This window comes from Lates calcarifer, linkage group LG16_LG22, assembly GCF_001640805.2.
Source record: "Lates calcarifer isolate ASB-BC8 linkage group LG16_LG22, TLL_Latcal_v3, whole genome shotgun sequence".
Classification (NCBI taxonomy): Eukaryota; Metazoa; Chordata; class Actinopteri; family Centropomidae; genus Lates; species Lates calcarifer.
Genome location: NC_066848.1, coordinates 13,588,750 through 13,649,697, shown reverse-complemented (window position 1 = coordinate 13,649,697; position 60,948 = coordinate 13,588,750). Strand labels below are relative to the sequence as shown.

General features: G+C 41.4%; 4 protein-coding genes across 4 annotated transcripts in view; all 4 read left to right on the top strand.

The window, feature by feature from the left end:
- Positions 1 to 241: 241 nt before the first annotated feature.
- LOC108897426 (transmembrane protein 26) lies at positions 242 to 9,725 on the top strand. The gene is made up of 6 exons (XM_018697037.2): positions 242 to 755; positions 1,665 to 1,761; positions 1,967 to 2,059; positions 4,390 to 4,598; positions 4,882 to 4,961; positions 7,769 to 9,725. The coding sequence occupies exons 1-6, from the start codon at positions 565 to 567 to the stop codon at positions 8,047 to 8,049; spliced, it is 951 nt and encodes a 316-aa protein (XP_018552553.1). The 5' UTR covers positions 242 to 564; the 3' UTR covers positions 8,050 to 9,725.
- A 2,404-nt stretch (positions 9,726 to 12,129) lies between these two features.
- perp (p53 apoptosis effector related to pmp22) lies at positions 12,130 to 22,656 on the top strand. The gene is made up of 3 exons (XM_018697032.2): positions 12,130 to 12,510; positions 18,758 to 18,898; positions 20,850 to 22,656. The coding sequence occupies exons 1-3, from the start codon at positions 12,306 to 12,308 to the stop codon at positions 21,059 to 21,061; spliced, it is 558 nt and encodes a 185-aa protein (XP_018552548.1). The 5' UTR covers positions 12,130 to 12,305; the 3' UTR covers positions 21,062 to 22,656.
- Positions 22,657 to 30,725: 8,069 nt separating this feature from the next.
- On the top strand, positions 30,726 to 42,903 carry tnfaip3 (tumor necrosis factor, alpha-induced protein 3). Its single transcript, XM_051076528.1, is given in 10 exon segments — positions 30,726 to 31,175; positions 32,156 to 32,603; positions 36,630 to 36,820; positions 37,013 to 37,154; positions 37,684 to 37,854; positions 37,971 to 38,151; positions 38,397 to 38,463; positions 38,465 to 39,395; positions 39,558 to 39,763; positions 39,893 to 42,903. Coding segments are annotated over 9 exon segments (2,478 nt in total). The 5' UTR covers positions 30,726 to 31,175; positions 32,156 to 32,296; the 3' UTR covers positions 40,175 to 42,903.
- Positions 42,904 to 47,474: 4,571 nt separating this feature from the next.
- The window catches only part of sdccag8 (SHH signaling and ciliogenesis regulator sdccag8), a 45,946-nt gene continuing 32,472 nt past the window's right edge, over positions 47,475 to 60,948 (top strand). The window contains 13 exon segments of the mRNA XM_051076456.1: positions 47,475 to 47,740; positions 48,590 to 48,751; positions 48,914 to 48,999; positions 49,160 to 49,273; positions 49,375 to 49,500; positions 49,837 to 49,932; positions 50,119 to 50,183; positions 50,343 to 50,543; positions 50,767 to 50,905; positions 51,036 to 51,188; positions 51,396 to 51,530; positions 52,374 to 52,490; positions 53,014 to 53,156. Of these exon segments, the coding sequence (XP_050932413.1) occupies positions 47,674 to 47,740; positions 48,590 to 48,751; positions 48,914 to 48,999; positions 49,160 to 49,273; positions 49,375 to 49,500; positions 49,837 to 49,932; positions 50,119 to 50,183; positions 50,343 to 50,543; positions 50,767 to 50,905; positions 51,036 to 51,188; positions 51,396 to 51,530; positions 52,374 to 52,490; positions 53,014 to 53,156 (1,604 nt within the window). The 5' untranslated portion in view covers positions 47,475 to 47,673.

Here is a 60,948-nt window from a genome sequence, read left to right as displayed (position 1 = left end):
ATATTTAACTATATATGTGTAGACAGCTGCAGCTCATTATCAGGAGTGTAACAGTGAAGCCTATCAGTCCTGCTGCTTCACTTCAAGGTCTTCCATTATAGTTTCCTGGGAATTAAAACTGCGGAAGTGTGGGTCGTGTTATTATTCCCGGTAAATGGACTGATGACTTGATAGTGCCCTCTCCTGTACACTCAAAACACGCTAAAGAGTTTGTGATGGACTCCTGACGTTATCTATAAACCACTGAACAAACATGGATGAGCACCACGGGCCAGCTCGCTATGTCATATTACAGAACAGCAGTCTGTGGTTTATGGAACCCTGATTCACCCCGCAGCGCCATGACTCTTTACTTTTTGGATTCCCTGTCAGGAAAAAAAAAAAAACTGGATGTGACTCTCTCTGTAGGCGGGACTTAAACTTTAGGAACTTAGTTCGAAAAACTACATCCAACAGTGGGTTTTTTTCTCACTGGGGGAGAAGCAGTCGCCGGTTGTTTTAGATCTGATCTTTTGGAGGAATACCGCTGCAGTGCACGGTACTGATCTGCAACCAGCCGCTGTGATGGGTCTGATCACGTTTACATGTGCGATCGTTACTAGAGCGTTATTTATCCTCGTCGCCCTGGTCGGGGTCTTGAGGGTGACATGGGTGAAGAACGATACCACGTACTGGTTCCTGACTTTCCTATTTCTGCCTCTTGTCGTTGAGATGATAGTAACTCTGAAGAGTCGAAAGGGACAAGATTACAAATGGTAAGATGAGGTGCATGAAAATAAGTCTTTGTAAATATGTTGTAATACTGTAATTAATAATATAATTAATAATATAAAGGATGCATTAGGGAAATTAACGCCTTGAAGGTAACCTTTGTATTTTGGCCTACAGCTAATCCCACCACAAAGTTTAATAGATAGCTTTACAGTGTAATGCATAAATGCATTAAGCATTTGTCATCTCTCCCCTACTTTCATCCCTTCCCCCCACCTCCCTTGGTACCACACATCCTGCTTGTCCCACTGCTGCTATTGTTTAACCACTCCTGGGACAGTGAGGATGGGGTGGTACCCCATAACTTTTCAACAATCTCCCTCCATGGATCAACTTAATCTTTAAACAATAGTCTCTATTTCACTTTCTTGACATGTACAGTTAGTTGTTGTTTCTTAAAATAACAGATTCCAGAAACCTGTGCAATACAGTATGTTAGACTCTACATTTGTTACACAGAGAACTATTTGCTTTACAAAAAACAGATGTTTGCATGGGAGTATCCTGAGATATTCCAAGGTGACAATGAAACACCCAGCTGTATTTTTGTTATTGATTAATCTGCCTATTATTTTCTCAATTAATTGTTCAGTCTTTAAGATAAGTCCAAAAAAGCCCATCACAACTTCCTAGAGTCCAAGGTGGCATTTTGAATTTGGGATATTTTGCCAGATTAACAACTCAAAACGCATACTGTACGTGTTACTGTAACATAAGACAAAATAAATGGGGAAATCTTCCCATTTATTTTCGCTCAATTTCACTCGATTGACTGTTTGACTCACGAAGTAGTCATTCAGCTCTACGCAGCCGTTATAACCACTAAGCAGTGCTAAATGGATAATGAATTCCAGGGGTCTTCATGAAGTTGTTTTGATTTGATTGTCTTCCAGGTTTTCTCCCCCTATCTTTCTGTTTCTCGTCAGTATCATTCCTTCCATCTGGCTCCTGGAGCTCCACCACCAGCAGAACAAGACCAGCGACCCTCAGGTATTCAATGCCAGGAACACAAAGTCTTAGTCAGTGCGCAACTTTCCAAAACATGTCATCTAATGGCAGATGTTGGTCGGTGGGAGGGCTGCAAAACTCCAACTCTGCAGTTCTGCGTTTTGAATGTTATTCAAGTTTTAGATACAATGAATAGTCCAAGTAGTTTGTGAAATTCAGTCTGTGAAAAGCCTGTATCTTTTTTCAGTGCAGAAATCTCAGCTCTTGGGATAATTTGCGTGACGAGATCACTCTGAACAAGACCATGGGAAACTCCACTTCGTACCAGGACTACCTGAAGGTAGGACTGACAGACTGAACAATGTATTTCTCTTCACTTGCCTCTTAGATATTATATATTCTCTTTTATGATACGTCTGCAAAGAACAGAAACGAGGAAGAAAAATGATCCAGTTTTTATGTGTAGGGCAGTGAAGGTAACCATGAGCCCCAAAATACAGCAGCAGAGTGATGTAGATTTCTCAAGAGGTTTACTCATGTCTCCTCATGCGCATTGTTATTTCTTTTTTGTCATTACATGTTGTTCTCTTTTACTGTGATTCACAGTCAAGTCACAGCTCTGTCTTGTCATCACATATGCATGCGCGTAACCTCCCACAGCTCAGCGTTTTTACCCTCCGTTTTTCCAAGGCTTAAACAAACGAAATTAGCTTCACAGGTGCTGATATGTGGATTCTTTAAAAATCAGTGAACAGAGGCAGGCTAGCTGTTTCCCCTGCTTCCAGTCCAGCCAAGCTAACTTCCTGCTGACAGCAGCTTCATACTGGATGGACATGGATGTGAGAGTGGTATACGTGAAGTCTTTCCAGTCTTCTTTAAAATTGTGGTTCAGTGTTCCTGTCATGACTAATCTAGTCAGCTGGTACAGAGCTAAAACATCCCTCATTGATTTTCTGCTTTGCTGCCTCTCATTTTTTGTGACGCTTTGTTTTTGCATATGCAGCATTGCTGTTTCCAACTTCATCAGAACATGATAGAGAGGGTTTGTAATCGAATTATTTCAATTACAGAATCATAAACAATAAAGATACCTCACATAGACACAAATATATAGATACATAGCCTATATACCTTCATTCAAATTATACTTTAGAAACAATAATAATATATTTTGCTGATGCACTGTGTTGACAGAAAACAGGAAATTGCAGCTAGTTACAGGACAGTCAGAAAACCAGTGAGCTAATCACTTGACTAATGATTGTAGTACTCCTCTCAGTTGTATGGTGAAATAGCTGCAGCAATATTTCTCTTTTTTTTTTAAAGCCAGATGTGAACTCAGGGCCTGCTTCAGTGACAAGAGTTATCTAAGTCATAAACCTGATTAGAGGTCAACGTCGGGGTGATATGGGATCCCTAGGGAGACTTACTTGGTAGCTGAGCAGCTGAGTTTCATACAGATAATTGCCAGTTTAAAATGAGTGGAGAGGAGACAAACATGAACATCAAGGGATTCAAAAGCTGGATGCGGCATCAGGGCCTGAGGCATTCAGTAAGGACTCGTCAATGGGAAAGATAAAGGATGAATACAGGCCTTGATTCTGGGAAGGTCCTCCTCTCTTCCTCATCTCTGCTGGAGATTTTGGTCATATAAGGTCACCAGAACTAAAAGGGGGCATACATTGTCTGGACTTAGTGCTCTAAAATCTGCATGTAGAGAGAATAAAAGAGGTCCAAGAGTTGACCCCTGAGGAACTCCACGGGTCAGAGAAGCCCAGTGAAGCAAGCTGTCAGTAACACACACAAAGAATCTGCATTTTTATAAGTAAGAACAAAACCATTTACTGTACCATATATCCCAGCCCATATTCTTAGACCAGCTAGTAGAAACAAGGTACAGGAGAGTGGAGCAGTATATCACAGTATAACAGGCATAATTTCTGCCATTGATAACAAACATTACTGCCTGAAAATTGGCACGGTCATTAACATCAAGAGGAAAGCATTTAATATGCTGTTATATAAGAAAACAGGCCACCACCACACCCATTTAGCCTAGGAGAATTAGAAGGGTCAGAAGAAGTGGCTGCATGCACTAGTATTTTACTGTGTTTTGGTTGGAACAACGTAACAAAACCAAGTTGTGCAATATAATGAATCATTAGAGGATAGGGCTGATGATATTATAAGTTGTTCTTATTGTCAACAAATCCCATCAAAAACAATACCACAAAAAATGAATTCATCCCAGTAAGAAGAATTGTCTGCATTGTCAAAGCCTGATAAAGCTTATTTCTCTTTGTCATAGATACTCACTGGCTCCCGTTTCAGTAATGCGAAAAAATTGTTTTGAAAGTATATGTATATATATTTAACTGTTTTTAAAGATTTACATCTTCAGTAGGAACCAGTGGGCTTGGGGTTAGGAGCCACCAACAGTGTAGGGAAGCTGGAAAGTATTGAGAGACAGATTGTTGGTTCAGGGTTTTTTGACATTAAGGAATAAATAAAACATCACCAGCTTTATCCTTTATAATATAAATTATATAAAGTTTATATAATGACTCATTAGATAAGGACTAAGACAAAATCTTACAGGTTACATAAATTGAGTAAACCTCTTACTTTGTCAACAAATAAATAACTAACGAATCTTTCTCCCTTTTCCAGAACATTGAGGTGTTGTTTTCAGCTGTCTGTCCCAACAACTGGATCCTGGCTCTACATCAGGTCCTGCTTATCCTCCTCATTGTGGGGAAGTGGCTGCTCCCCCTGGGAGGCGGAGTCACCCGTGACGAGCTCTCGCAGCTTCTCCTAATTTTCGTGGGCACGGCGGCAGACATCCTCGAATTCACTAGTGAGACGCTGTCAGATGTCAAGTAGGTGGCTGATCACGTCACTTTTTTTTTTTCATGAATTATGCTTCATAGTTGCATGTATGTCTACACTGGCCCTGTGCATGCATGTGCATATGTTCACACTTACGTATAAACAACAGACTCCAGCACTTTTAAGGTGAAGTTACCCAATCTGTGTCAACATATCCTATCCCTAAAATGTTGACATTGTATTAATGCATAACTGAAAAAAGCAGAATCAGACTGACATTTATTGAAGCTCATGGAACTTTCTTTAACTATATTTCCCATTTGCCTTTTGCAGAGAGAACAGTCCAGAGCTGGTCTACATCATCTTAGCTGTATGGACTTGGAGCATGTTGCAGTTCCCCCTACATCTGGCCGGTCAGTGTGTGTGTGTTTGTGTGTGTATGTGTGTGTGTGTGTTTTTGTGTTAAACCAATAACTTTGGTGCGCATTAAGCACTTACAGCTGTGTGTTGTTGCACATAACCTCCTCCCAGTGTGGGACAATATAAACATCGTGTTTAGAAATTGGCAAAACATCACTAAAGTCAACGGCATCCACAGCAGAGCTGCGAGTAAACAGTGAACGTTAGTTTAGCTGAAATCACTCGTTCTTCTATCTCCAGCTATGTCAAATTATTAACCCGAAAAGCTTTTTTTACTTCCCGAGCCTGGAAATATACCACAAGTGCGTTATCAGAGACATGGGAAGGTCCTGGCTTTCAGGCCCTTAATTCTAAAAACAGACTTTGCACAAAAAGAAATCACTAACAGGAAAAGTATATTTAAGGAGTTTGTATAAATGCTGAAAGGTTTTAGAAGGAAAATCCGGTCTCGCATGTTCATTATATAAATAGATTCAGACAGACTAAGTCTCCACTTCTGATTGTGGCTGATAAGGGGAAACCATTATCAGGCGAGGCCCAAATGTCAGATGTCTTTCTTAAACTTACTACACAGAAAAGAATGTAAATCTGCCTGCACACGTCTAAGGGAACAAAGGATCAGGTTTCATGAAAGATAGAACATTATGATATGATTAGAAACAGCAAACTTTGTTCTTAGAAAAGACAACCCCCCACTAACAATCTGAATTATTCATAAATCTTTAAGGCCCTTAATAATTTACAAATGGAAGTTGAGATTCTTAATTATTATGGTATGTGCGTCCTTACGGTCATAATGCATTTAGAGCACTTAGTGCTTGAAAGCATGATGCTCATTTGTGAAGCTGCTTTTCCTTCAGTGTGTACAGTGTGTGTTTATGTTTGTGTCTACTCATGTGGGTGTATCCTTTTGTCAGTGTGAGCTTGCAGTCTCGTCCAGTGTGTTTTAATACTGAGTAAACACAGAAAAGTGTTGACATATAGGTGCAGCATGTTCACATATCTGAGTTTCAAAGTTCATTCTTGACTTTGGAAACAGCAGATTTAGTAGCTGCTCTGGAGCTTTCACTCATGTCACATGATCTTCATCAGTAGGTTTAGTGTGTTTTTTTTCTTAGCTGCTGTTTCTGAACTGTGTAACCTCTGCTTCAACTTCACAACTTCAACTTGGCAAACTCCATCAACTAATAAAGACCATGTCATATGACCAAAAGCACCTGAGCAGCTGCTAAATGGACCTAACTTTTCTTTCTTGCATTGAGGTTGTGTTGTTGAATGTTCATTCGTATTCTACGTGTGGAACAAAAACTGGGTAGCACTGTTGCCTCACAGCAAGAAGGTTCTGGGTTCAACCTGGGGCTTTTCTTTGTGGAATTTGCACGTTCTACCTGTGTGGGTTCTCTCCAGATGCTCCGGCTTCCTCCCCCAGTCCAAAGACATGCATGTTAGGTTAACTGGTGACTCTAAATTGATTGTCGTGTGAATGTAAGTGTGAATGGTTGTTTGTCTATATGTGTTGGCCCTGCGATGGACTGGCGATCCGTACAGGGTATAGCCCATCTCTCAGCTCCAGCCAACTCACGACCCTTAACGGATAAGCAGTATAGATAATGGATGAATGGAACAAAAACTGATCTTTTAGGATTTAAATATAAGAAAGATGGTGACCAGTTATTCAATTTATGAAAGTTTTTCAAACGGGTTTAAAGGGTTAGTTTACCCAAATCACAAAAAATATTTTTCCCCTTACCCCTGCTGGTAACAAGCCATGCAGCTGGGTTTTGGATTTATCCAATATTTCAAATCTAATTGTCTGGTAGGAAAGGCTTATATTTTGAATTAGACAAAACGAAAACCACTCAAACAGGAATTACAAGGACTCCTTGCATAAAGCCTTGCTACAATGTAAAAATTATTATTATTACTTATTTCTTAGCGTATTTTACAGTGACATATAATACAGATTGACACACTGGAAAAATCTTTCACAACTGGTGCTAGCAGGGTTACAGGAACTTGGTCCTAAATGCAGACACCAGAGGTAAGCCTAAGGGGGTCAGTGATTTATTATACAAAGAAAACAAAAGACTTTTAAGAAGGGTTGAGTCATGGAGGGTTCCAAAAAATTTAAATACAGCAAAGGCAGGAATCCAAAGCCTGAATAACATGCCAAGAAAAACACAAGGGAAGGCAGGAATAACCAAGAAATACAGCACACAGCAGCAAGCATAAGGTTCCAGCAGGGAACAGAGTAAGAAAACTGGCATATGTAGTGCTACGATAATTAGTGAATGAGGTTCAGGTTTGGAGGGTGCAGGTGTGTGGATGGGCGGGGCCATCAGGTGAATGGGAACAGGGAGGAAACTCCGAGGACATCTGGTGGGTGGATGAATAATGGCAAGTCTGAGGGGGAGAGCACATGGCCTGGGAGAAACGAGAAGGGCTGGACACAGGGGAGGAGGCAGATTGTGACAGAAGCAATGCATCAGATGTAATGATGCATTGCTGAATGATGCATCTAGCTGAAGCAAATTTGTTCCTGGTTAGGCTTTTAAAGTCAGGTTAAAACAACTTATGGATACAAAATAAAGTTCATTTGTCTCGGTTGACATGTTTGGGGCTACAACAGAATTCATTTGTTGAAAAATGTAGACCAGTCCAGCCAAAAATAGCAGGAAGTACTGGTATAAAATACCAGATAACCCCTGCTCTCAGTGGCCATATTTACGACTTCCCCAACGTTTCCCCCAGTTGATTTCTGCCATCAAATTCTTGTGTTTTCGGCTGTCTTTTTTAAAAGTGGTGAACTCCACACCAAGTGGTGAGGGTGAGGACGGCGTCCAGGAGCCTTCCCTCTTGGCCAGACACAGCACGGACATGTGGAACATCGTGGAGGCCCTGTTCATCCAGGACGGGCCTTTTCTGGTGGTCAGGCTCACCGTCATGACCTACTTCGGCGTCTTACACCAGATGCTGGTTTTCTTCGCCATTAAGAACTTCCTGGTGGTCATACTGAACTTGTACAGGTTCGCTGTCATTTGCCAGGACGTCAAACCTTCCACAGGCAGCGCCGTCCCATGAGTTGGACGAACCAGCTCTGGGTGGGGGAGACAGGAGATAAACACCCAACATTTTACAGTTATAGTGGACAGGCAAAAACTGCAACTGGACCAGGAGAAGAAGGAAATGCCTGCTCTCTGTTTTCTTCTTACAACGTACTTGACTCTGAGGAATCAATTAGTTCAGAATAATAAATGCTGTAGAGAGCAGAAAACTGTGAGCTACCATTGTCTTTCACTTGCAAGGCGATGAAGTTGTCAAATTCACATTCCACACTTGACTGCCTAGCATGATTTCGAAGCTTGTACTTCACCTCATTTACATTTCAGCCCCTCTGAACCTCAGGCCACTACACACACACACACTTAAATGTGAAAGCACATGAACACACTGGGCTAAAACCTGGTTTGAGTGATATATGACAAGGCCTTGCTGAGAGAGCAGGCAGGGGACACAGATATGATCACATAATCAGATAATTCACATTAGTAAGCCTGTAAGCAAAATACAGTGTATGAAAGTAGTCCTAAAGCACAACAATCTTCTGATCAACGCAGCTCCTACAGTAACTGAAGCCTGGCTGCTCCCTAGATAAGGACTGGACGGTGTGATGCTTGGCATTTTTTATTGAGCAGAAGTGAGGGCAGGAAGGAAGACAGAGAGATACAAGATGACTGATTAGGCTTTTCAGTGTTGAGGCTGAAAACCATTTCCCTGGTCTTCATTGAGGCAGGAATCTAGAACTGTGACTGTGAAAATATCCTATCTTACTGGCTGTTCGACAAAACCACCATATCAACACTGGACAAGGATTTAGTTTCGGTGAAGGGGACCATGAATTCTTTTTATCTTTTATATTTAAATGGGCAAGAAATCAAGACAAGAGGGAAAATATTATCTTTCCAAACTCTGGCTGATATTATTTTGTACCTCTTGTATAATCGCCCTTCAAAAAAATATGAAACACTGTATTCACAGGTCAAAAAAAGTCATTGTATTTGTTATCTCGAAGTGATTCAATCCTCACTGTTAGTCTTGGCTAATGCTGACTGACAGTTGTAACTTAATGAGATGTTAGAGAGTAATTTGCATTTGTGCAATATCTTTAAAAATAAAGAGACTGTAGATGCATAAAACTGCACTCAGGTAAACAGCCCAGTTTGAGTTTGTGTGTGACATACCCTTTAAAACCATGAATTATTGTGGGCTTTATAATGCCAAAGAATCAGTATTATGACTCCCTGGTTTATGTGAAAGCATTTAGAAGCCAACCTCAGCACAAACGGTGCATTGTAACTTGCTTATTGTTTTTGTCATGTTATCTTTGTTATCTTTTTACTCTTTTTTAAAATCCCAAATATCCCTAAAGTAACATCATATCCAAGGCAGCCAAAGTCTTATTTTTACCATATCATATAATGATCCATACCATTGTGTTTTTTCTCATTACTTAAAAGTATGTCATTCTAATATAATCTTTACACACACAATAACATCAAGATGGACATCATTACTTTATGTTTATGTGTTCTGTAGTATATCTTGTCATATTTTATATTAGCATCTAAAAAAAATTTGATCTTTATTGTTGCTAATGTGCATTAATGTAAATGTGTACTTGCCCTCTGAGTGTATTTGTTTTAATCTAATCTTGTTCTTTTATTTCTGATTCTAAGAATAAATCATGTGAAGTTGAACTGCTCGCCTCCCAGCACCAGATGCTCTCAGTGTTTCTGATAAAATTCATCTTTAAAGTCAATTTTCATTGTGCTATTTGAACCCTGTTGTGCAGCAAATGAAGTATCCACAAACACGTCCCACTGTCTCCCCCCTGTGGACATCAGAGTACTAGCAGTTGAATTGCTACTGTCATCTATTGGCAGCTTTTGACAGTGAATCAGTGACAGACTCTGTTGGCTCATGCAATTTTTATTTGAGATATTGCATCAGAGTCGGTTTTATTTGAATGCAGACAGGCTCACGGCTTTAGCAGCCACAGATTGTATCTCAGTGTCATTGCCAATATGGTCTTGTCTCTTTGACACAACCTCAAATTTAAAATGGAGAAATTGAAAACTACATCATGACCACAGACTCTGACAGGCTTACTGATACAAACACAAACACTAGACGGCATTTATGTCATTACTGTCTTTCGATCTGTTTACATGCAGAGATTTATTAACACAGGAGTAAAGCAGTGCTAGTTTCTCACCTATACTGCAACTCAAACTGTTTAATCGTGCATGTGAATATTTAAGCGTCACAGCAGAAGTGCACATAAAAACTCCAGGGCTATGCACATTCTGAACATCTGCTAATTACAAATGAAATAAAAGGCATGAAATACAAGTGCACCAATACAAATACTAACAATAAAGAGTAGTCTCAAAAAGGGAAATCAACACAAAAGGGGCTGAAATAGTGATTGTTAAAGCAGAATGTCAAGGATATGACAATTAGGTCAAAGAGTTATTGCCATTGTGGTCCTCTATGTAAAGGCATAATTGGTGCAGTAGTCTCAGTGCTTATGCGACATCATACTACCATCAAATCCACACAACAAATGCAGTATGTCTCATCAACAATAAGGTCAAGGATTAATTTCCCACCATTCTTTCTTAACCCAACCAGTTGAGACAGATGGCTGTCCACCCTGAACCTGGTTCTGCTCAAGGTTTCTGCCTCTTAAAAGTATGTTTTTCCTTGCCACTGTCACCTAGTGCTTACTCATATCACCCAGTGATTGTTCTTAAATAATGAGAATCCCTGTCATAGCGTTTTTGACCACTCCCTGTACAGATGAGAAGATTGTGTTCCAAAGAAGTGCAGCTTTACTGTGAACAACAGCAATAAACATTTAGATGTTTTGGCGTAAATGCATCATTAAGAAAACGTGGAAGGTAGAAAATTACAGAGTTAATATCAATCAGTGAACAAGCGCAGGGTGATATGACACTACATGCAACAAAACAACAAACTTTGCCATATCAGTTGTAGTAAGGTAGCTATTGCTTTAATGTGTGTGTGTGTGTGTGTATATATATATATATATGTATATGTATATGTGTGTGTATACTAACTATGTACTAAATAAACCCTTTAATTTAATCAAATGGATTAGCCAAATACAGGCACTCCAGTTTGTTTATTTTATCCATAAACTGTTTTTCAACTTAGTTTCCCGAAAATGTACTTTGCCTCGTACCAATATTGCAACAGGTGGAAGTGAGCCATTGTTTTTATTACTGGATAATCTGCCAACCATTTTCTCAATCTGTCCTTTTGTCCAGAATATGTCAGAGTAATGAAAAATACCCATCTTAATTTCCCAGAGCTCAAAGTGGTGTGTTCAGATTCCTTATTTTACCAGTCCAAAATCCAAAAATATTTATTTTAATGAACATGACAAAAAAATCCCCACATTTTACAGACTTCAACCAGAGAATTCTTGGCATTTTACTTGAAAAATGATTGAATATAACTTCTGATGTGATTTGGCCCTAAATAAATAAAAACTGACTTGACAAGCCACAATTTAACTTTCTGTCCAAAACTGTGAAGGTTACTTACATTAAAAAAAAATGCAATGGTATCTTATTCCATCATTTGCACCATAGTCTAAAGGAACAAATTCCGACCTGATGTTGGTCCTGAACCTTCGCAGGCACAAGTCGGTGTCTCTGACTGAAATTGGCATTTACTGTAAAGAGAAGGAACAATGAACAATACTGAAGAAATAGCCTGCTATGATTTTGTGAATTAGATTTTTTTTTTTCTCAGGAACTACAGGTCGAGGTGGGATGGGTGTCGTCCTGTGGCCACTTTATGTACTGCATCACCTCACGGTCTCCATTTTCTCTGCCTTCCACACCTTTTCTCTCACACCCTTCCCACTCCCATGACAGTGCGTGGCTACCTGTTGTAAGCCCGGACTTAAAGTTTATCATCAAAACATTATATGTGAATTAAGCCATAGATTAAACAGTCGCTTCAACAGTTACAGTGTGTTTCTTTCTTGGTGTAATATGACACAGTTGAATGGGGCTGGGCTTGACCTGACTCAGCTTTTACAGACAAGCCCAGCCCTTCAGGTCCCGAAACAGGTTGCATTACACACTCGGGTGGGGCTTCTACTTCGTATCCACACTACACCCTCTGGCTCTTTGCGCAAAGACGCACAAGGTTCTTAAATACTCGGACGGACTACACACCGCCGTTGCCAGCCCGTCTATCCTTCTCCTCCACCCTGCTTCGTTACACTCCGATCGTCGGTCATGTTTCGCTGTGGAATCGCCTACCCCCGATGCAGGTGGATCGTGCCCCTGCTGCTGCTCTTCGCCATTATTTTTGACATAATCGCCATTGCCGCCACGTCTGGATGGGTCGAGGACGAGGACGCCAAGTCTCACTACGCCAGTATGTGGAGCCAGTGCCGAGGGAGGAACGAACACTGGGAATGCAAGTCGCTCATGGAGTTCTGTAAGTGTCGGTTTTACGACTACACGTTAAGCGCAATAGGTCAAAACAAACACCTGAGCGAATGGCATGAAAACAGAGAAAATAGATGATTTAATTGCGCAAACAGCACACACTGACTCAGTGTGCATGACTTGATGAGATGTAAAATTCAACACACATATTCGAAGGACTCGACCTCTGTTAACAACAAAAAACTCCAGACTGAGGAGGGGAGGAAGGCCCACTGTGTACTATCAGTCAGTCAGGCAGACTGAACTTTGGTCTTCACTATAATTAACTGCTTTTTTTATCATCTCCAGCCGGGATACACACAGTAGACATTAGGGAGGTTTCTTGTAGGTGGAATAGAAAAAGACTCCTGTGAGTTTTCAGTGCCAGGAGAAATATTTATTGAAAGTTCTGCCTCTTTAAGACAAGTTTATATTGTTTGTGTTGCCCAGTGACACAGACAGTACTAAGTGTTTCAGGGGGCTTACCTACAACAGCAGTGACTCCTACAAGGAAAAACAAAGAACAGGAAGAAACCCTCCAAGAATTCAAATAGATGTACCCCCTCCTTATATGAGCCACTGTGCAGTAGGAGCTAGAGGTAGAAAATGACAGCTAAAGAAATTTGTGACAATTGTTAGAAAACCTCAAAACAGAAGAAGATGGAGTCATTCTTTTTATACCTACCTCAGATTTGTACGATCAAAGAGAAATCGACCCAGTTAAAAAGTCTTTACTCTGAAAGTACCTCTTCTTAAAGCCACGACTCTCACAAAATATGCCACACTCTCTCTCTCTCTCTTTATCTGATTTTAATATACACTGTAATTCAGAGTGAGCTTCAGGCCAGCATCCTATCAGACTGATTCAGTAATACACTGGATAAAATCTTATGAAACAGACAGTGGCAGTGCAGTTCCCAGCTGTTAAAGCTTTATTCATATACTTAAAGTCATCCTGTTGCTGTATTTGTTCTTTCTTTTAAAACTTTTTTGTCAACAGGCAGAAGATTAATTTTTTTAACAAAACAAACAATCAAACAAACAAACAACAAAAAAAAAAACCACGACAAAACAAAACATCCAGATGTGTGGATTCTCATTGGGTTTAAAAAAAACGAAAGTGGTGTTTGGTGGAGCTTTAAAATCACGCAGCACTCGTAAAACTCACAGAATTTAGTCTGTATTCATTTGTTGGGGGCAAATACTGAGGAGCGCTAAAACTACAAATTCACAACTACAACACCTCAGGCAGATTTTAAATATTTTGAATATTTTGTGACCGACACAACTCAATAAGAGGAAGGGTGGTAGATTTTAAGATAACTGAATATTTGTCAGGCTTGGTAACACAGATAAGGTTATTTACAGACAAACTGTTAATGTGTTTCTCTTTCAGTGAGGACGTCCAACCAACAACAAACTGAGATATGTTAAATAAAAACTGTGAACAGAACAGACTTCTGTTCTCACTCTCTCTCCTTCTCAGGTTGTATTTGTGTTGGTCCACACCCAAAGTCACAAACAATGACAGTACTGTTGCCCTTATCAGACTCTATGCTAGTTGTGTAGCAGATGGCACGTAGCTCCATAATACTCTGATCTGCAGAGATGACTTTGACCAGTTTACACACTCCTATTGTTGACAGCATTTTGTCTTTCTCTGCACAAAACATACAATGGTAATCTCATTAAAGCTTCTGGTGATCAGAACTCTAATGACCCAGTATTCTTGATAGCAGTTAAGGTTTTAGGATTGCTATCTATGGCTGCTAAAACTCTGCACTGTTTTAAGTTGTTACTACATAACCCGAGTGATAGCCTTGAATCTCGGCCACAATGCTGTTTGAGACATCCAATGACATCAACTTGGGCTCTAAAACATTGTGATGGGAGTAATCAAGAAAAAAATGTCATATCAAGTGCCTCAGTGCAATGTTCCCTATGTGTCTGTATGTACCAGCTTCTCCAGTTCAGTTTCAGTTTTCTGCTCCCTTTTCATATCACTGTAAGTTGAGTATCTTTGGGTTTTATATCGCTGGTCGGACATGTGAATACATCACAAAACGTACTAAAAGTACGTACGTACTAAATGTCCCTCTTAAGTTCTCATAATCTAAAGTGTCATGGAGGCAGTGCCACAGGTCCAGTCTGCGTTGCGTTTTTAAGGTATTTCAGGCATTTTCTGGTCTCATTTGAAGTTTTAGATCAAGAAGTTTTGTTCTTTGTCCGAGCTTTGTGCTGCTGTTTTAGCCATGTCTTCTTTGGTCTCAGCAGGACTGAAATAGTTGAACAAAAGACACCCACAGCTGCCAGAAGACTACTGGCTGGATGTTTGATACATTTTTGCCTTAAGGTTCCTCTGAGCATTCTTGTATCATGGCTCTGGCCTAGAAACTTGTGCTGGTCTGTCGGTGAACTAAAAACTGAGGGATCGAACGTGACCGGCACATCTGATGTGTGCGGATGTAGGACATGGTGAATACTGGCTTTGGACCAAACAGACTCCCTGTCATGGCGTTTTTGACCACTCCCTGTATAGATGAGAAGGTTGTGTTCCAAGGAACTGCAGCTTTCCTGTGACAGGAATAAACATGTAGATGTTTTGGAATAAATGCGTCATTAAGAAAACATGTGGAAAGTAGATAATTATGGAGTTAATATCAATCAGTGAACAAGTGCAGGGTGATATGACACTACATGCAACAAAACAACAAACTTTGCCATATCAGTTGTAGTAAGGTAGCTATCTCCTTAATGTATATATGTGCGGGATACGTAAAATGTTAAATGTGCCAAAATAAGCACCTTGATTTAATCAAATGGATTAGCAAATACAGGCACTCCAGTTTGTGTATTTTATCCATAAACTGTTTTTCAATTGAGTTTCCTGAAAATGTACTTTGTCTCATATCAATATTGCAACATGAAATTACCCAGGTGGCAGTGAGCCATTGTTTTTTTTTTTTTTTTTTTTTTTGCCTGGTTAATCTGCCAACCATTTTCTCAGTCTGTCCTTTTGTCCAGAATATGTCAGAGTAATAAAAAATACCCATTTTAATTTCCCAGAGCTCAAAGTGGTGTGTTCAGATTCCTTATTTTACCAGTCCAAAATCCAAAAATATGCATTTTGATGAACATGACAAAGAAAATCCCCACATTTTACAGACTTCAACCAGAGAATTCTTGGCATTTTGCTTGAAAAGTGACTGAAACAATTAGTCAGTTCTTAAAATACTTAATTTTCTGTCCATTGCCTAATCGTGTAATTATTTCCGTTCAGAAAAATATACAATTACAGGAGATGATAACCACATCACCCACTCCTACATGGATGAATAAAGTCATTACTCACTCACTACCACCTCTGTCGCTGAATTCCAGTCAGCTGAATTGAAACTGTGAACGCAAGCACATAGATAACAGAGAAACAGCACATTTTCAAGTATGAATTAAAACACTGGCACTGTGTTTCCAGCTCTCAAGAGCTGCTGGCTGGGCAGGTGTCCAATTAAAATCTTTTCAAGCAAAGCGCAGGGTGTCAAGTCGATTCTTGTTGTCTACATGAAAGCCTTTTTCTAAGAGATTTGATGAATATTATCCTTGACTGTAAGACCCAGGGTGGAGGTTTTTAAAAATCTCCCCTGTTGTTGAACAAACACACTTGTTAGGGCCAAGGTTTCATACAATTCATGTGAGGGAGTCGGTGTGTGTTGGTTGGGAACATGTTCCTGAGTATGTAGTGACTGTGTAAAAGTGTAGGAGTGCAGCCTAATCTCTGTAGTTTTCATCAGAAGAGGAAAACAGATGTCAAACAGCTGGACGACTTCAAGTAAGAGTGAATGGGACAGGCAGCTCTAGCGTTCACCCATGACACTCAGGCACACACCCAGATCTTTGCACAGTGTAGCCTGTATTAAGTAACAGTAATAACATTCCTAAGCTTAAAATAAAAAACAAACATACCAGCATGAGGACACAATGCAGAAGTGGAGCCCTTTCCGTCCTTTGTTTTGCACATGGAAATGCACATTTAAATTTGAAATCCAAACTCTTGCATGTCCACCTCCTAGTTTGCTTCTAGTCTCTAGTTTATGACCTCAAAAGTGAGGTGAAGACACATCTGTATTAAATTAAAATGTTTTTAAATTCACCACAGTGCATAGGATGAATTATAACTGTCTCACAAAGCCACAGTTGGAATGCTACGATGATTATATTCAGCATTTAATTTGTTTGTTATTTTCACATTCCTTTTAGGAGAACAACAACCTTTTGCTTTAAACAGAAATAATCTGACTGAGTCTTCAGTACGGTATTTATGATATCATGCCATGACATGATTGGTTTTAGCTGTAAGTGTTATGTAGCAGTCCTGCTTTGTGGGAAAGTCTGAATCTTCCAGGACAGCTGAACTGGACAATCTAATCTGGAAGAGGGATAATTAAACAAACTGATGGTGGCTGGAGTTTGTCAAATTAAATAGGGTGTTTTTGTGTGTGTGTGTGTGTGTGTGTGTGTGTGTGAGGTGTAATGTCATTGCTCTGGAGTATAGAGCGATGATATTACAGTCATTTGTATTTGCGTTCATGTAATTTGATTTTATAGAATCATAGAGTAACAACAGTGTTCTATCACGATCGTGTCTTCATCAGTATGCATATTAAACTTTTAAAACAGCAGCACGTCATACAAATCGCATTTGTATCTCATGTCTGCATTTTACGAGCTGTTGCTTTAAAACCTAAAAATAAGCTAGTTTTATCGCGTTGAAGCTCAGGATAAGTCTGAATTTATTAAACTGATCCTGACAAGAATGGACTGAAAAGGAACGGTGTGTTGCTAGAAGATTTAACCAGTCAAACTAGTCTGATATGTATCTGTATTTGCATAATGAGAGAAATGCCTCAGGCATAGCTAGGTAGGGCATTACTTGAACACATACACATACACATACGCACACACACACACACACACACACACACAGGTGTTAATAATTTAGGGTGTTGGCTGTTTCAGTTACGGTGAATTGGGTGTAACAGCGTGCTGAAATTCACAGTGGGCTTGGCTGTAGTTATTCCATTTATAAAAATGTTCTGTCTACATAAGTGCATGTTTGATAAGTTGTTGTTTTTGTTTTAGAGGCATGAGATGTTTCCTAGCAAAGATTTCTATACATTGTAAAAGCTTCTCTATGTAAAGCAACGGTTTCAAATCTGCCAAACATTTCAACCCAAAGATCTACAAGTTGCTTTTTTTAAGCTGTATCGATGCTTGAAGGTCTTTTATAATTATAGACGCCATGTCTGCAGAATACCAAAGAGTGACAAAGAAAGCAAGGGTGTGGCAGGCGGATGGAGCAAATAGACAGCTCTTCTCTGACTCGCTCCTTATCAACTTGAACCACAGTGCACTGGTGGAATGTGCTGTCATGTGTCTGTGCTGTAAGTGCTGAGAGAGTGAGTGAGTGAAAGAAAGGTCATTAGGGCTGCAACAATGACTAAAGACCATGTAGACACGTTACACAATAGATGACAAATTTTAGTCCCAGACAAAAAGCTAAAAAAATTCCTAAATCTGAGAGCAACCTACAAATGTATCAGACAGAAATTCTTACGTTATTATTAAATCATACATAAAATATAATTTAACAAGAAGTGGAAATGGTAGTATAACAAGAAGAAAGGAAAGACATGCCTGTATTAGTAATGCACTGACTTTAAAATCATCTTTAGTTTCCTTTATAGATAACTGAAACTTCCATTCTATTAATTTCTAGCATGATTTAAAGAGAGAATCAACTGTAAGTGTTGAACAAAATGTAAAGTTAGGTTTTCTGCCCAGAGAAGGTGTGGCAGGTGTTCAGAAGAACTTTAATAAGAAAATCAACCTGAAACAATAAAAGTGAAGGGGACAAAAATAGGATTTTGAAAAGTGAGCGTGGCATGTTCCCCCCAGCTCCAGTGGAAATTATGTTCTTTCTTCCTTCCTTCTACTCAGGAGAATCACTATTCTTTCATAAGAGCAGTGTCACCATTGTGTAAAATCGTATAATGTGTGCCACTAATGTTTCAGAACAGATATGACTTTAAGATTGACCACTAGGTATTGGGTTTATCCACTGCGTTTGAAACATGAAGAGGCCTAAATATCATCATGAGAACCTTTTAATTCCTAAAAGCAAGCATAGTAAGTGTTTAATATTATTTATGTTTGCTAGCGTGTAAGTAATGTGTTTGTTTGTGTGTGTTGGACTCCAGCTTGGGCCCAGGCAGTGGCTGCTCTGATGATCATCGGCCTCCTCATCCTCATCGTCGCTTTCATCATCTCCTGCGTGGCTCTGTGCTGCACGCTCAACATCACTCTTCTGCCCTTCATAGGAGTGCTGCTGATTGTTGTTGGTAAGATATACACACTCTACTCTTTACTGAAGAAATAGTGCTTTCACAGCTGTGAGTGATTGGGACATTGTTTATTGACAGAAGTTGTTACTGAATCATACAGATTTAGTTTTTATTGTCTGTTGAGCCACACACTAAAATCTAAGAGGCTGATATCTCACAATCTTGGCACACAAGACTGAAACTCTGCATGATACCACTTGTGGTAACCAGGGCTGGGTATAATACATACAAATTACCTAAGCCAAACATTGCTGAGCTGTACGAAAAGTTGTCATTAATGACATAAATCAGATACAGACATACTGCAGTAGGCATCAAGAAAGTATTAATATGTTAATTTGTGATTTGGTGAACCAAACCTGTATGTTTTTTGACTTCTAAAAACCATGTGAAGATAGTTTTGTGTCAGTCAAATCTGGAAAAGATGCTGGTCTTCATTCAATTTGAGAAAAGACTTTAAAATTAACTGTAAAGTACATTAGGTTTTACTGTTTGTGTTTTGGGAATGTGCGTGTGAGGTTTCAGCAGACTGTGAGAGTCATTTAGGTCAGGCAGAGAGACAAAGGTAACAGTAGAGTCTCTCTGTAAGAGGAGAGGGGTGAAAGTCGAGGCTAGAAAATGTAGTGCTGAAGTGTGCACGTCATAAAAAGAAGAATGCGTAAGAGAGAGGGGAAGTGGAGAAAACAGAATGGGAGTCGGACATTTAGTAGGGAAGGGTGTGATGTTACTGTGGGAACGGCTTGCTTAGTCTGTTTACTGAGTCACTCACCCCATGCGGAGAGTCTGAGAACACAAGTTAGAGCCAGACGCAGAAACCAAAAAAAAAAAAAAGAAAGAAAAAAAAAAACACTGGCTTTAATGACCATACTGACAGGTAAAACAGCCAGTCATAATTCACAGGTACTGCGATGTCTGTTTTAGATGTGCCCGAGGGAGTTTTGTTTAGTTTGCACTTGCCTTGCACGTCTATAGCTAGTGAGAAATTTGGCACTTGGGTGAAGTGATTCATGTGTCAGACAGAATTTTGAAAGGAGAAAATTAGACAAGAATAATCAGATGACTTCTGAACTTACAGTATCCACCTGTAGTGCTTTAAACTCATCAGTGCCACACTTGTTCAAATGTATTTGATCTGTGGATCACACAAATCTAACTGAGATCATTGTATCTCAGTTATATGGTGTTTATTTAATTGAATATTTGAGATATTTTGCCCATTATTTTATACACTATTCCAAACTTTACCCATATATAAAGGTATCTGTGAAATGTTGGATTGGATTGGATTCTTTCATTCGCCACTCATGATAGTAAACTGAATATCTTTTGAGTTTGGACTTTTGGTCGGACAAAAAAAGACGTTTGAAGATGTCGCCTTGGTCGGTGGTGCCATTTTGTAGACGAAATGATTAATGGAACGATCAAAATTGATTGCTGAATCGATAATGAAAATAATCGTTGCAGCCTTCAGAGGCCGAAACAAGCAGATAAAGTTGTTTGAGAAAGAGCCACTAATTGTCAGCTTGTTTCTGACGAAGTCTGAACCTGCCCTCTGTGAAGCATCACACCTTGCTTTTGCTAGAGGGCATAAAGGGTCGAGCAAAAACAGTATGACTGTGACAGAAAAACTGCATCGTAGGACAAATCAGTGTCACACTTTTCTGGAGAAAAACTGTCTGGAAGATCTGATGGGCAGCCATCAGTGCCAACGCTGTGTTTCAGTGGCATATCTGGTGTCGACTCACCGCACCAAGATGTTGATATGTTGATGTAACTCTTACACACTTGTGTGAAGGTATTTCCACACCCTGCTGTTAGCATCAGTGTAGTCTGTTTTTCCAGCTAGCTGCATGACTGACTAATGTTTTTCAGCATCCCATTTCCCTAGCTCACTGAGCTGTGCAAAGAATTTTGTTCCTAACCCAATTTTATCTCTCTCTCCCTGCAGTGATTCTTCAGGTCATCGCCCTCATCATCTACCCTGTCAAGTTCAACGAGCTGATCTTTGAGGGTCACTATTACTACACCTGGGCCTACGGCTTCGGCTGGGGCGCCACCATCCTCTGCATCGGCTGTGCCATCCTCTTCTGCTGCCTGCCACGCTACGAGGATGAGCTGACTGGCCTGGCCAAGACCAAATACATCTATTCCTCAGCTTAAAGACAAAGCCCTGTGCAACCCACCCATTTGCAGCCATTTTCCAGTTTTTCGCCCTGAGCTGGATCTGTGCTGGCCATGAAACATTTTTACACTGTACCATTTCACCAAAGATTCCACGACAGCTCTGGTTCAGTTAAATTTGGTTCAGCAGCGGGAGAAAAAAAACGCTCCTCCACCATCCGAGAGCGAAGCTAGAAGCGAGGGGTGATTCATACAGGAAATGGACTGTGATTGGATGTTACATCTGCTTTAATGTACAGACCTCAATTTTAGATTAAGTCAGCAACATAAATGGTCATTACAATATATTTTTTTCACATTCTGCATTTGAGCAAAGCATATTGCTCATTTTAACGTTTTAACCTGTAATTCTCAATGCAAAGTCACCTAAGTGCACTTAACCTAAGAGATGTCATTAAGTGTAAAGCATAGCTTTAGCCTGCTTTATCTCAGATCTCTTAAAAGAGCAATCCAAACTAAAAAAAACTGCACAGGATGCAAAAGGAATCATTAATCCTCATTTGGGTTTGTCCTGTGTGTTAAAATGACTTTTCTCAATTTTCCAATATGTGTCTCTCAGTCTGTGTTGCTGTGCAGAAGGTAAGAAGGAAGCAAAGGCTTGGACCCAGAAGCTGAATGTAATCTATACATATGGAAATGTATATGTAGTTTAACAGTTGTTTTTGCACCCCTCATATGCATGTTTTGATCATTTTCATCTGCTGTCTCCAGAATTTTGTATTCTTATTGACCATTCTTATTACCAAATGGGTATAACTGTGGGAGTTTGCTGTGCTGTCTTTGCATCTGTTTTGAACACTACACTGCTAATAATACACTTTGTGAGTAGTCACAGAGGTTTGATGGTTATGATATGATACCAAGGAAGAGGAGGTGTTTGAATTGTCTGATTTAGATAAATTTCCACCGAGCTCTCTAGATTTATTAAAAAAAAAATATATATATATATATATGTATATATATATATATATATATATATATATATTTCCTTCAAGAGAGACCAGGGTATAAAATCCCTTGACATACTGTGTGTAAAACTTGTGCCTTACTTTCTTCAGTTTTCTGTCGTTGAATCCCTGAATATTTTATCAAACAGGTCAGTCTGGTTTTACTGACTTAATGACACGTTCAACAGTCACATTTCTGTTTAGACCAAGTTCATGCCCAAACAAATCATTTTGTTGTATTACATGAGAGAGAGAGGTCCACAACTCAAATTATGCTTTCAAGTTGTTTATGCAGCAAATTGCTTCATAAACTGCTATAATTTAAATTTTATTTTATAAGAATAAAGACAGTTTGAGGCAGGTTTGCACTTGAAGAAACTCTGCCTGTATGTCCCAGAGGTGAGGTGATAAACCTTTATCTACAGGCATGAATCTGTTTGCATCGCCAGCATTTTTTAAATCACTATTAGTCACTGTGTGGGTATATACTGTTCTATAGAGATAATGTCTTATTTACTTTTGTCCACTTCTGGAAATCACCCAGCTATTTTTCTGCTGTAGTATGAATTGATTATTTTTGGTAGTCTGTGAATTTTTATTCAATAAAAAGTTTCTTTTTTGATGAGGTTCCGTTTTCTGGCTATTTTTTTTTAAATAATGCAGTGATGTTTCTGTTTGGAGGGATAAAGAGGGTAGATAGAGGAACAGAAAGCTGGGGGAAAGACCGATTAAAAAGGAGAACATGAAAAAAGGTCGTGGTTTGTGTGCATATACTGAATAATTTGTCAAATGTTCATCCTGTTGATCCTGTTTCCACTTTGCATTAAGGAATAAAGATGATAAAGTTTCTTAAGGGCCACTGCAGATGAACATCAAAATAAATATATAAACACCCAAAAGATGCAGGTGAAGCCTGCATGCACAGTCCAGACCAGTCACACATATTTTTGTTCTGGGATTCAGTACATTAAATATGAAATAAAATACTGGATGCTGCATTAAAATTCCAAGTCTCAGCTTTAATTTAAGTACATTTATGTTAGTATAGGTATAACCCTTTTAACAAGCACTGTTGTGTCCAAAATACAAGGGTTCAAAAGCAATTGGACACCGCTAGTAGATGCAGCTGTTTGTCATTTCAGCATTAGTTTGTGCACAAACGAGCTCAGAGGTGACTGAGGGTTGACCGTTGCCTTCAAGATTGAGGTGGAGTTCACTGTCATCATGAGGAATAAAGAAGTGACCATGCAAGTGAAGAAGATAATAATGAGGCTAAAAAGAAAAAAAAAGAAAAAGCAGGTGCACAGAGGGAAACAAAAAAATGGCAAACAGCAGATCCTGTGGAAAACCCCTAGTGACTGCAGAGCAAGTAAAAAATACTGTCCAGGATGTAGGCGTGCATGTTTCCATGTCAGCGATCAACAATCAAGAGAAGACTTCATGAGCACAATATGCAAAAACAGATAAGATAGAGTTTGTTCTGGGACAAAGTTCTATGGACTGGTGAAACTAAATCAACCTCTATCAACATTGCAGAGATGGGAAAGTGAGGTGAAACAAAGGAACCGCTCATGGCCCAAAGCTGCCACCTCATCTGTCAAACATGGTAGTGGCTCTATTATGGGTTGGGCACGGATGGCTACCAGTGGAACCTGAACACTCGCATTTATTGATGATTTCACTGCTGACGGAAGCAACAGGATAAATCCAGGGGATTCAGGCAAACGCATCAGAACTCATTCAAAGACATTTCATCATTCTACAGGACAATTATCTTTTACATTAGGGCAGATTGTGTTCATTTCTCAGAGTTCTTACTCATGCTTGCAAGGATTGTCATCAGCCTCACATAGAGGAGGAACATAGTTGGTAAACAACACAGAGATCCATAGAAGTGAGTCATGAATTATGACTTGCACACACCCAGAAAGCCACACCCTGGGACAGAGTGTTAGACTTTGCTCAGCATGTCTCGACAGCTCTGGTTTCCCTGTGAAAGGGGGTGGAGGAGATGTGTAGAAGTGAAAGGGAAAGAAAATGGCACAAGGGGGAGAAATAGAGTGAATGGGAGGGGAGGACAGGCAGTGAGGTGAAGTAAATGTGAGATTGCAGGAGAAACAATGAAGTAGGTAGAGGAGGAAAATGAAAGGAAACTGAAGGATCACCTAACTGACTGTACTTTGACTACTTGACCTTTTTTTTAATCTCACTGTAACATGTTCTTGTTGTTCCCTGTCTCATTATTATACATGCACTGAATCACAGGGCAGAAAATTGCTGATCTGTTTTTCTCTCTGTGGATTCACATGTTGAAACATGTTGCCCCTGTCGCAACTATAAAATATTACTCTACTAGCAACTTTGAGAGCAAAAAAAAAAAAAAGAAAAAGAAAAAAAAAAAAAAGAGAAGTTTACAGTTAATATTAACTGAAGTTGAGCTTCATTATTGATTAATATGCAGAGTACTTTCTGGATCCATCATTTTGTTTATAACATGTTAGAAAGTAGTGGAAAATGCCCATTATAATCTTTTATTGTTTGTTTCATCCACAGTCAAAAACCTGTATGTGACAAAGTAAATCTCACATTTGAGATGCTGAATCCAGGAAATGTTTTGAATTGTTGCTTAAAAATGACAAAAATCATTATTCAATTATCAAAGTAATCATATCACTTATCCACTAGCCTGGGAAGAGCAGTAACTAACAGCCAGTGCTCACTAAGACAAAAGTAAATCTGCAGGAGAGCAGTACAACAGCCAGTAGATGGCAGCCTCATGATGTAAAGCTGAGCCAGCCATAATGTAAATTAGCAACAGCAGCAGACACCAAGCTTGGTGAGTGGCATAAAGCTGCAAGTAGACAACTGTGCACTGATATAAAACCTCCAGCTTATTCGTTCAGTTTCAAGCAAGTGCCACATTTGCAGCAGCAGCAAATATTTGTGCAGAGGCACAGCAAGGCAAAAATGGATTCACTGTAAATGATAGTGAATGTGCCCATGAGTGTAAACTACATAATTTGAGGTGTCTGCTTGAACTAGCTTGCACTGCAACCTTAAATTTCAAGTTAATTTCAAGTAAGGCAAGATTTTAAACAATAATAGTGACACTGTAAAGTAAGTATCCTGTGTCCAAATTTCAGTAAAAATACAGAACTGTTAACAGCAAATGTACTTAAAGTATCAAAAGTAAAAGGCTACCATGACTGAACTACCTACATGTGACATTATTACACTGTTAATTCATAGACATCTACCTCAAAATTATACTTAAGTACAGTACTTGTAAAATGTGTGTAAATGTACCTGGTCTCTTTCCAACACTGGTGATTATCACAGTCTAATGCTTTGCCTAATGCTTTGATTTTTATCTGTGCTTCTATATGAATGCCACTAGAGGTCAGGCTTGATCAGTAAATTAGCTTCTGCTGCTCTGTCATCCTCCACCTATCCAACCCACATGGCTTTGTCTCCCCAGGTTAACTGGAGCTTTTAGAGATGTCTGTCATTTAGTAGCCTCGAAAAACAGGTATATGACAATTTAACAATGTGAAGCTACTCTCAGCCATTACCCCTACACGAAGCTGTGTGTCAAGTAATTGTCAGTGGGAGTTGGTTTCAATCCGCCTCCAAGGTGCTTTCCACTGAGAAGAAGAGCTAGAAGAACATTGAGATGTTCCCCTTCACAGTCCTCCCTAGGGTTCTCCCCGCTGTTCTGCCACATCATACCAGGACAGGGCCCCGAGGCTTTTGGGGCTCTGATGGAACGATCTGGGTTCAGAAGTCACTCTGAGGGACTGGCCACACTGTCAGAACACAAGAGACGTATGACTCTGGAGGACTTACATAGGTACGTACTATGAGGCTTATACATTAATGTAAAGTACCTGGATTACTAATATATCCATGTAAATGGCCAACATGTTTGTAATTATCATAAACCTCAATTCAAGTTGTCCTATGCATTTTTTAAATAGAGGAGGGGAGTGTGCTGATATGTCAAAATATGATATAGTTTATTAGTTTTAAAACATTTAAGGTAGACTGCAGCAACTTATGTAGAGCTTAGACATACATTTTAGTCATTTTACTTTGGACAGTAATTAAAGAGAGAGACAGTAAAGATTGGGAGAAGATAGAAGATGTCATGTGACAGTCCCATGCTGACTTGAGCACAGATACATATGTGGCATTCACACAAACTGAGTCACAGGGTCACAGGAACTTTTGTGAGTAAAGCACATGTGCCGTACAAAGTATATTAACATGACTGGGACAAAAGTTGATGTCACCTTATTTTGTACATTGTAAAGGTTATTGTCAGTCAAAGTCCCAGTGAGTCAGAGTCATGTTTTAGCATGTTTCCGAACATCTTGCTCGTAAGCTCTGCTTCCTTTACCAGAGAATAAACAGAGTCAAAAGGCATCAACATAACTGAGGAAGATTCTTTTTGCAAACTCTCTACTGTGAGATGTTTTCTCAGCTAGCCAAGGAAGGCAATGCATATTGAGAAGATATGGTTTTATTATTATTGTTGATGTTTTTAATTGAAGACAGGACTGTATCATGAAAAGGACTTTCAGGAATAATGTAAACACAAGTCATGATAGCCTCCTAATTATGGAAATCAAAGTATACAATCACTATACTTATGTTCGCCTTTTAAAACATTTATTTTTTAAGTTAAAAACAGGTGTTTAACCATGTACAAAAGAAAATAATGAAAGCTGCACTGTGTGCACTATGTTTCAAATTAGCAGCAGTTGGAGAAGTATTCAAATACCTTAAGTAAAAGTGGCAGCACTGAACAGATTTTAACTGAACGTTTTATAGTTTTGAGAAGTTTTATCTTTTTATTTTAACAATGCATCATATTTTATAAGATTGTCATACATTAAAAGAAATAAATATCGTGGGGTTAAAAGTACAGTAGTAGTACTATCACTACAGTACTTGAATACATGAATGTGCATAGCTACATTCCACCACTGTGCAGTAGTCATGTTGATTAAAGAAATAAGAATCTACATTTGTGCTACAGTAACTATTGTAACACACCAGTCATAGAAGCTTGTCAGAGGATGTTTTGCTGTGTGAAAGGAGACATTTAATTTTTAAAACTGAGTAGAAAGTTTTCAAGAAAGTACTTTTCTTGTTTCTAAGCTGATTTATATCTTTTCAGAATTTATAAGGAAATTCACAGTGCCACAACAACAGACTCACAGATGTGTGTTTTGCTGTGGTATGGTATGTCGATCTGATATATGACATTTTATGGGCCACAAGTTAAACTTTATTAATAGTTTGGGGGAGTTCTTCAGAGATTCCTTCACACTCAGAAACAATCCAACAAAGGTGACATGTTGTATCTGACCATCAAGACTTGGACAACAAGAAACTCAGAGGATTGTTCATACTGAACCACCTGGTGATTTGGAACAATGAAGTGGGTCAATATTCTGCTCTGGGATTTCCCATCATGCTGACGGCTGCGGTGTTTTGCTTTTATTGCTTCCACAACCAGCTAGTATTGATCATCCTGACCTGTGAATCAGCCAACATGTGATCCAATAAGGAACCTGTAAAAAGTTTGGAGAGTTGAATCATCAACATTATTTATTATGGTCATCACTAGTGGTGGAAATATATGAAATCTAAACAGTTGAAGCAGAACAGTCGGATAATTTTTTGAGTGTCTGCGGACCTTATCAAACACTGAGTCATGGGTATTTATGAAATCAGTAAAGGTGACATTGTACGTTTAACACACAGTGTTTACCAAATGTCAACTCTGGGGCAAGAGTGTTGTGCCCAGTGTGTTTTGAATCTTAAAAGGTAAAGGTGACTCAGTGAACTCATCCCTTATGAATCCATGCCATCAGGTGATTATTAGAGTTTCTGTTCCCCCATATGAGTAGGTAGGAAAGTAACTGTGGTTTCCAGTGTTTTGGGCACAACACGGAACAAAGAGTCTTTCCACAGGGAAGGGAAAAGAAAATAGAAAGCGAGGAGTGAATCAGCATGGGGGTTTAGTTGGACAACAACAGGTAGATAAGACAGAATGTTTTTCCCTGTCAGTGGTTAATATGGATATTTGTCCACAGCGAAAATGCAACAAAAAAGTTTTATCTCTGATTTAACTTTCCACCTTTGTGTATCATATTCAAACATCTGGACAACAGATTGTTGATAAAGCTACTTTGAACTACTGTGAGACTGACTAGATTATACTTTTTTATAAGTAATGATACTATGTAATGTGATGCTGTGGAAGTTGTTGTGGTCTGTATCAATAATATATTAGTCAACAGAAGAAAGATTAATTGTGATAATGAACAATTTTAAGTCTTTCATCACGCAAAGTACCAAATACTCACTGTTTCCAGACTGACAGAAGGGAAGATTTGCTGCCTTTCTCTATTTTGTATCATTGTAAACAGAATAATTTTGAGGTTTTAGACTGTAGTTTAGACAAATCAAACATTTTGAAAATATCAGCCTGGGTGCTGGGAACTTTTTGTGTGCATTTTTATCTGCTGTGGCATTTTACTGTCAATAATCAACAGAATAATAAGGACTGAAAGTAATAAAAGTAGTTTGTGGCAGCCCTCTACTGAATAGATTTTAAAATGTGTTGCCATGATCACAAATAAGGACTACAAGGACCCATATACACTGACACAGTCTCTTTCTCTTTATCTTTCTCTCTCACTCTCACGCACACACACATACTTAATTTTTGTTTGTTCATGCCATCTAAATGTATCATACCTTTCTGCCTCTCCTGTCATGCTCACACATGCAAGTTGAACGTGACGGTTGGAACAAAAACAAAGTTGTGACTGCTCTCTTTTCTATCGTAGCTCCTACTGTATATTGGTAGACCACAGAAAACTGCTGGTGTACTTTGCACCACACTGGTGGCTCAGTCACTGATAATGTAGCTTTTTAACCACCATTACCCGCAGGTGCACAAAGATAGTTGTGATTTGACACATGTAGAGTTGAAGCATATTAACTTTTCTGACAGCCACAAACCGGGTGGATGTTGAGTAATGGATGCTGTGCTTTCTTATGTTTTTTTGCTTAATATGTGTAAGGAAGGATGATGAGGTCGGTTAGTGCTTTGTACTAAACATAAATTATGAAAAACAGCTGCCTTGCAGAGCCATAATATAAAGCAGAATTTGACCAAAAGTCAAAGAGTTTATGTGCACAGGTGCGTTCAGGAACATTACCATTAGCTTTTTTTGTTTGTCATTCAGGAGAAACTGAAGACAAGTCTGTTTCATGCTCTGCTGCGGTTTTTAAATAAAGTATTTAAGAAAGTATTTGTTTGGGTGAGGCAGATCTTATTTATAGACTTAGCATGAGACAAAGTTCTTCATAAGCAATGTAAGGTAAGCATAAGTAATGTTATACATAAAAGGTTATGTTCCTCTCTGATGGATGTTTCACCACTGCAACTTCATTTTATTTTATTTACATTTTTGGTGTCTTACAAGTCCATGAGGGCTGGAAACCTGAATGTGCATTTAAAAAAAACTAACTTAATAACTGCACTTGAAAATGCATGAAGTAATAAAAAACATAATCAACTAGCTTACTAACTATTTAAAACAGATATGGAAACAGATTAGTTAAATTAATCTCGCATGGTAGCAGAGAGCCCACATCTGATTCTGAGTTGTCCTTGAACGAGACATCAAATCCTTCCAAGCACCAGAAAGTCTGTTTTACAACAGACTTACAACAGACTTTCCTAACAGTCAAAACAGTATCACATCATCATTGCAATACCCACACTGATCCATACATAAATACACAAATAAATACATACATAAGCCAGTCAAAGTCTACTTATGATCAAGTGATGAGTTATGCTTTCGTTTTCCTGACTCATTTGCTGAGGTTGGTCTCATTGCAGGTTAATGATTTATTTCTAGGGCTGTCTCATGAAATAGAATATGACGCGACCTGTCTGTCTCCCTCAGTAACGCTCCTTTGTGCACAGTAGGTGGGATATGCTTTTCAGTATTGAGTCAGACAGATAGATACCCCCTGGCGGCCGCGAGCTGTAACTACCCCAGGTTATGACAGAGATAGGAAAATGGGTGGACGGAAAGTCCCTGTGTGGAAATCCCCTTGAGTTGGGCTGTTTCCTTTTTTAAAAAAAAAAAAAAGACTATCGTTAAGCGGACGTGTGTAGTCTTTTGAAAGGCTTCGCCATCTGCGAGGGCTCCAAAATAGATCTGGTGCTGAAGGAAAGAGAAGGTTGAATGGCGCCGAGGACCGCAGCGGTGAGCCTGAGTGAAGTGGCTGAGAGAGGACTAGCCTGAGCATCCGGGAGGGCTTTGTTATTACCCCGACATATTACACAGGTAAGACACCAGTCCTCCCTCCCCGTGGCTCCCCAGGTGGACAGCATTTCTTACCAAGTCGGGGGTGAGACTTGGCGGTTACAACACGTCTGGGCCTTGAGTAATGTATGGTCGTGTTTCTGGGGACATGGAGGAAGCTTGAAGCCTCGCTCACGACAGTGGCTTTGACAGCCATTGTTTACAAAGACGTCACCCTCGAGCGGATTACGGGGCATTTAAACAGCCAAATGTAGCATCGGCGCCGCTGCTCCGTGTCAATACCCGCGGTGCGAGACGCGATTCAACGCTACATTGTTTCAAAGGTAGTTGTCATTGGAATTACGTAAGCCTTTAACGTCAGCAAAGTCTCCTGTTATTGTGTTTTTGTGTAGCCAGCCATCCCTAAACCCGCAGCGTCCACCGCTGAGCCCACTGCTCGTCTACCCCTAAAGTCTTCCAGCGGTGCCAACACACCAAACAGCGATTAATGATTCGTGTCAACGCCGCTCGCTGACATCCAGGTGTCTGTTGTCTGTTGTCTGGTCCCTCGTGCGACTGAGTAGCCCTTTAGCATGGCCTAGTCTGTTGTTGCACCTGCTGCTGTTTGGATAGTAAAGGCACAGAGGCCACTATAAGCAAACTATTCAGGTGTTGCAATTGGGAACTTAAGACCGTGTCCACCGAGTGGCAGCTTATAAATGGTTGACTTGAGGATGTTGTTGCAAGTTAAAAAGTCAGCGAAACTCCAGGCCTACGTGCTGATCATCACTTTCTACTTCCTATGAGGTATAAATGTTCTAACTTTATCTTCATTTTGAATGAAATATTCTTTTGCAACATCAAACAATGCCTCTTCTCTGTGAGACTGGGCATTGAACCTTCATACTTTTAAAGTACCAACTAAATTATACTGTAAGTATCAAAACAGTCAAGTATACTACATGTTGGCATCAAATGAAGAGTTATATTGTTAGTCTTATTTATTTATCCTTTAAACTGAAGTGTCCTGACTTAAATCTTGAAAATTTGCAAACTTTAGGTTGTATTTTATTCAGGCAAAAGTCTTCCATAGCTGCTTGTGGTAAGACAAACATTAAAGGGTGACTGATTGGAAAGTTTCTATATTTTGTTTGATGGAAAAAATAAATGTTTACCTTCCTCAGCCTATGGTATTGAGAGCAGTATCATATTGGTACTCGTGCAGGCACAGGTATCACAGTTTTTCTAACAATTCCCTACCCTATGTTTCAAACAAAGACTTAACACAGGCTGACAGTTTTGCTCTCTAGAGAAAGGTGTGGGCGAGGGACGAGGCCTTTGGGGCAGTCAGTGTGACCTTCCGAGCAGCCCGGGAAGCCCTGGGTGGCCTTCAGTTGAAGTCTGGAAAACACCAGTTTATTGTTGGAAGGCTTTGAGCTCAGTGGGACACTGGGACGCCCTGTTGGGGGAAAGTCTCAAAAAACATGAAGACGCAAAAGGAGAATTAAAAGAACAAACAGGGATACAAAGGGTCCTTTGTGTACTTTATTCTCTTTGGCCCACTAGAATCTCCAGTGAAAAAGCACCAAGCAGCCTTCACAGTGGGATGATCCTGTGCGTTGGGTGATTTCCCAAACAAACTGTAAATTAAGTTGAGTCTTGAGTCTCAATTAATAAGGAAGGGGAATCTCCACTGAAAATTTCCCACCAGATTGTTTTATTCTTTTTTACTTTACCCTACTTTGAAATAACATATCCACTCCCCTTCTCCCCTTCTCTCCATTCAGTTTCCACGTTGTTCGGTCATCGGTGGTTGGTGCCTCCTCCTCCTCCTTCTCCTCCTCCTCTTCCTCCTCCTCCTCCTGCTCCTTCCCTCCTCCTCATTCCTCTTCCTCCCCTCCTTCCATCCACCTGGCCGCCCATCCGCCATGTCGCAGGGTCAGAACTTCCTCCCCAAATTCCTGTTTGTCTCCAATCTGCTGAAGGCGGTGAAGATCCGTCAGCGAGTGCCCAACGACGTGGTGAAGCCATCCGCCAGTGGTGGACTGATGCACCACCTGCGGGGTATGCACAGGTACACTCTGGAGATGATCGCCATGAACCACTTCCCGCAGGCCTTCAGGGAGGTGGTGCAGGCTGCTATCCTGGACCGAGCCATGCAGGCCTCACTGGAGCAGGAGAAGAAGCTCAACTGGTGTCGGGAGGTGAAGAAGATGGTGCCTTTGCGTACCAATGGTAAGAGAGATTTTACTAATCTGGATTCTCCAGTAAACCGGGTTTTATGATTTTCTTACTCGTGGCTGAAGCTCCATGAAGCTGTGAACATTTTTGTGAGGTTTGGGTATGATTTATCAGAGGTTTAAATCTGTGGTTTGTGGAACAGGAGGTTCTGGTGGCATATAACAAAAAGTTCAACATAAGCAACAGTTGGTCACAGAGCTGATGTCAAACTTTTGTTCCTTGATTTCAGGAACTGTAGTGACCTTCTTTGCTCATGGCGGAGGATGTGTTTTGCTTTTGTTTCATTTTCTGTGAGAGAGGAGGTGCGGAATTGCGAGCCAGGGCTATTTGATATGCAAATTCTGAGATGTCATTACTCACAAGCAGGGTTACTGTAAGTGACAACAATCGAGGGACTCGGGTTCCGCTTTCACATACATTCATTTAGCAGCCCCCTTGGTTTTACTGTGCCAAGTTGAGTGTTTGAGTTCAGTCAGACCATTGCTAAGTCATGTTTTCTGTTACGTGGATGTTGTAACACGGGAACATCCCAGGGTAGACAAACATTCAGACTTGGGTCTGATTTACTTCTTAGCTCTCTACTGGGAAATTCTCTTGCCGTCACATGCAGGACTATTATTTACTGTCGATGATGTTTCAGACCCAACTATTTCCACAGTTTTTCATTTATAACCTTAGGGGTATGTCCCCTCTTTTTCTGTGTAGGTGTGTAAGGAGTGTGAATGTCAGTGGATCTTAAAACAACTCAAATAACTTGACCTTAAGTTCCCCACCTGCCTGACTGATGTAGGCTTATGTCGCTGTCTTTGTGACAGTCATTAGATGTGTCACAGGCCCTGTGAAATCAGATGGGACCAATTCTAACTGTGTTCCATTGTCTTTGTTAGTCTTTTTTATCTAAATTGCTTGAACTTAAACATGTGTAGTGTGTACATAAGACTCATGTCTATTTTTAGATAAAGGGAAAAAACAATTTTTGAAGGGAAACATCAGCCATAGCATTCACAACAGAAGAAGGAAGCGGAAATCAAGCAGTGTTAAGTTTGTATTAAACATGTGAGTTTCCAGAGGAAATAGTTTCTTTGTTTGTCAAAGAAGACAATTAACACTCAGCTGCAAGAAATTCCTATATTGATCTTATCTCACAATTTGCTTTGAACAGTAACTGGATATATAAGGAACTTGCCCAATGTTTTGCATGATGCCCTCATGCTCGTTTTTCATACATAGTGAAACTCTTTGAGAGGGGCCCTGTTGATTCTGAAGTTAGTTATTACTAAATGAGTTACTGTAACTCTTCCTCTTCAGAAAGACCCCTGAACTGATGACAAAACCTTCTGACCTCTGCTGCCAGTAACCTGGATGGAATTTCCTGTCTTGCAAAGATGATGTCAGAAAGATGAGACAGAATTTAGAGCTTGAGTGTCTAACTCTGAAGGACCCAGACGTGACTTTGAGCAGAGGACGGACACCACACACACACACATCCACAGAGAGGACTGACTGACTGCTGCTGCTGAGTCACTGGAGCTCAGCAGACACACACACACACACACACAGAACGTGAGAGAGCAGACGTCCGGCAATGAACGTCCAGTCAGAGCAGGATCGTATTAATCAAGGTTCTCAGACTCACAGCATTGTTAGGAGATCACCCTCCAGCTGAATTTACCCATTAGCCTAAAATCTCTGTGTGAATTTTGAAAAGATTAAAAACCTCTCATCTTCTCAATCCTCCCTAAAATCCAGCTTCATTCCCAGTCCAGACTTACGAAACACAACTGACCGTCATAAAAGCACAACGTCCTTGTTAAACACGTAAACACTCCCTGGCAATTAAAGTAACAGGGTCATATCCGTTTTCCTGTTTCATGCAACTTTTCCGCCCGCTGAAAAAATGCGCTATTGAAATTCAGTGCGTCCTCTGTCTTGACTGTCTAGGACTCATCCGAGGGTTTTTCCCAAACAGCATCCCATGTCTGTCATGTGCCCCCAACAGGCGGGATTTGTTCGGCTACAGCACACTGACTCTACATGCTGTAGTGGCAGAGAGGGCACATACACACACACACACACACACACACACAGCCACTGTGTTCTGCCTTTATAAGTACAGATTTCAGGTTTCTCCTTATAATGTAATATCCACTTTATTTGGCACTTAACACTCCAGTTCTTTTCAGGGCAGAAGCAAAAATAGTCTCGGCCAGGACTTGTTTTGCTGGACCAGTCTTACTAAAAAGCTTTCAGTCAAAAGAGTAGCACAGTGGATGATGTGTGACACAAACCTAAGCCCTAGTGGGACAGCACAGCACTGCAAACTTGTATCACCTGGATGTGCAAACAGATGAGGATGAAGCCTGGTCCTGTGCTGGTGTGTTTTCAGGAAGTGTCCCAGAGGAAGTGTCTATATATAGACTGATGGAACCAGCAGACCCGTCTTTCATCCTTAGTCGCCACGCAGCTTAATCCAGGGTCAAAAGTCTGTGTGTGTTTTTGTGGACAAGGGGAACTAGTTATGCATACGTGTTTGGATGTTTGTGCCTATTTTTGTATGCCTTTGTATGTGTCTCTGTAGAGGACAGTGCTGTTGAGGATGTCTTTTCTCACTAGAGAGCCGTGCATTTTATTTAATTTATTTATATATTTTTTGTCGAGAGTGATGCAAGAGCGCAGAAATTCAACAACAGCTAGCTAGTCTGAAATAGAAGCGGATGTGTTTTTTATTCTCAGAGTACAGTGGGATGTTCCTTTTTGGTTGAATGAAAACAACTGTATCTCACATAACAGTCACCTTGCACCACAGCTAATGTTGTTTGGAGAAATCTGATCACAGTTTGGTCTATGGCATGACGCTAATCATGAGCTTTTAGGATCCTTGTAGTGTTTTCTTAGCCTGTGATTTGAGTGCATTTTCCTGTAAAACAGTTAGTTCTTGTAATATGAACAACCCTGAGATTAGGATTACCTTTGTCTGAAAGTTTCATTTTGACACAGCGGCATTATACAGAGGAAGGTGTGTATGTGTTAGGTGCATGTGAACCATTGGCAGGTAGACATCAGTGAGCATAGGAACAGATCATAAAGATAGAGAAGAATATGCTCATCACTGTACATTTGTATAGATTGTGGATGTGATCGCACACGTTATATCAGCGCTCGCTAATCACAGCCTTCATCGGGTGTTGATAGCAGTAGTTAAAAAGATAACATTCCATCCTGTCCAAGCCACGCCCCTGTGGAAAGTCCAGGACCAGCTGAGAAACACACTGATGCACTGGGATCATAGGAGGGGAACACACGCACACGCACAAAAGGCAGAAGTTAGCGCAGGGAAATTCCTGTGTTTAGTGTGGCAACAGGGTGTTTTTTTTTTTTTTTTTTTTTTTTTTTTTTTAGAGCTACACACATTGACAAACATGGGCTCTCCTGTTTCACAATGAGAAAAAGACCCAGTGCTGCCATAGGAGACTAAATAAAATTCCAGGGTTTTTAGTTGTCCATGCTCTCACACACGAAATGCCTTTTGATGAACTAACTCCATCTCTCTGGACAATTAGTAGAATATAGAGGATATAGTTTTATTTCACATGAAACTAGACAGCATGTTGTTGGAGATTTTCTGAGCAGATTAAGGTATTAAAGGAGTGATATTTAATTTTTAAAAAATGTTTCCCAGCTAAGTTAAGGGCCATTTTTCTCCGGCTAGGTAGAAACTGAGCTTTGTCAGTGGTGTGTGTAGTATGTGTGTCAGACATGTGAGGGTCATATAATAGTCTAGACACCAGATAGTGCAACAATCAGCCCGACAGCCTGGAAATCCCCAGACTTTTGTTACGCTTGTGTGTGCGCACACTGCGATTTTCTGTTATGTGTGCTGTGTACACACTGCATTTGCATGTGCACTTGCATGTTTCACTGTACAAGTTAAGAACTTTGTGTCCCATGTGTAAAATAAACTGCCCATAGTGCTAATAATATGTGTGGGTTCGCCTGCCTGGCCTGTGTGTGTCTCTACAGGAGATGGGAATTGTTTGCTCCACGCGGCCTCTCAGTACATGCTGGGCGTTCAGGACACAGACCTGGTGCTTCGGAAAGCCCTCCATGGTGTTTTGAAAGAGACAGACACTGGTGTCTTTAGAGCTCGATTCCAGGCAGAGCTGCTTCAGTCCCAGGAGTTCACCCAGACTGGACTCAGATACACCACCATGGTATGAAGATAATGATTCCATAATAAAAGCATTTTCCATTACTCTGCATTAAGATGACTGCTAAACATAAAAAATCTATTTTTTTCACTCTTGCAACCTGCAATAGATGATAACTCTTACAAAAAACTGATTTATTATTATTATTAAGTGTGGTTCATATCTTAACTCTTTGCATGTGTCTTTGTGTCCCAGAACTGGGAGGAGGAGTGGGAAAAGATTGTGAAGATGGCATCTCCGGTTTCCAGTAGCAATGGCCTCCAGTTTGACTCTCTGGAGGATATTCACATCTTCGTCCTCTCCAACATTCTCCGCAGACCCATCATCGTCATCGCAGGTAGTCACTTTTTATCATCTCAAAGTGTGTTTACTGTTCCTTGTTAGCCATCAAAGGCTCACTGGTCTTGTATCAACATGTCTTTCGGTAATAGAGAAAGGTTAAGGTATCTACTTAACCAGCCTCAACATTTTTGTGTTAGTTGTTTTGAAGTCTTCAAGGTGTTTGATTTCACTGTATCACCTCCCATCTGTTTGGTTATTGTAGATGCTGTGCTTTAAAAGCTGTATGCGGGGTGAATATGCAGAAACTTGTTTTAAACCATATTGGAGTTTCCCATTTTAAAGTTGTTGTTGTCGTGCACATGGCGGTTTAATTCAAAGTGTCTGCGTTGACACTTGAATTGAATGTATGTACCATAAGCAGAAAGTTTGATTTCACTCAGGGACATACAAACAATATGTCCTATAAAAAGCGCACTATAAACATTTTTAACTTCATGGACAACTGGACAAACTTTTTTTACTATTACTAGTAACTCTTAAATTTGTGTTGTTTTTTTTTTTGTTTGTTTTTTTTTTTTCAACAGACCAGGTGGTCAGGAGTATGAAATCTGGCTCCTCCATCTCTCCTCTGAATGTGGGTGGCATTTATCTGCCGCTACACTGGCCACCCACAGAGTGCTACAAATACCCAATAGTGCTCGGCTACGACTCCCAGCACTTTGCACCCCTCATCACCATCAAAGACAGTGGCCCAGGTAGGAAACTCTAAGAGACCGGTGCAATATAGTTGGCACGACAAACAGAGAAAGACCGAGGCCTGATATGAGGTTGCTCGTCTTTTTATGTGACGTCTTGGTCTGAATTTTTCCAGAGATCCGAGCAGTACCGTTGATCAACCCAGGACGGGGAGACTTTGAAGAGCTGAAGGTTCACTTTCTCATGGAGAAGGAACAGCAGCAGAAGGATAGGCTTCTTAAAGACTACTTGTTACTGGTAGAGATCCCCGTCATAGGCTTGGGCTACGATGTGTTACGGATCATCAATGCTGCAAGGTACTTACAGACTATTAGCTCTGTCCCCTAAAGAGACAAAACGAAAAAAAGTAAAAGATTTATTTCCCAATTGAAGGTCCTGGCCATGATGTTAAAGGCAACTTTGCATGTTTCAACGCAGGAATGAAAAGCTTTATTTTGAGGTTGATGAATCATAAATATTGCAATTCAAATGGTTTAATGGTTTTAATGCAGTTAAGAATCACATTTATATATATTTTATATTTATATATTTCTGTCCTAAGGCTCGATGAGGGCAATCTCCCTGAAGACATGAATCTGATGGAGGACTACCTGCAGCTTGTCAACCACTGAGTACCAGCGCTGGCAGGAGGACAAGGAGCAGGCATGGGCTGCCCAGCCTCAGCGCCCACCACCCTTCTCCGTCTCCCAGCTCTCGCTCATCGAGATCCGCTGTGCCACACCGCGATGCACCTTCTATGTCTCTGTGGACACACAGCCTCATTGCCATGAGTGCTTTGAGAAGCGACAGGCCACTACCGGCGGAGGAGCAAGGATAGAAGGGGTGGTACAGACCAAGGGAGGAGGGGTACAAGGTGGGGTAGGTGTGATAGGGGGATCAGAGACTGAGGTGAGCTCCAGAGGAGCCCGAAGCAGCAGCCCCCCATCCTCCTCCTCGGGGAGAGGGGTGGTTTTATCCAGCCCCCGCTCAGCCCCACCCACCGCTCCCAGCCTCAGCCTGTACAGTGAAACTCACGCCATGAAGTGCAAGTCACCTGGCTGCCTCTTCACCCTCAGTGTGGAGCATGATGGACTTTGTGAGCGCTGCTTCAACTCCAGACAGAACCATGGACCCCCTGGAGCTGGAACAGCTGCTACAGGACACCCAGGCCCCAACGGGGGGCCTATAGTCCCTCACCCGCCCCAGGGCTCCGGTTGGACCCAGTGGGGGGGCTGTGAGACAGAGACAGAGCGCTGCAGCATGTGTAGACAGGAGGCGTTCAGGATATTCAATGGCCTGTGTCCACCCTGCATGCAGAGACAGCAGGCTCCAGAGAGGGGAGAGCCACAGCAGAGCAACCCCAGAACTGAGGCCTCGTCTTCAGCCTGGAGCCAGGCCAGAGATGCTGAGCGGCCGTGCCTCACCCTAACCCCAGGGCACACCTCAGCCTGGCAGGCCCCTCTGGCCCGGCCTTGTAAAAGATCTGGTTGCCAGTTCTTTGGGACGCCAGAGAAGCTGGGTTTCTGCACTATTTGCTACGTAGACTATCAGACCAACCACCGTAAGTCCTGAAACGAAAATGGAAAATTTCTATGATGTTACAAACAAAAGTCTTTGTCAGTTTAGTTTTGCTTTGTAGAAGTTTTTGATATGTCATTTTTAACTGGATTTTTGTTTTTCTTAACATGGGGACATTGCTTATTATGGCCGCTGTCTGTTTCAGACATGACCCCTCCTCCTGCCCCGGTCCAGAGCCGGCATGGTTTGGAGGCAGGCTTCCAGAACGCCTCACGGTGTCGTGGGCCTGGGTGTGGTGCAGTTGGCAAGGCAATGCTGGAGGGCTACTGCGACAAGTGCTACGTCAAAGAGCAAAGCGCACGGCTCAACCAGGTGGCACATCGCACACCACACTCCCCTCCGCTAGTCATGGTAGGGGTCTGCCACACCTTAACTCATTGCAGTACTGTACTTTGTCAACTCTTGCAATATCTTCCTGGTCCACAGTTGTCAATTGACCTTTCTTCTCTTTCTCTTTGCCCCCCCCCTTTGTACAAAAAGCGTGACCGAGCAGCCAAACCCAGACCTTCACAGCAATCCCAGACTCAGACCCAGATTCAGTGCCGGCGGAGTGGCTGCAGTAATGTGTCCCCAGGTTGCACAGACCTTTGCCCAGAGTGCCATACGCGAGGCCAGGGCAGAGAGGTGGGAAGGCGGGCGCAGGCGCCCAAGGAAAAGTCCAAGCAGCGGTGCCGGACGCAGGGCTGCGACCACTACGCCAACCAAGAGAAACAGGGCTACTGCAATGAGTGTGACCACTTCAAACAGATTTACCGCGGCTGACCACATACGTACCCATGCACGCAACGACGGTGATGACACATCACTAGCACGCTAGAGCCGCTGCCCTGCTGTGGGCACCCCATGCCAGTCAATGCACCTCTGATACTAACTAACCAACTAACTAACTAGCTAGTGACTAACTAGTAACCTTATGGCCTGAAAATCAAACCCCCCCATGTAGAATGTGAAGAGAGAATGTGTGTACGTGGGGGGGGAGTGAGTGTGTGTGTGTGTCCGCAGTAGACATGGCCTCCAGAATACCTCTTTGTGCAATTATTATCATCAGTCGTGCCCTGTGCACTTAACACGGTGAGAGGTTTGGCTACATGTCAGAGCAACTGACTTAACTCTTGTGTACAATATGTATTTAGAGGTACGTAGTGAAGCGTGCCGGACAAAATGATTGTATGTTGACATAATGAGAAGCATCTGACATTGCTTTCTAGACCACAGCCAAGGATTTATACCCCCCGTCTGTCTGTCTGTCTTAACCCATCTGTGTATCTGTCTGCCTGTCTGCATTTGCTCTGTAGAGTGAGGGATGCAGTGGTTGGGGAAGCCCAGCAACAAACCTGTGGAAGTTGTAAGCAGAAGTGAGCCAAACTGGGCTAAAGCAAAGGAAGTCAAGTGGTTCAGCTTAGTTCTCCAAAATTGCTCGTTTATGTCCTCCCTCCGTAGACAAAGATTTGCCAAATAAGGCTTTTGCAATCAATATTGTAAAATTATCAAGAATTGATTTTCTTCCATTAGTCAGTCAATAGCAGTGTTAGTTTATATTTTGAGGCAAATTAACCTTAGTATTGTTACTTATCTGTTATATGACGTTATTGTGAATTTGCTTGATATAGAAAGCAAGAACAGACCGTGTGTCTGAACAGTGCAAGACAGACAGGGCAGGCCCCTGCTAGTTTTGGTGCTACATGTACAGAAATACAAGCCTCTCCATTGTAGCCAACATGCTGGCGGTGTCAGCGGACAGAAGGCAGAGAACACAGTAGAGACAGGACTCATTCTCTTTCTATTCCTCCTTTCCTCCCCCCTCCCTTCTCCTCCAAAAACAGATCTGTTGCCTTGGACGTTGTTTTCCTGTTTACTGACCACTTAAGCACCTAGAAACGCATAGACACATGCGCACACATACCTACATATGCGCACACAAATGTAGTAGTTCCAGTCCTGTCAAAAAGGGGATTGCCAACTTAAGAGAGAACTGAGAACATAATGAAGGGTAAAGTCTGAGTGATTACCCACCTCGCTGCCACACACACACACACCGTATGCACACACATGCACACGCAAACACGACTCTGTGAGATTGTACGCACCCCACCCTGGCCTGAGGTGATGTGTAGGTAAACAAACCCACAGAGAAGGCATTCCTCTCTGCTCCACCCCACTGGATGTGCCAAGGCGACAATTTTCAAAACTTCAGAGAGCAATCCCATTGCCTGCTTTGGCTAATCTTGTTTATCTGAATGTGTTTTGTGCTGCTGCTACAACAGCACAGTATTGGGGGCTTATGATCCTCGATAAGTTTTGCCTTTAAGTAGTGATTAAAATTTTATGGACCAGAGGGGCCTGATCAGTGACTCTGAATCAGCGCTCCCACCTATAAAATGCTTTTGTGAATATGGATCTTGGTCCATATTGTAGGACCTTCCAACCCGATGCCTCATCTCCAACACACACACACACACACAAACAATACGCGCATGTGTGCGTCTGGAATACGCAAAACTGACATTCCTGTTTTGATTTTTTTTTTTTTTTTTTTTTTTTAAATAATTTCTTTTGGGATTTTTTTAATTGTATTTTGATATATTTGGTTTTATTTCTGCCAAAAAAAAAAAAAAAGAATACATGTGCCATCAATTGCCAAACAGTTGTTGTTACCTCCTTAAAAACGGCCAGCCTGGACCATTCTGAACTAACTAGAGTGCCGCAGATAGACATCTCCAATTCTGTTTAACAACAGATTAGAGCTTGTCAAGCTCTCTCATGTTGAAAATCCCCAAACGGGCACTGTCTTTCCATGAGTGTCTATTTTATCCTAATACAAGGAAATATTTATCTGCAGAGATAACCTCAAGCATAAAATGTTTATCAAAGTAACTCAAATGTGATATGAAATGGAACAGTTATTTCCCTCGTACTTCTGCTGAAGAGCTCCGCTGCAGTAGGCAGATGTCCATCTGTGGCTCTAGGTTAGAAAAGCATAGACAAACAGGCTCTCGGTCTGCCTTTTCATTCAACTGTATCTAAAGCTGTCAGGCCAGCCCACGTGTTGACGGCCTGTACGTAGAATCTCTGTGTGCTTTAATCACCTCTAGACAAACCTTAATCAATTAAAGGCCAATTAGTGGTCAACTCGTCGGGGCCCCCAGGGAAACAACGTTTCGGGGGTTCTGAGGCGAGTTTGACTGGAGAGATGATCACATAAGTTGCACATGACTTGTCTAAGCTGCTGAGGCATTTAGGAATGGTACTCCGACTCGCTTAGGGACATTCCAACAGTAGGAAGAGCATCGCTTAAGAGCAGAAGGTGTAACAAAACATGCAAACGGTGTGGAAGTTTCTTTGTGTGACCTTTCGACAATAGGGTATTGTATGAAAAAAAGCCTGGTTTTATTTGTTAAGTATTTATTCATATCAAGATATCTGTATTGTGTGATTCAATAATTATTTATATGTCGTCCTGAAATGAATTATTTTTATTAAGAAATCTGAAATCTGTCTGATGTGGTTCTTGTCTCTGTAGTTACTTTGTGTGTGTTTGTGTGTTTGGGTGGTGTGTGTGGACTTGCACTATCTCAAGATATGTGTATGCAACAGAGCCATGTGTGCTTCCCTACAAGCATTTACACATACAGTATGTGTGTGTGTGTGCTCTTTCAGATTTCAACATTGCACTCTTGTTACAGCATTGCCTCTCTCTCCACTGCGCTGTGTACTACCTAAATCTGTTTTTGCTGAAAGGCAGTTGCTCACTATTGGCACCGAGTCCATCACCAGTGTAGGAAGTACAGTGGGTGCTGCAAAAAGCCATCAGATAACTGATCACCGAGGCCTGGTTTAGAAGTGGCAGAGTGCACCATTTTCCCATGCTTAACTGGGTTAGATCTTTTTCTCTTTGTCTTCTCTCCGCCTACCGCCGTTCTTATTTCTTTTCTCATTGTTACACATTTCCATCCAAAAAAAGTTCAAATGGTGATGTCTTAGATTTCTTAGGTGCTTTTTTGTTTCTATTCAGTTCTTTCCAGGCTTAAGTTAGAGAGTCTTGCTTAAAAAAAGAAAAGAATAGAAAAGAAAAAAAAAAAAAACAGGATCCCCCACCCTCACATAAAAAAACACAGTTTACTCAGGAGGAGTGGATCATGCAGTGGGAGGGGGGAGTTTGGAGAAAGGGGAGATATGGCAGTGACAGGTGGGGAATTGGTTTTAAGTATATATATGGCAAGGCAGTGACATTTAACAAGTGTGGGACCATGAGGTTTATGCGTGGGTTGTCAACCTACAGCTCCTACCACAGCTACGCTGGTAGGCTGATGTGGTTTCCTGGAAATACCCCAGCATGCAAACACTCCCTAGTACAACTGCTCCTTTGCAGATGAGCGCCATTTGACTTGACATGTGAGCTGATCACTGATGCGGTGCAGTAAACCTTCCTATGCAACCGTCATATAAAACTGATTCTATTAGGCAAAATGTGTGACTTACAAGATAAGAACTGCACCCAAAGTTGCCTGTTTTTATGACCAAGTGTCTGTGGTAAGAGGAAAAAAAAGAACACAAGAAACTGCTGTTCACTTAAATGACAAATACTGAACCGTGTGTCCAAGAGAAGATGCATCACCTAAAGAACATTAATAAGAATATTTTTCTGATATTGATAAATATCACAATGCAGCAAATGTATGCAAGATCAGTCAAAAACAATTCAAATTCAGTTCAGTTTCCTTAGAATCAAAATTTGCACAGAAGAGGTCAAAGCATTCGTAGTATAATAAAAACTGCAATTTTTCTGAGAACATTTATTATTTTTAATAAAGTTTTGACATCTTCAGTCCTCATTTCCCATCCCCACATACCTTAGGTATAGGTGTCATTGTGCCAGAAATCCCCTCTCTGCTTCTAATCATATACATAAATCATATAAAACATATTTGTATAATATCATGACATGATTCCTCTGTAAATTCATAAATGGCAAGATCAAGTTAATACCTAGCCTTACCACTTAGAACTTTTGAAATGAACTAAACATTGTTAATGTTGTTATGTTGTACTTCACAGCAGTGGAAAAAGTAAGTACCTGTCAAAACCTCAGTGTGGAAATTCTCCATTATGAGTAAACATTTTGTGCTCAAAATCACACTTAATACTCTAAGGAAAAGCACAGGAGTATCAGCAAAATGTACTTAAAGTATCAAAGATAATTATACAAGAAAATGGAGTGTTCAGTTTTATATATTGTATTATTGGATGCATCTCTCTATAAGCTTCATTTTATTAATGTATTTACTGTTGTATTTGGTTGAGGTAGGGCTAACAGTGGATTAATGAGGTAGCATAACACTGAAATACTCTAGTAAAGCCTGGGTATCTAAATATCTACGAATATGCCAGCTGAAGTGGTAAATATGGAGGTTTCGGGCTCCTAGGGGTCTGCCTGGTTTGTAACCCTGTCTTGATCCAGGGGATACTGAACCTCTTTCAGTGCTCTGACATGATGCATTGTACAGTAAGGCGTTCACAACAATTAGTGGAAAGGTTTCCAGGGCAAAAAGAGTTACAGTAAACCCAAATTTACACAAGTGATTTTAAATCCGTACAGTATGAGCCAAACATAGTTTGAGCCGTCACAATAAACTGTGAATGAAAATGTTAAATCTTGATTACGACACAGTGTCTATTCATGAATGAACCCACCAAGGTCTGACTCACTGCCTCTTCTGCCGAAAACTAATATGTTGCAAAAATCAAAAGTACAGATGAGACTCGTTTAAAAGGAAGTTATCTGTTATCATGCAATAGGAAGAGGGTGTAACCATGGTTACCTTTGTCAGACCCTTTTTGTAAGCAAACACTGATCTGAGATACACCCTTCCACTGAACAGTATCTCTCCCTCTCTCACTCTCTCACACACACACATCAACTAAAAAATATTTTTATAGCTGAATGTCATTTGAAACTCCCCCGAGTCTGTGTCATCTTTTCCTGGAGGCAACTTCCACTTTCAGGTTAAAGACAGGAAATACAGTATGCTCCATGTACACAGTGTGTTCTTGTATAATCAGTCTTTGTTTGATTAATAATCTCACTCTCAGCTCTTAGTTTGTTAACCACTAAACTGCTCAAACTACATTTATACTGAGTATTTTCAGGTACTTGCCCAGTACCCATCCTGTCTCTGTGTATTTACTACCATGTGAAAAGTGATTTTCCCTCTTATTTAGCATTTATATGAAGTCTATAAGCACTTATATAATTGTTTACAATACACTGCTGTATAATGGTAAGTAGATATGTGGACATTTTAAATGTGTGTAATGTATTTGTCAACTATTATCAAGAGTTGGTGTTTAAAAGTAAATGAATGATTGACTACATAGCTGTAATTATATTTAATAATATAAAATTACACTCATGAATGAAGCCTCACAGTTTGTAACAAGGTTTGTTTAAAACTGGTTTAAAACTCTTTGTAAATGTGTTGAAAACTCATGAAGACATGCTGAGCTTGACAAATGATTCCTGAGAAATAGTACAAAGAAATACCAGAGTGAAGAGGAAGTATGTCTAAATAAAGGAATACTTTATTAATAAATACAGTAAAAACAAAATGTACAGTACATAATAAATAAATATAATACATTTTAAACTGTTATGAATGCCTCACAAGAAAAGTTACAATGGTTGACAAATGCATTAATAAACACTTTAAAAAGTGCTTGGAACTGCTTAAAATGAGCTGCTGTTTTTTCATGTGAAATGTCCACAATTTCACAACCAAATGGCCTATTTATGTATGTATATCTGAATTCTGAGTAATCCTGCAACTGATAACCTAGTTGTTGGCCTTCTATCAGAGATCTGATCTTTGTATGCAAGTCTGTGTATGCATGTGGGAGTTTGATGGTGACTCACTGGACTGCAAAGGTAAGCTGATGAGAGAAATTAAAGTAACAGAGGGCAAAGCACTGAACACCAGGTGATATTTAGCTGTGTAGCTACAGGACTCTTAGCTATGTTGACTTGGCGCTAACCTGTTTTTCTGCTTTAGCAACTAATTATGCTGCATTAATAGCTCTCTAGTTGTTTATATTCTTATCTGCATCATATTTTCTGTTGCAGCAGAAATTTCCCCTTAGGAATTATTCAGATTTTATCCTGTCAAATCTACTTAACAAAGGTGACTGAAATTTACCCAGTTTTTTGTACCCAGTACATGAAATATTGTGCAAAAATAAATATATTTATCCATGTAATGATTGGTTTTCTTAAAGCTGCAGTTTGCAAATTTAACAAACAGATACTCTCCTTTCATGCCCGAGATACCATGAGCCAGTTGTTTGACAATGAAGTAAAAGGTAGCTTAAAACTAAGGGAGCTATAGAGCTATGTGTTTTTGTGGGTTCTGCATACACCCATATGAGTCTGAGTCATTTGATTCAGTCTTTCAGAGACATTGCTTAAAGAAGCTTTAAGTTAAATAATTTCTTTTTCCCCTTGTCCTGTTCCTCCCTAACAAATAACAGCATCTAGATGGGGGTCCATGTCATCCAATTTATCCTGTGACCTTTTGAAGGGGCCTGACCCACAGATTGAGAACCAGTGCACTACTAAACTGTATGTAAGTAATTCAAATAAGCTGCAACTTGACTAGATACAACAGCAAAATAATAATGTCATATATGATAATATATCAGCCATAGGAGCCAATAATGATTAGGCTAATTTTACTTTTACTACTTCAAGTTTAACTTTATACCTGATAATACTTCTGTACTTTCGTTTAGATAGGATTTTGAATGCAGAAGTGGTAATTGTATTGGAGTATTTTTACACTGTGGTACTGATACCTTTACTTATGTAAAATATCTGAGCATCGTAGTATTACTTTTAACAGTCAAATCAATTTTGTGTCAAGTTGCAATACACCCTATTCACCACATGGCCGCAGACATGGATCTATTCATTGTGACTACAAACAATGACTACAACTCCCAGCACCAGCCCGAGTTCGGAAGTGAGAGCCGTTGGCAGATGGTTGTCTCGTTTTAATATTCACGTATAGACTGATTGAACTCCTTGTCGGGGCGGTTACATTACAGAAAACGAGAACACCGCCCTCGGGGCACGCAGGTTTAAGAAAACAAACACATCAACGTTGATTACCCATGACCGTTGCGATGGCTGTTGCTGTAGTTGTGCATGTTTAGTTAGCTTAGCACGTCAAGTTAGTAACATAACGTGAAATAACGTAGGTTTTACATCAATGAAGCCATTAGACTCAGACGAGGAGGAAGCGGAGCAGCTGGGTGCTTACCAGAAGGAACTGAGACGTAAGTTCAGGATTTACCGTGTTACATTTGCTAACTTAAGTTACTTCACATAATGAGAAGCTAAATTGTTAATAACTTACTAAGTGCCTGAAAGGTTGAATGCTTCAGTTAAAACTGAGATGTGTAGAGTTGTGTCATTCACAGCACCATTATTAAGAGGAGGATGAAGTTAAAGTCACATCACTGCCACCTGTTGCTGATTCCTCAGTCTGACGAACAAGCATCCTGGCAGAAATGAACCCGTTTAGCTAAGGCTACATTTCCATGAAAACAAACACTGATCTAACATGCTCCAGTTTGAGATAGCTAACACTACTTATACATTTTTGATCTGCCAAACAACAGACTTCCAGGATCATTTGCCAGGACACCAAGGTGTGTAAATTGACAGGCTAGAAGTCTTTCTCATTAATGTATCTATATTTGGCCAGAGCTGTACAACTAATTTCTTCTTTCATATAATTCTAATTCTTTCATATAAGACATTCAAAATCTTCATGATAAGACAAGCACGACAATATAATTCTTCCTTAAAATGATGAAATAGTTATCAATATAGTTTGATCAGTTTTCAAGATCAAATAATTCTAAGTCTAATTCTTGTAGCTCTAGTATGAACTATAAGATTCATTTTGGTGTGAAAACCTGCCATCATTCATTCAGTGGCTCATAAATTGTCTATAGAAATGTGAACAATTAGAAACTGCTCCAATTTGAGTGATGGGCAAGTGTTTTGCTCCAGCAACGCTATGGTCTCTCTCAAAATTAAGTTAGAAAATTAGTTTTGTAAGTTTAGCAACAACAGCTCAACTGTCATGTTAGAGACTGACATCTGTACTTTGGTTTCAGAGCGGGCCAACCAGAGCATCCAGCAGCTGAGCAGTGCCCTGGAACAGCTGAACCCTGATGGAGAAGAGGTGGAGGAGGTCAGAGGCAGTGATGGCAGCCTCCTCTCCACCATGGCTGAAGAGGACAAAGCAGCATGGAGCCAAAAGACACAGAGCGAAGCAGGTGACTCAGTGATTAGATGTGGGATGGCTGTCTCACACCTTGTAGTGCGACACCTGGAAATCTCACTCTGCAGAATCTTGATGATAGACAGTACACAAAGCTATAACAAAATGCTTCTTATGTTCGTGTACATGCTTGTTTTGGTGGCGTTTGGCGCTGAAGTCAATCAGCTGAAGAGCCTTCTACTGAAGCAGTGCAAAGAAATTCCTGCTCCTCTCTCTCCTTCAAGGAAACAGTCTCCATCTAAGGTAGAGTATGCAGCTTTGCATTTCTACATAATTATCTGTCATGCTGCAGTCTCCGTAGTTAACTGTGGTATTACTTAATTACTCAGGCATTTCCATGATATCAGTGTTTTGCTTGCCATTCTGCTGTGTTTTTGATTGTCACTCTTCTCTCTCCTGCTAGAAGGTGCAACAGGAGGCAAGGTCCAGTTTGCCTGTCTTTCAGGATTTGGTCCCTGTGCTTCACAACCAATCAGAGTACATTCAACACCTGGAGGCTGAGGTCAAACTCTGCAAGGTATGTGCACAAATGTACCTGCGTGTTTATATCTGCAGTCCTTTTTAACTGGTGTGCTGATTTGGGTACGTTTTGATTCATTTCTGTGTGTGTGACCTCAGGAAGAGCTGCAGGGGATGAAACAGCGGATCAGGGTGGTGGTGGTGGAGAATGAGAAGCTGCATTCAGAACTCAAATCTAAAGCTGTGGATGAATCTCTCAAAGATTACACGATCCACAACTCCACGGTACTGTGTGTGTGTGTTTATGCATGAAAAATCATATGGTATATTTTCATATTATTATGTAACTGTGTACATAATATGGAAAACAACCACTCAAAGCATCACCTGTAACTGGCACATACACTTTTTGTCACTTTTGTTAGCCTGTAGTTTACACAGTGTACAGACAGACAACCAGAGTAAATTTCATTACATGCAGCATTCAGTGCAGAGTGATAAGAAATGTAAACTACTCTTAAATAGGTGTTAATAAACTTAAACTCTAAATGACACTGGTTTGTCAATTGAACGATCACCTTGAGAAAAGTGGCTCATCATCTGTCCTTGTGTGTTCCTCAGGTGAATGAGAGTGTGGCAACCAACAGCCACATAACCTCGAAAATAGGCCACAGTGTGCTGCAGAGAGCAGAACACACCACATGGAAAAATGAGCTGGTAGGGGTAACCTGACCTGTCTTACAGTTACTCTTCTGAGTTCTCATCTTCCATTTACTCCTGGTTCTTAGCAGTCGTGGAATTTATGCAGTATCATAGGTTTTTATGTTGCTTGTTACTGTGTTTAATTCATTGTGATCCAAAGCCAAATATATTGTCTGTTCTGAAAATGTGTATGTTTCTCAGGAACAATTGAAAGTGATCTACCAGGCCCAGGTGGAAAGCTTGGAGGCTCAGGTCATCTCCCTCAGGTCAGTGAACTATAGCTGTGAATCCAGCATAGCCAGTAATTTAGGCTTTGCATTTTCTTTTTTTTTATTCATTAAGAATTAAAAGAAAAACAGTACTCGTCTCCTGCTCTTCCATCTCTCTCTGTTTCTCCATGTTACATATTTTGACTTCATCAACAGGAAGGATCTGTCAGTCAGTCAGAAGGAGTGTGAGGAGGTGAGGGTTCTTCTGAGACGCAAGGAGAAACAGGCCGCAGATGCACTGAGGGCTGGAGGAGCTCCCTGCGTGGCGGGATTGTGTCTGAAGTGTGCACAGCACGAAGCTGTTCTGGCTGGGACTCACACAAATCTGCATGTCCAGGCTATTGACAGGCTCACAAAGTCAGTGATAACACACACATACACACACTCACAAATATGTTCTGCTAATCAGTCATGAGTTAGCCACTGTGGATCAACTCTTCAACAGCTCGCCTGTTTTTGTTTGTTATTACATGTGCAAAGCAAAATCGGAAACAACATTTGCAAAGAAAGATACAGAAATAAGTGTCCCCATGTTTTTTCTAATGCTGGTTGTGCATGTTGTTGTCTGTTGATCGTCCAGAGAGCGTGATGAGTTACTGGTGGCTCTGCGTGCTGTGAGGGCTAGTCAGCAGGAGGCGCAGCAGAGGGAGTGGTCTGCCTGTCTCCAGGTCAAACAGGCTGTGGAGATGGCGGAGGAAGCAAATCTGCACAAAGCTAGGGTCAGAGAAACACCTACACACACCTCTCCAGCTGTGTTGGCTCAAAGTTGTCCTCTAAAATTGTGTTTTCTCTTCTTGCTGTGGGTGGTTACTTGTGGCAAACCCTCTGTATCTGCTTGTATACCTGCAGGTGGAGGTGCAGTGTGAGCAGTTGTCCAGGGAGCTGACTCGACAGAGAGAACAGCTGGAACGAGAAGCGCAGGCCTTGCAGGAGAGACTGACTGAGGCCAGAGAGGAGGGCAGGGCTGAGGCCCGGAAACAGAAAGACGAGCTGGCACATACAGTAAATCTTACTCATTCTTTATTTGTTTGTGTGTATAGAGAAGTCATGACTGTTACAAGTAACAACATATTTATTGTTAGTTCCACTTAGCTACATGGGGCCCATGTATGGTGGCAGCTCTTATTGAAGCTCTTAACATTGCTGTAAAGAGTTAATATGGACGTTATGACTTTTTAATGAAATGTCTGTGGAAAAACTGTGTACCAGGTATCCAGCCTCTCCCAGCGTGTTGCTGAGTTGGAGGGGCAGCTAGACAGAGCTCACAGAGACAAGAGCTCACTGACCAATCAACTGGAAGACACTCTTCGCAAATTTACAAGTCAAGAACAAGACAATACCAAGGTACAGTGTTTGCAGTTGGTGCATATGTTGCCCATAGTTTGCAATGAGCAGTTTGAATCAGCGTGATCCAGGACAACTAGTGAGGTCGTTTCAACTTTTAAAAAAAAATGCAGCCTCAGTACTGCAGTGAAAGATTGAGATGCTGCAGGACCAGCACTTAAAAAGATGCCTCTAGCTTTGAAGGAACAGAGGTGAAGAACACTCCTGACACCTAGCTCCGCTTTGTGCCGTCTACTTGTAATGCCTCTGTAAATCCACTGGATGGTAGCAAAGTTTTATCTATTTCACCCTTTATTTTCTGGCTGTTGTGGAAGGAGTGCATTCAGTGTGAGTGCATAAGTAAGTTTAAGATAAGGTGATGCTTAGATTTTAATTGTGGGTATATATATATATATGCATGCAAATGGTAGAAAAGCAGTGGCTGAATTGCCTAGTAGCCTACAAGGTTTGACTTAAACCGAAGGACTCTGGTTCAACGTTTGTCAAAAGTGTCTGAAAATCTGATACACTGCTGAAGTGTAGTGAAGACAGAACCCATACCAACTTTAGTTTGTTTTCTATAGTTGACTGTCACTGACAAACTATAATCAAGATATAGCATGTGATGAGATGTGTGATTTTATTAACTATATGGGTGCTTTCTAGAGGAAAGATTAGTGAAAGTCTTTGCCAAAAAGATCATTGTTACTCTGTATTTAGATCAGTAAGCAATGACTTTCCAGGATGAGGACAGGCTAAGATGATAAAAAGAAAATCAAAAATTGGCAAATGATGAAGAAATCGTCGGGAAGTAATATTTGTTAAAATGCTCAGCTGTTTTTAAACCGTCCTTGTCCTCTCTAGGTGTGTGTGGAGCTGCGATATCAACTCAGCCAGGCCCAGCTGAAGAAAGAGGAGGCAGAGAGAGAGCTCCGAGAGCTCAGCGCCAAGACCAGCAGACAGATGGAAAAGGCTGCACAGGTACGTCTGCATTCAACCCACTGATTAGATTTAGTAGATGGATTAGATTAGGTCAGTAGTTTTCATGTTAGCCAGTGATTGGTTAATTTACTCAATCACTTAGTAAACAGTTGCAGTTTTTTGAGGAAGCTATACTGTGGTGTAAGAAGAAAAATCAAGAACACCTCAAATATTATTTCCAAACTTCCAAATTTATCCCAAATTATTTGTACAAGCATCAGTTATGAATAAATATGCAGTGCAAGAGAAGCCCTGGTTACACTTTTAAATGACACAGGACTTGTGAATTAGAATCCCTCATAGAAAATATGAGTTGCTCAGATATTTCAAAGTACAGTTTTACCATTTGGATTCAAACTATTTTGAAATTTAGATACTAAAACTCCAAGTCATTCCCTTGTCAGCCTTAACATGAGGATGTAATCGGCCTTTGACGTTGTGTTTGTTTGAGGGCATAAGGTGGATTGTTGTGAAAGATTTCCTCACCTCCTCTTCCCTCTCTCCTTCCATCTCTGCGGGACAGGAAGTGGAAAGGCTGAGCTCAGAGCTGGTTGGCTGTCGGCAGCATCTGGAGGCGGTCCAAAAGGATGGGAGCCAATGGCAGGCCGAAGCCCTGAGCCTAGCAGAACAGCTGGCAAATGCCCAGCGCCAACTGCACCTCACCAGGTAGTACCTAATCCTATTATACATGCCACCACACTTACGCACACACACATACACACAGCGCTCCCCTCTGCCCAGCTCCTGCCCAGCTCAGCCCAGTCCAGTCCAGTTCAGACCAGCACACCAACTGTACCGCACCAGGTAACAGCTAATCCTATTATACAAACCACACACACATAAACACACATGCGCGTCGCTGTGCCATGGTCCCGGTACCAACTGGACCTCACCAGGTCACCTCTAATCCTGTTAAGCATGCCACAACATAATGCAACACACACACATTTATATATATATGTACACACAAACACACTGCTCGCTCTGTGCCACCAGGCCAGTGCCCAGCCCAGCAACAGCTCCAGCAGAGCCAAAATGGCGCCTGAGCCTTTCTTCTGTCCCTGGCGTACACACACACACACACACACACACACACACACTCACTCACTCACACTCACACACATACACACAGAAAAGTGTGGCTGATGGTCACTGGACAGCCTGGCCTTGGTGCCACCTGCCAGTGCCCTGCACCCGTTCTCACGACGGGCACTACCGCTCCCCCCCCACCACCACCCTTACCTCCATCTTCTGTCTTCTTTCCTTCTTTCTATTTCTGCATCTTTCTATCCCAGTCTTTTCCTGTCTCCCTGTATCATTTCCTCTGCTCCTCTTTATCTACTCATCTCATCCATCCATCAGTATATTCACCTTTTTGTCTTTTCTACCTCCAGCTCTTTTTTGTCTTCATGTCCTTAGTTGGCCTTCCTTACCATCCTCTAAATATTACACAGTTCCTTTTCTTTCCACAGCATCATCTTCTCTTTCATCATCTTTTCTTTCCCATTATTCTTTTTTTTCATCTCCTGTCCTGCATTCCTCCCTTCCTCTTCTCCTTCCCTCTATCCCTCCTGTCATCCGCTGGCTGCTGTTCCCTTCCACACCATCCGCTGCCAGGGCCATGCCAGCCCATGCCAGCCGCCCAGGGCACTCTCTCACCCCCGCTGCCCACAGCCGAGGTGTCTGAGATGGGCACAGATGTGGCGGTGGTGCCCTGTGGTGCTGAAGGCTGCAGGAGGCAAGTTTGTTCAGTGTGTGTGTGTGTGTGTGTGTGTGTGTATTTGTGTTTATGTCTGTCGGCCTGACGGTGTGTGTGTGTGTGTGTGTGTGTGTGTGTGTGTGTGTTCGTCCACTGCTGCTCCTGGCTCTGATCTGTGTTTAAGTGTGTTTTCCTGTCAGCTGGCCAGCGCTAACACACTGACTGCATGGCGGGCTGTCGTGTGTTTAAGGGATGAAGCAAGGAATGTGTGTGTGTGTGTGTGTGTGGTGGTGGTGTGGTGTGTGTGGTGTGTGTGTGTGTGTATTTTGCAGCCAGCTGTGGAGAATGACATGCATATTAATGTGGCAACATGATGACTTTGACCTGTACTAGAGGAGCCACTGGACTAAACCATTTTACTACCATGTGTGCGGGTGTATGTGCATGAGAGAGTTTATAGTTTTATCTGTCCGCAGATGCATACTAGATGTTTGACAGCTGTTGACTTGGCTGAGCATGTAGCCATTCAAATTCAATTTTGGTCATTAGCAGTGAAAGCCACTTCTGATGCTGATTTAATATGCAATTTCTCCTCCTACAGTACTACTCAAGAAGAAGGTTTACATGTTCACATGCACTATCACAGAATTACATTTTAGTTGCATATGGTGCTCCAACTTTTAAAAGCAGAATTGTCATAATGTAATTCACAGAAAACAGAAGATGCAGGTATAACCATCATAAAAAATACAAATCCCTATAGTGATAAATGTGTAAATGTTAAAAAAAAAAAAGGTGTTGATGATGTGTTAAGTAGCGGGTGTGGAACAGCTTATAAATGCCTGAATATCTGTATTTGTCTCAGAGACCTTAATATTAAAGATGACAAAGGTGGCCTGCAGAAAACTTTTATATTTAGGATTAGATTTATGTGAGGGGTAATGTCCAAGGATAAGCATGTAGTGGTGAGTGGTTTGATTAGGATATACAGAGGTAATGTTATCTGTGGAAACACTCAAAGCTAAAGCATGCAAACCCATGATACTGATTTTTATGGATCATTTACAGATCATTCTTTTATGACTTAAACTAAAAAGAAAACATACAATTTAAATTTACACCTAGAGCAACAGCTGGATATACTCTTATGTTGGAAAACAAAGACCTGTTCAGCCAGACTTGAAGGCCTGCCATCACAGAGAGGGGTTAGTAGTAGTAATAATTCAAATATGGAGATAGTGGTGAACACTTTTGAACAATCTTTATTTTACTAAAGCCGTTCATAAGTGTGTAAACAATTACAAGCAGAGCTTGAGAGAGAATTTTAAACATGAAATACACTTAAGCTATCCAGCAGGCTAGTTTTTCCAAACCCAACGGTTTCTTAGAAGCCCATAAAATCTTTCCATCCATGTCTGTAGATGTAATATCAGTGTTTAAAGATATTATAAACACTGGTTTTGAGATACATACAGATACACACCTACTGTAATTTGTTCACAGCCCTTGTTCTTCGTTTTTGGTTTTTTTCTCCTTTCTTCCTCACTTGTCATGTTCTCTGTTGCTTTTCAGTCATGCTGCTCCAACCTACACAAATAAACCTCAAGCGTTTGTCCCCTCCCCTCCTGCTCTTTACCTCTGTCTATCTCTCTCTCTGTCTGTCCATCTGTGGGCCTTCTGGGGTTATGCAGAACTACATGTAGTTTATTCGTAGTCACGCCTCTGTTTGTCCTCTCTTGTTGCTCACTACAGAGCCACGCATGAGTCTTTGTAGCTGTGGTGGGCTGGTTTGTGTTGTTAGAGAGTGTGAGATTCACAGTCGAGGCTGGAAGGCATTTGTATGACCAGCCTTCGAAGGCAGCTCTTTGATTCTCTCTTTGCAACTTGCTCGCTCCCCTCTTTCATTCTGTCCTCCTCTCGTGGCCCAAATGATCACAGCCCGTCTTCAAACAGGGGACATGAAGCACAGACAGCCTCTGTTTGATTTCCGATAGCCCCAACTTCCTTACGTATGCGCACACACACACACACACACACACACACACACACACACACACACACACACATTTGTTTGTACAACTGCATGCTTGCAAATGTGCACACTGATACGCACATCAGTCGAATCCACATGCCTGTACACAGACACAAACGTGCACGCACACACACAGATGCATGCACGCATCCGGGGGTCCCATGGCGGCTGGTGCGCTGTGCTGCGCTCCAGGATTGGATCATCAGCCAGCTGTGAGTTGGACAGCCCAGGATCTGTCCTAATCCCTGCCACTCTGTTCACATCGCCTCACAAACACACACACACACACTCCAGTCCTAGCCCCAGCCCAGCAGAGGGCTTTACTAAGTTTGTTTTGTTTGTTTGCTCCTGTCTTTCTTCACTTTCTTTCTTTTCTTCTTTCCTTGTCTCCATCCGGCCTTCTCTCTTCCTGCATTGTGATCACAGATCCCAAAGGCCACAGTGAAAACTGCCCAGCATAACTTCTGTTTCAACACATGCCAGATAGGCATGAATGGATAGATGTGTGTGTTTGCATGCGTTAGCGTATCCACGGTTAGTTGAGACCTGTGTGCCTGCTTTGTGTTTGGGATGAGTCGAATGTCTGCAAGGCCCCAAATCTTCCACCAGTTCAGTTATCCCCATGAAATCAAGCATCCATGTTGATGAGGGCGCTTGCTCAGAGCTGTGGACAGACCTGAAACTGAGTATACTTCAGTGAATAAGTTTTCTCACATTCACTTTCTCACCTAGAACTTCTAACCATGGATTCCTGGGTCAGGAAGTGTCCGAACATGACTGTTCATATAATTTGATCTACATCTGGATGCCTTAAATGGCAGAGCTTTCAGCTCAAACCCACCTTGGTAGTGACTTTGATCAAGAGGCGGGATGGCTGGCAGACTGATGCAGTGAAACTTGCATGGGTGCCTGCAATGGCAACAAGCCAAGAGCTTGCTGGTGCTGGTGGACACCAGCAGTGAAGGAAGCTGTTAGCTAAAGGAAGCTTTATGGGCTTGGATAGTCCATCTTCTGTGGCCTTTGAAGCAAAACCTCAGGTGTGGAAGGAGTGTGGGGAGGCCATGGAGAAGCACTTCCAACTGGCCTTAAAGAATGAGTGGAACACTGTCAGAAAACAACTGCTGACCTTGATTGTTGTTAGTCAGTGGTACACATAAAGGAACTCTTGAATCTACATGGGACAGTTAAGTGTTGGAGAGACCAGAGGCAACTTTGCCCACCTCTCTGGCAGAGATCTGAGCTTTCTGAGGAAGTCTGAAAACTCAACAGTGGCTAATAGGGTGAGCTTATATTGGAACGGATGAAATGAGGAGTTTGGACAACACTGGTCCTTCAAAATGAATGAAACCAGTTGGAGCGGTATAGGAATGTAATCAGGATGCCTCCCTGTTGAGGTATGCAGGACATGTCCGACTTGGAAGAGGAGACACCGTGGCAAATCTAACACACAGAGGGCATTATACTGAATGTCCCACCTGTCCTGGGAATGCCATGGGATGTGTGGTTTGGGCAGTTGAGATGCCAGGACTACCTTGGTTAACCTACTGCCACTGAAACCTGGACCCAGATAAGAAGCAGAAAATGGAATCGATATTGAACACGCACTGTAATATACGACTAAAGACGTCTCCCACTTCCACCTTTGACTTCACAGTATATTTTCAACAATTAGAGCTCAGTTAAAGTTGTATATTGAAGTCTCATTGACTGGATGCTGAGATTTCTACTTGCAGTTTTCACCCAGGTCTAGCTAAGAGAGAAGAAATGAGGTGTAAATGTGGCACCAACACACGTACAGAAAATGGTAGAAAATGAGGGATGACGTATTAGACTAGTGATTGATTAGTGCCAATAAAGCAGTGGGTGCAACAGACAAGGAAAGCAGGTAGACAGAGCTAGAAGGGGAGATAAGTAGTGTTTGTGAGTTTAAGGCCTCATTCCTTTTCCGTGACCCTGAAATCAGAAGATGGATGCTAAGAAGCAGAGAGAGAGCTAGTCAGACAAAGCTCCAGACCAACCGCTGTGAGTCTTATATACAAAGTTCCCCAAACTCTATTAAACATGTCACGCTGCTGCTCTCTCTCTCTCTCTGTACCTCTACCTAGTTCTCCCTCCCCTTCCTTCAGTTGTACATCGTGATAGCAAGGTCTGGAAAGGCGGTGAACAGAACTGTGTGTGTGTGTGTGAGGGCGGAGAAGTGTAAATGAGGAAGGTGAGGCAGCAGATGCCGCGTCCCGCCAGAGGCTCGCTTTGAGCAGCGAGTGAAATCTGGGCGCGACAAAACTGCTGCAAACCAACTCGGCGGGAGGCCCTTGTCCAATCACGGCCCGGAATAAAAGGGCCGGGGCGCCACGCGGGCTGCAGTCGCTCAGGAGAGGTGGGGGCCATAATGAACCTTCAAGCGCTGCCAGCGAGCACACACACACACACACACACACACACACACTTGAGCACAGCATCTTTCTTTCTACCTGGCATTAATGGCGCCTAACCACTGTCACCACACAACCTCTACAGCAACTGTGCGTGTGTGTGTGTGTATGTGCGTGACTTTTTAAGCGTGCGTGAAAACATGCATGAAGCATCCTTGTTTTGCGATGCGCATTGACTCGTTTGTGAGCGTGCAATTAGATGAGTTTACGTGCATGCCTTTGTGCAAATGTTAAGTGTTGATACCTTTGGGCTACACCTGTGTCTGTGAAGTTTGATGTGTGTGTCTCTGTGTGACAGCAGCGGGGCAGTGCCAGGTATGAGGCTTGCTGTGTGTTTTTGTGTGTTTGCATGTGTGTGTGTTTGTGTGTGTGCGTGCGCTTGTCTGGTCGGCAGCCATGTTGTTGGGTAGCAGATGGCACCATGGTTGGCAGGGGAGGGGCTGCTTAGCACAACTAATCAGACAGTTACGGATAGGGCAGCTGGGAGGGCCGTCGGCCAGCCGTGTGTGTGTGTGTGTGTGTGTGTGTGTGTGTGTGTGTGTATGTGTATGTGTATGTATGTGTATGTGTGTACCACAGAGTGCCATGATGTTGACAGTGGTGGGCCCGTTGGCCCGGTGACGAGACCTTGCCGCGTTCTTCTCTCCTCGCTGTCGGAGTGCCCTCTCTGCCATCCTGCCTTCTCACCTCTCTCTCTTGCACTCTTGCTGGCTCTCTCGCTAAGTCTGCTGAGACCTGCTTGGTCTTTTATCTTTCTTTCAGTGTCTTTCTTCAGACCTTTCATCTCCTTTTGTCTTTCTATCACACTGTCCTACTCTGCTGCATCTCTCTTTCTCTGGTCTTTAATTGTAAGTTTGTTTGTGTTAATTTAGTTGATGTGGCAGTAATTAAAACAGAATGTGTATTTTTGTCAAGCTGGGTACTAACAAATGGAAATGGCAACCATTTTAATACAGTTTAGTAAGCGGCAGAGCAGAGCCTTAAAAATGGCCTCTTCAGCAGAAACATTTCTTCCTCAGCTATCACTTTCAGTCTGTTTTCATGTGTGAAGTATAAGAGCAAATCCTCAGTGCATAAGACATCTGGGTCTAGATCTAAGCAACTTGTCAGTTCCACATTTCATGATTCTTGTAGCTCATCTCTCTCCAACTGACTTTCAGCACTGAGCGCCGTATTCAGCATCAGTACTGTTTACCAAGTCAACCATGATCTCTGAAAAAAAAAAAAGACCAAGTTTCACAGTTGTCACCTTTTAATTTTCTAACTCTTATTTCAGTTTGTTTGGGTTATATTATGTTTGATGTTATATAACTAGATTATTAAATCAGTTATGGATAGAAATTAATTTTTTTTTCAAGATAAGTGCAAGGCTGGACAGATTGATCCCTGGGAAACGGTAGTTTAGTTGTGGCATCATCAGCAAACATCTTTCTTCCTTGTTCTCCCTTGTCTTTCTCTTACTTTTGTGTTGTTTTTGCTCTACTGTTGCAAACCAGGTATTATAGTTAAATGGCTGCTAGGAGACAATCTCTCTACAGCTCCTTCCATCCATCCATTAGCTCTCTGTTTTTTGCAGAAGATAAATGCTACCATTAGCCCCTATGAAGATGCCTTGCTAAATCTAACTCTGTAGCTTCATTAACTTATTTGCACTAGAAGTATCATAAAGGTTAAGATGTGGAAACTAAATTCAGCAGTGGAAAATCACACACTATAAGTACCAGGATTATTAGGCAGATCTGTAATCTGTCCATCCTGCGGGGCTGGGAATGGATAGAATAGACAGATCGCTGACTGGGAGACCTCAGGCAAGATGGAGGCAAATCTGTCGACTACAACTGTTGTCACCCCAGCCAAGTGTGCCCTGGGACACTGGCCTACATACACACACTACGGCTGGAGGACAGAGAATAAAGGGGAGAGCACCAGCCCGCTGCCACCCATCCACCATTCCCCTTTTCACCTCATTCTGTCTTCATCTCTTCTTCAAACTATGTATATATCAGATTGTTTTATGGAATTGCTCGAAATGCTCCGAAAATGTTTTTAAAAACTGGCTCACACCTCAAGGAGGTGTCTGTGAAAAGGCTGTGGTGATGAGTTTACAGGGGGGTTCTACATTTTAGTGGTTTGTGCTGCATGCATCCTGAATGAAAATGTGTAGTTGTCTGTGTGTGCGTGTGTGTGTGTGTGTGTGTGTGTGTGTGTGTCATCTGGTCAACTTTGTGCCTTCACACACCCCTGCTGTGAGGGTGGCACTATCAGTGACTCTATACTGTGCCCACTGCCCAGTAG

What these genes read in the sequence shown, in the direction of transcription:
- LOC108897426 (XM_018697037.2), top strand. Translation starts at nt 565, where the DNA reads ATGGGTCTGATCACGTTTACATGTGCGATCGTTACTAGAGCGTTATTT. An exon ending in AAGGGACAAGATTACAAATG is followed by an intron (nt 756 to 1,664) that starts GTAAGATGAGGT and finishes ATTGTCTTCCAG; the next exon opens with GTTTTCTCCCCCTATCTTTC. An exon ending in GAGACGCTGTCAGATGTCAA is followed by an intron (nt 4,599 to 4,881) that starts GTAGGTGGCTGA and finishes TGCCTTTTGCAG; the next exon opens with AGAGAACAGTCCAGAGCTGG.
- perp (XM_018697032.2), top strand. Translation starts at nt 12,306, where the DNA reads ATGTTTCGCTGTGGAATCGCCTACCCCCGATGCAGGTGGATCGTGCCC. An exon ending in CAAGTCGCTCATGGAGTTCT is followed by an intron (nt 12,511 to 18,757) that starts GTAAGTGTCGGT and finishes GTTGGACTCCAG; the next exon opens with CTTGGGCCCAGGCAGTGGCT. An exon ending in AGTGCTGCTGATTGTTGTTG is followed by an intron (nt 18,899 to 20,849) that starts GTAAGATATACA and finishes CTCTCCCTGCAG; the next exon opens with TGATTCTTCAGGTCATCGCC.